Raw genomic sequence first — 72,089 nt, 5'->3', positions numbered from 1 at the left:
TATTCAGAATTTTCAGAACTAACCAATTCTTTCAAACTGTTAAAGTCACACGCTTGTGTGACTAGGCCAGGTGTCACAAACGAGCACTAGACACGCCCATGTGAACCAGTCGTGCCAAAAATAGGTCCAATACTGACTTTTTCACAAGGCCAATAGGCACGCCCGTGTGCTATAGCTGTGTGATACTTAGTTAGCTCCTGACTTTAGCCCACGGCCATATAACATGCCCGTGTGTCAAGACCGTGTGGTTCTTAGGAGAATACTGCTTTTTTTACACAGCCACAAGGCACGTCCGTGTCCTCTGACCGTGTGCCACCAAGCAGGCTTGGTTTAAGTCAAAATTGTCACCTTTTTTGGGTCCAATCCTACAAGCAATAATATACAACATTCATACCAAAATTTCCAACCAAATCTATGCTCAAAACATGTTTCATTATAACAAAAACATATTAGCTCGTAAAACACTACAATCATACATCATTTGGCACCATCAATTGAATACCAAAACTATATACAACATTTCATTTGCTAGCCAAACTCCCATGGCATAATATATACACATCAAAACTTATATACATAGTGTGACAGCCCTAAATTGACCCTAGTCGAAAAGTGGTTTCGGGACCACTAAACCGACTCATAAAAATAATTAACTGTCATAGTTGATGCTCATTATATGTACATATGCATGTGTGAAAATTTCATGTTTGGATTTTGTTAATTGTAAGTGAATTTTATCAAATAGGACTTATGTGAGAAAATTTAGAAATGTGCTAGGCAAATGTAGGGTGGCCTATAAGTGCATGTTGTGAAAATGGTGGGTTTGCATGTCAATTTACCCAAATTTAAGCATGATGGCCGGCCATGCTATGGGTGGAAACATGTTGCAAACATGTTGGGTTAGTGGTTATGTTAGAAAGAATAAAATAATGAAAAAAAAAGGAAAATATGATGAAAACAAAGGAAAAAAAAAGTGTCCATCCTTTCACATTTTCTTTGCTTGGCGAATATTCTAAGAAGAAGGGGAAGAGCTTGAGAAAATCAGCCATGGGAGTTTGCTAGACTAAGCTCAAGATCCTAAAGGAGAGCGTCCAACAAGGGAAATCGAAGGTCATCGAGTAGGTGACTTGGAATTAATTCACCCAACACAAGTAAGTCACTAAGCGTATATTTTGTATCGATTTAAATAGACATGATGTCTATGTAATTATGCGAATGGAATGATAAATTTATATACATGTATGTATGTGGTGATGAAAGTATTGAATGAAAAGAAAAGAGGTGAGATGTATTGAGTTGTGGATCTCGGCACTAAGTGTGCGGTATAAACATTTATGATCATGAGATTGCACTAAGTGTGCGGGTTTTAAATTTGTACAGCACTAAGTGTGCGAGTTTGATTATATAGCACTAGGTGTGCGAGTTGATTTTATAGCACTAAGTGTGCGGACTCACTATATGTTTTTGAATCACTATTGACACTGAGTGTGCGACATTATTAAGTTGATCACGGACAGCGGATCGGGTAAGTACCTTGAGTTCATGGCTAATAGGCGCTATGTTTATATTTGGAGTTGAGCTTGGTAAGTTTTGAACCTATGTGACAATTTTAATTGAAGTCACGTACATGAGAATTATCGTGGAATAAGTGAAAGGCCATTTAGTTGTATGATTGTAACGAAAACAAAATGATGTATAAAAACGCTTCAAATATCCTATTGATTAGTATATGGAATGTGAATGTGTAACTTGGTGTGAGATTGAACCGAAAGGTCTAAGGAACTATGGTATAGTTCGGTTTGGATGAAGTAATTAGCATCGTTCCATTTTGTTTCCTCTTATGATAATGTTATTAATGGATGGTAATGCATTGCTTATGACTTACTGAGTTATGTACTCATTTGGTGCTTATTGTTGCTTATTTAGGTTCTTAATCCATTTTGCGTGCTCGGGACCGTCGTCGAAGTCATCACACCGGCTAGCAACTTTTGGTATTTTCTTCTTAGATGGTCTAAGAGAACATTTCGGCATGTATAGGCTATTATGTTTTGTTTGAACTTGGTATGTAAAACTTTGGATGGCCATGCGAAAATGGCTTATATACGTTTTGAGCATAATGTTATAGTCATCTTGAATGTATATGTTCATTAAGAAGCATGGAAATGTTGGTAACGGTTAGCCATGGGAATGGTCATTCATGATCACTTTTGGTATATGTATGACAAACTCTAGTTGATCCATGGAGGATCATGAAATAGGTAAAGTTGCCTTAAAATAGATGCTGACAGCAAGAAGAGTGATGTAGATTTGAAAAATCACTAAAAATAGTAAGAATGGAATTAAATAGTGAATAAATTATGTGAATGAACCTTGATGAATCTATTTTCATAGGAAAGCAAGAAAATGAGCATGTGAACAGTATGTTAAGAGAAATTTAAGTTTTTGTGAGACAGGGCCAGAACAGTTTCTGGATCCCCTGTTCCGACTTTGGAAATTCATTGTAAATTAACCAGAGGTAATTAGAAGTCATGCCATATATGCATAGATTCCTTTTTGAGTATAGTTTCTATAGAAACAAATGGCACCAGTATTGAAGCCCTGTACAGGGAGATATCCAAGTCGTAATGCGCAAAGGTCAGGGTAGTCGAGCCCTAAAACAGGGGAGACTTTAACTAATAAACTGTACTAATTGGCCCGACCAAAAATTCTAGAAAAAAATTGTAAATGCAAATATGAGTCTAGTTTCAGGGAAAAATAGCAAAACTGATTTTCGAGTTTTGGAACGCAAGATATGATTTTTAGGGTGGCGTTGGCCGCACTTGCCACCGCTGGAAAATTTTAAATGGACTGTGAGATTAATTAAGTTAAGTCTATATGCACCTTGTGTTCGACTCCGGCAACGGTCTCGGGCACGGGGTGTTACACATAGACCTTCTAGCCTATACATGCCATACTTTAAAATATGTACACTTTCAAAAGTACCAAAATGAGATCGATAGTGTGGTGACAATCCTCGACTATCCCCGAGCCTTCAGTAGCTGCGATAACTGTAAAATAGACAGTAAACACGCAGAGTAAGCTAAAAAGGGTTTAGTAAGCCAAATACAATTGGTTTAACTACTAAAGCATATAAGTACAATTCAACCATAAAGATTCATAGCCATTTCATAGAATAATTCATAAGCTTAACCGTGCTCCTTTGTTTGCATTTATGTCATGCTTCATTTCCAAATTCCATACATATTTCACAGAGATAAAGTCTTTCATATTCAGAATTTTACTACGATTCATACGTACCTGTATAGGTTTTACATTTCATAAACTCATTCTCAAATTTCGTACTCTTTCATCAGACGGTTCAAAAACGATACAGATACTCATAAACAAGTACAACGTTGACGTCCCAGACGTGGTCTTACATGTAATACAATATCAATGCCTCTGTCACGGACAGGATCTTATACGAAATCAGATATGATACCGATGTCCCAGACATGGTCTTATACGTAAATCTCAATCAAGGCCAGTGTCTCAGACACGATCTTATACGATATCTTAGATAGTTGTCAATGTTTCTTTAGAAGTATACAGAGCTTTTCGGATACCAACATTTTAACAAAATTTTACTCAAAAGGTATTCATCAGGCTCTCAAGGTCATCCAATACAAATTAAAGTTTGTATATGCAGAATTTAATCAGTTTAACACGTAATTATAATTTGACTTACCACGTACAGATTTCAGACAGAACGAGTCGACTTCAACTATTTTAGACTTCCCTCGATCTAAGTCTGATTTTCTTTGTTCTTGATCTAATACAATTCAAATTCAACCATTCAATCATTCATTTCACTTAAAATAATCCATGAACACATATTTAGGGAACTTTTCATTTTAGCCCTTACATTTTCACACTTTGACAATTTAGTCCATTTTTCACAAAATCACAAATATGTAAAAATTCACCAAGACTATAGCTTGGCTGAATATACATGGCTTCCATACAAGCCCAAATAACATATTTAATTTATGATTTAGTCCTTTAAAACCTCATTTTCACAAGTTAGCCCAAATAGCTCTGTTTCATCAAAATTCAAAGGCAAAACTTATAAATCATCTACCAAGCCTTTATGATTCATTCAAAAACATCACAAAACTCATGATATCAACAATGGAATTTCATGAAATCTTTAACAGAAGCAGAAATTCAGACATGGGCTTTGAAGAACACGAAACAACGATCACAGAAACGTAGAAATTATCAAAAACGGTCGAAAATTCATACCTTAATCAAGATGAACAAGGGCTGAACCCTAAATAAGCTTATATCTTTCTTTTTCCTTTGATTTTCGGCAAGAACAACCTATTATGGACACATTTCATGTTTAATTTTATTTAATATATCATTTATACACTTTTTACCATTTTAGCCTTGTTAATAAAACATTAATTTTCATCTACTAATGTCCATAATTGTCCATACCATATAACAATAGCCTAATTGCATCTTAAAGACCTCATATTTAACAAGACAAATCAATTAGGCACTTAAGCAAATAGAAAGCTACTTTTGCATTCACTATGATTAAGTCCTTTTTCATAATTAAGCATAGAAACAGACAAATTAAATCACAGAAATTTCGCAGATATAAATTCACATATCGCAGACATAGAAAATAATATTAACATATTTTTTAGACTCGAATTTGTGGTCCCGAAACCACTATTCTAACTAGGGTCAAAACCAGACTGTTACGAATACTATATTGTTTTATTGAAATTTGGATACTTAATTTAGTCAACATTGTGTTTAATTATGGCTTAAGGACTAAATTGTAAAATCTAATCGGCATGGATTTTTAATTGGTAAATGGCTTGGGGACTTAAATTTAAATTATTTAAAGGGCCAAAATGGCTAATAAAATATTACTAATCATGTGCTAGTGGATGGTGATGATGATTGTGGATTAGTTAAGTAAATTAAGGTTAATTAAGATTAAAACATAGTTAATTAAACTCACTAAAATTTAATCTATATATATTTAAATTAGTGTAAGAAGAGATGAAGTATCATCTTTTCCAATCGTCCAAACATCGAAACAAAGGGGAGGATGCCATTGGTTTTTTTTTTTAATTTTGGCCTTAATTTCAAGTAAGTCCCCAACCATTTTTCTTTGATTTTTATAGATTTTTTTTTATCTTGGAAGCTTCATTAAGACAACCCAAGGATAAATTTGAGCAATTAGTGAAGTTTTAAAAAGTTTTCATTGTTGAAATTGAATGATCTAGGTGTTAAATTGATAGAAATTAAGCATGGTATAAGAAATGACTTTATTGTAAAGTCTTATTGCAAGTTTTGTACATTAGGGACTAAACTGAATAAAATCCAAAATTGTTATGAAATTTCAATATGAATAGAAAATGGAAGGTTCGTAATAAAATAGGTGAAATCAGATTTTCATCTGAAGGTCTAGATATAAAGCTATGCTTATCCTGGGTTTGGGGACTAAATTGTAAAACATGTGTGACACTGTAATTTATTGTGTTTTAAACTAGATTTTATATTGTGTATTGTTGGATTATTATTCATAGCTAAATACGACGCAAGACCATCAAGAGGAAAAAAAAGACAGGAGTCGACGACGGGTGACGCGAGCTTTCGGTTTGTCTCTTTATGACCCAAGGTCAATCTAATTACTGCATATTCATCAAAAATTATGCATTATATAATGTTTAGGTGAGTTTTTAATGGTTATTGAGTTGAAATGCAATGGTTGAAAATGAATATCAAGACAGAGACTAAATTGAATAGAATAAAAAGTTGTATGACATAATTGATATAGGAAATTGGTATGAAATTGAGTTGAATTATGTTATATTATATGATGAATTGATGTTGAATTGAGAATGATGGGATGTAAATTGAACTATGTGATGAAACTGGAAATTAATTACTGTTAACTATGTAGGTTTATACTTCGGTTTAGCCAATGATGCACTTATATGCTAGTATATTTACTTCAGTTTATCCAATGATGCACTTATATACCAATATAATTGCTTCCGGATATCCGATGATACACTTACGTGCCAGTATATGTGCTTCAGTTTATCCAATGATGCGCTATGCTTGTCAATATAATTGCTTCAGTTTGTTTGATGATGCACCTCGTGTGACAATAGAATTACTTCAGCTTGCCTGATGATGCACTATGTGTGTAAGTATTTTTTCTTTAGTATATCTGATGATGCACTGTGGTGCTAGATTAAAATGCAAGTTAACTAATCTATGTATTCTTCTTGAAATCTAAATCACGTTAATAGGGAATATAATTTGCAAATTAGCTAAATGATATTTGAAAATGAATTCAACATTATGAAATTGTATTACAGATACATATTTGCAATATACAATTATCGATAACATGTGAAAAATCATGTGAACTGATTAAATGAGCTTAAAGGCTGATATGAAATGATAATAATAGATTTGATATTGATTCAAAAATGATATACAGACTTTATTGAAAAGTAATGTGAATGTTAAGTATATTGGTATGATATGTTAATTAGTTGTTAATTGTTGTAATATGTTTAATTGGTTCTTTTGGCATAAATAAGGTATTTTGTAGCTTATGAATAGTGTTATATGTATTGAAGAATGGCATGAGTTGTATGTGAGTTAGTTGGTATTCCATTGGAAATTGATTGTATGCATTTGATTCAAAGTTTGTATTAAATTGATTTGAATCATAGAAATACCATTGAGCTTTATTGCTCAATGTACAATTTTATTTTTCGTGTATAGGTTAGGTTTGTTACGAGGTTGCCAGCATCAACTTCAACATCCAGAAAAAGATCATTCTTTTGTTAGTTATACGACATGTACCTAGGTTGAGTCAAAATTGGAATTTTGATTTGGTTATATGCTAGATGCATGGAATTTAAATGTTATAACTTATAATTAGGCATGTTTCATGGTATGAAAATAGTCTAATTGGTTTTATGTTCATATACATATGTTTATAAGTGTCAACTAGTTAGATGAAGGACTTGAATGAATTGGTTGTTTAATCAACTGATATTGTTAAAATGATGATAACATGTATGTATAAATGTTCTTTAAGCATAATGGAATCCTACTAAGTATGTGGATTCGGTAGAAAAATTTTTATGCAAGTAAATTTGAAAGGTTTTATATGTTTAAAAATAGGTACCAAAACTGATTCTTTTGAAAATAGAATGTCACGTCACGATTTCAAACGGTGGTCGTCGCGACGAGACCTAATTACCATGTCACGGTGCAACACCAGAATTTGGTTGCTACGACAAGGCTAGATAGTATGTTGCGTCGTGAAGAGAAACTCCTTTACATTGTAACGTCAATCCAAACTTTTTAAGCTATTAGAATTTGGTCCTAATTTGACATCAGGTTAGCAATAGAGCTTTCGTAAGCTCGTATAAGGCTCAAAAATGAACATGACATGTTGTATATACTTTTTTAACTTATACTCAAATGTTTTATGTTATAAATTAAACTGTGAATTAATCGTAGTTGCTCTGGCATTGAATGTAGCACCTTATAACTCGAACCTGATAATCAAGTCAAGTATGGGGTGTTATAGTACAATTGAAGAATTAACTACACTTAGGGCACTAGATGTAACGACCCAATTTTTAGTGATGTCAGAAATTACGATTTTGGGACTTTGTTTCCATAAATCAAGTTCGTAAATATTAAATAAGATATTGACAGAGTTAATATATTATTGAATTGAAAAATGCCTAAGCGGTTTAGCCAAAATTGTGTTTAATTAAAGCTTAGGGACTAAATTGTAAAATTTTAATTGCTATAGGTTTTAAATTAGGATAAGGCTTGGGGACTTAAATAGAAATTATCTAAAGGACCAAAATGGTTATTTAACCATTTTTAGTTAAGAGATAGTGGACGGTGAAGTCAAATTTGATTAAGTTTAAATTATGATTTAAATTATGTTTAATAATAGTTTAATTAATTAGTTATGTAACACCTCATACCCAGTCCGATTGTCGAACCAGAGCTACAAGATGCTACGAATAAATTTGAAACAATCACATGCAATTTAAAACATTTAATGATCATATAAATACACACATTAATTATTAAAAAGAACACGAAACTAAATCGAGCTTTTAAATACAATAGATTAGATTCGAGCATGAAAAAGGACCAAACTGTAAATTTTCCAAAACTTTGAACTAAGTATCGATACCAAAGAAATAAGTATCGATATTTTTGTGGTAGGTATCGATACCAAAATCAATATTGATACCATTTTGGCATTCTGTAATTTGAAAACACTGTTCATTTAATCAAGTATCGATACCTTGATCCCTGGTATCGATACTTTTATCTAGGTGGTCAAAAATTACAAGTTTGAAAATTTATTTCATGCCCAAACCTATATATTAATTCGTAGATACAAATAAGTACATGTATGACCTACATAAAACTCACTCAATCCATTACAAACATGCCATAATTCAACCATGATCTTAGCCATCTTATTTATTACAATTAATAACTAAGTATGCAATTAGATACCATTATCCTTATACTAACCAATATGCCATTTGGCACCATCACAAAAAAATTCAAACATAAAATCAATTGTACATTCAAGCAATTTAACTAAAAATGCAATCATCATATGATACTTATTTCATTTTCAATAAGGTTTCAAATCCAATTACCAAAATCACTCATTTATACTACTTAATAGCGACAAATATACTCACTTCTAGAACAGGTTACCTGTAACACCCCTTACCCGAGTCCGAGGCCGGGACTGGGTACGAGGCATTACCTGACTTACACGCATGCATACAATCATTTCCAAGTTACAAAAACTAGATCAAATTTAAAACTTTTCTCTCTTAATCTAAAAGTTCTTAATATGAGCCTACGGGGCCCAAACCACATTTGAAAATATCCCGGGATTAATTCAAACATCTTTGAAAACTTTGAAAAAAATATCACTTGAAACAGGGACACACGCCTGTGTGGGAAGGCAACACGCCCCTGTGGCCCTTTTGACTTGGTTATGTTGAAGGCCCGTGTGGTTCACACGGCCTAAGCATAAGGGGACACGTTCGTGCCCCGAGCCCGTTTGAATTAAATTCCAAATTTGGACCTGCAGGGGTTTTCACATAGCCTGACACACGTCCGTATCCCTTACACGGCCATGACACACCCATGTCTTAGCCCATGCTTAAAAACCTTGACATTTTGTTTTTGATGTCAGCAACAAATTAGGGGCATACGGCCAAGGCACATGCCTGTGGCCAGAGACCGTGTCCTCCACACGGCTGAGACACACAGCCGTGTCTCTACCCGTGTGTTTACTATCATGCATATTGGCTTGCAAATTTGAGGTGCAGGGGAAACACGTCGAACAACATGCCCATGGGGCTGACCGTGCGTCACACACAGCCTAGATACGCGTCCGTATGTCTACCCGTGTGGACGATATGAGGTTATCTACCAAACCTTTTGCCACCCTGAAACAAAATATAATACCAACCATCATACCAAAGTCTAGCATGACATGATTTCTCGATCAAGCAACCATAACTAAGGTCTCTACCCATTTCACATATGCTAAAGCAACCAATTCATGCATTTTGCTATCCAAACATTGAGATTCACATGTTCAACCATACCAACAATTTGTCATTCATGAAAGACCTTCTTATATTCATATAACAACTTTCAATATTAGCCATTTTTCATGGCCTTATACAAAAGGAGTCAAAGATTAAAGTAAGCCAACACATTTGGCCCAAAACAATGTGACACTAAAAACCAAATCCAAAGATCCTATACATGCCATAATCAAAATAAAAGGACTAACTATACCAAGTGCTTCAAATGATAGTGTGACTGGCTTCTTCGATGTAGGCGATGATCCACTAGCTACTTTGGCTGCACTATAAGAAAATGAAAAGGAAGAGAAGTAAGCGTAAAGCTTAGTAAGTTGCATGTAAATAAAGATCAACTAACCATCATACCACAATATGCTCATAACAATTTCATAGCTTGTTCTCAAATCCAATAATTAAACATAAGCACAACTTACTCATATCCATCTAATACAATTCATATAGCATATATTGATGTCCACATCTCATACATTTCAAGTAGGTACCTGTACCACTAACCACATGGTCATAACTTTTCTTGTCTCGATCTAAATCATAAATCTTCCATTGAACTATTTGGAATACTATAGGATACTCAATAACCCCAAATATGGGATAAAACGCCAATGCCATGTCTATAACACTCCTAACCCATATCTGTTGCCGAAATGGGGTCACGAGGCATTACCAAACGAAAGCACAGTTCTGAGTATTTTCATATTAATTTAAGTTATAATCATTTATATTTAAAAATCGTATTACAAATGCGAATCATATGTTCAATGCAATTCAAGATATACATCACATCAATGCTTATGACTTAATCCAATATCTAATCATAAATTTACTATCATTCACCTCATAACTTTGATGTGCGTGATAAGTTTTATATTTATGATTGATCATACTTGAAAACTAACTATTATCACGATAAAGGCCAGCGCACCTATCGAACAGTAGTATAGCTTATAGCAAGACCGGAATGTCGAACCCACAGGAACTAGAAGTACTAGTATTAACCTTCTTTTTATTATCTAGCCTAAAAATAAAGGGATTTTCTTTATCTAAACTAATTAACTAAACTAATAATGCACAGGAAGTAAATTGGGGAAATACTTTTGGGAAAACTGATTGATTTAGACAATACCCAAGGAAGAATCCACCTAGACTTCACTTGTTATTTAACTCTGAACTAGACGATTTATTTACTTGAATTGATCCGTAGAAATCCCAAATTTATATTATTATCTCTCTCAAGACTAACAACATCTAACCCTAGGTTGATTAATTGAAATCTCTTTCTAATTAAAACCCCTAGTGTTGCATTAACTCGATCTATGGATTCCCTTATTAGGTTTGACCCTAATCTGGCAGATTTATATCGCCCTATGTCTAGGGGTGCAATCAACTCCGCTTAATTATGCTAGATCTACTTTTAGACAGGGACTTTTGCTCCTCTGAATAAGCACATCAATACTTGAATCAATATCCTGGAATATTAAAGCAAGAATTAAGAACACATAATTAAGAACAAATCAAGTATTTATCATATAATTCAGAAAATAGTAACAAGATCCGTCTTAGGTTTCATCCCTCTTAGGTATTTAGGGAATTTAGTTCATATGTGTAAAAGAAACCATCTCAGAAAAATAATAATAAAAAAACATAAAGAAACCCAAAAAAAACCTCTGAAGGAAATTGAAGGGAGATCTTTAGTCTTGAAGGAGAATCTGGCTTCTGAGATGGATCAATCGGCTTTCTTCGAGTAATTCCTTGCCTCCCACTCCGTGTGTTCCCCTCTAGGTGCCTCCTTGGGTGTTTATATAGGCTTTAGAATGCTTCAAAACCCTCAAAAGTGGCCTTTTTCGAGTAGAACTAGACTTGGGCTCGACAAGGACACGGCTGTGTGCCACGCCCATATGGGGTGGCTTAGGCCGTGTTAAACTCTACTAAATAAACATGGGCGTGTGGTCTACCCGTGTGAGGAAGTCCAGGCCGTGTTGATTTCCCATGTTGACCCATTTTCTCTGTTTTTGGCCCGTTTCTCGCTCTTTTACTCTCCTATGCTCACCTAAGTATAAAACATGAAATTAAAGGACTAGGAGCATAAAATTCCACAAATCTAATGATAATTCATCCAAAAATGTGCTAAGCATAAGATAAAAATATGTATAAATTACGACTTATCAAGCTTAATCCAAAATATATATATTTAAAATCATTTAATTCATATACAAAATATATATATAACATATCAATAAATTCATTATTGAATATTAAACCCATATTTTTATAATTAATTAAGTCATGCATATACACAAGTTATATATCAATTGAACTAAATTTCATTACTAACTCTTTCATTCATATATGTGGCATTAGTGTGTTAATCTATGTGAGATTCATATGTTTGCATATTAACACAATTTAATAACAAGCATTCGGTTATAAATAACCCATTTCAATTCTATGTCTACTTGGCTAACTCAATTCATTTATACATATTTAATAACTTATAAATATCCAATGAATTTATATTGCCATGCACATATTCCTTTCAACCATATTATAAGCACATATATTTATACATATAAAAATTTTAAAACTCAACTAACATAACATAACCATTTACCAAGTACACATATGTCATTTATCATTAACCCAAATGCTTATATAAATCAAAATCCAAATGTGTTTTACTTACCAAAACTGCAATTCAAGTGTCATTCATATCATTAATATAGTCCATCAATGATCACCCAATTTAAACCATGCATATGTCTTGATTTTTACCTAACAACACATAACCTACCTTAACTTAATTAACATCCATTTATACAAATGGACGAAACACATAGCATTTTCACAAACATCATATATTTAACTACTTTTTCAATATAAGTTCAAACTAAGACCGAACACACATATATATATATATATAGATGTATATAACATAGCCGATTCCTTCATGTCACATCCGAGTTCAACAACCAACCTCAAAATCAAAATCACATAACACAATTTTTAATCAACCATGACATACGGCATGATAACCAAAATAAACTTAAACCAAGATTTCATCGATACCGAACTCAAGCATAGAAATAAAGTCATTTTCACAAGGACTATATACATTCATCTTCCAAAATAAGCCAACTCTAAGCTAGCCTATACATGCCATACTTCAAGTTCAACTATTTAAATACCGAAGCTGTGGATAGTGTGAAAGACTTTACTGACGATCCCCGAGCTCGTAACTTGAATCCAAAATCTATAAAACAAAAGCAATTATACACACAGTAAGCTATCTTAGCTTAGTAAGTCATAAGCAATTAAACAACTCAATAATATTATCTATTCAACTAAATTAAACCAAATTATACCATCGTTACTGTAACACCCCCTACTTGTATCCATTGCCAGAATAGGGTACAAGGCATTACCGGAGTTTACTGAACATTTTCAGATAATTCTGAGTCATTTATTATTCATATTTTGAAAATAATCATAACGTCTCTTTATTGGGCCCTAGAAGCCCCAAACATACATTAGAAACCAACCGGAATTAAATCAGGATCATAGAAAAAAAATTCACAAAATCTTAAATTTTATTTTCATCTAAATACTTACTATTTCAATGCTCCTTATAATTAAACATGTTACCATTCAATCAATAGCTTGGCACTTGTCTAAGCATCAAACAACATCATTGTTAGTATACTTGCACATATTTCATCTAAATTCAACATTGATATACTTATTTTCTCGACATATCGCACTTGAGTTTAATAATCGTCTCAACTTACATAATTTCCTTGTATCAACATATCAAAGATAATCATATATGTACATGTCATGAAACATATCATGCTCTTACCGTTTCTTCATAAGAATATATCATTCATTTCATTATATCAATATTTCATGCTCCATCATTTCCATATATTTTATGTATATTTATTCCGGTAATAGTTTATATCAAACTTAACATAAATTATATTCCATGTACTTATACTTATTTCGTTTATCTATCTTCATTATTATTTCATACAACTATTTTGTACATATATTTCCATATGACCAGTTCTTGTAGACATTTCACACAACCATTTCATGTAACCATTCGTCATCTAATACGATTACCTGAATATCAATTGTTCAATAGATATCATAGCGTCTCCCATCCACGGTCTTATTTATCTTTGACATGATGCCATAGTGTCTTTCAACTATGGTCTTACTCATTTTCTGTCATGTTGCCATGGTATCTTTCAACCATGGTCTTATTCTTTTCATGTCACGTTGCCATGGTATCTTTCAACCATGGTCTTACACATTTCATATCAGGTTGCCATCGTATCTTTCAACCATGGTCTTACACATTTCATATCAGAGAGCACACTCCCACGAACCTCATCTTTACAGTGGGATTACCAGTCCAAGCTAAATCCCTTGTAATATAAACTCATAGAGTATTATCGGGATTACCAGTCTAGGCTAAATCCCCTGCAACAACAATTACTCTAATGAGCTTGGTCTGAATTACCAGTCCAGGCTAAATTCAGACCCTAATTTGGATTACCCGTCCGGGCTAAATCCATTTTCCACATATTCTTCGGGAGGGCTATATCAGGATAGGATCACCCGTCCGGGCTAGATCCTTTTCACCGTCAATTCCTTCTCAGAGATCTATCAAATTTTCCTTTCATTCAACCGAGATTTCTTCCTCTTTTTATCAAATATATCAATGTTTCATCAATTTTCATACAATGAACATTCAAATCATATTCACATGAATAACATACATTTCAAGCATTAAAGAATATAATTCAAGTTACACGAACTTACCTCATTACTTGTTTGTGTTTATAATTTCATTAATCCGATATCTTTTCTTTTCCACGATCAAGTCTCGAATTTGAGTCGTCTGGATCTTTATAAATAAATTTGATCATCATTTTCATTCATTTCATATTCTAATGCATTTAATTAATGCTCTAGAAAAAGTTACCATTTTGCCCCTAAACTTTTAATTAATGACGATTTCATCCTTAGGGGCAGGAAAATAAAATTCTTGCAATTTAATCCTTATTTCCAGCTATTATTCTCATAGATATTGATAACAATCCATGAATTCTATAAAATATCAGAATTTTCCATAATTTCAACACTTTTCAATTTAATCTCTAAAACATGTTTTCCCCCTATCCTGAACTAAATTAATAATTTTATTCAATTTTGTAATTTAAATAATAAAATTAATCCATTTCATGCAATTTGGTCATTTCTGACATTTTTACAAAATTGCCCATAAAGTTTTACTTTTATTCAATTTAGTCCCTGAGCCTAAAATATGCAAATTAGCCATGCTAAATGAATATTCATATATGTTTTCCTCCTCCTCCACTCCATTCCACATCCTTAATGTATATAACGCACTTGTAAGTAACATTATCCATAATTTTTATTATTTACTTTTATGAATTTTCAAGATGTCTATCTGCGTCATAGTCACTAAATTATTCATATTTGGAGCTATAGAACTCCAAATTAAGGTCATATAATTTTAAATGAAACTAGACTCATATATATTCTTACCATAAAATTTTCATAATTTTGGTTTATCCAATAAGTACAGTTTATTCTTTAAAGTTACCCTTGTTCTGTTGTCTGACAGTTCTAACCCTTCTTCACCAAAAATTAATTATGTCCTCGTTCAGAATTCAAATGATGTTTATGTTTGTTTATATTGAAAATAGACTCATTTTGGATTCTAAAAATATAAATTTAAGCTCATAATTATTTTTATCCAATTTTTTATGATTTTCCAAAGTTGGAACAGGGGAACCTGAAATCATTCTAACCTTGTCTCACAACATTTATTATATCTCATGATTTACAATTCCATTGCTTACATCATTTCTTCTATAATAAACTAGACTTAATAATATTTAATTTCATATTTTATTCATCCTATAATTAGATTTCTACAATTTTGATGATTTTTCAAATTTAGACTAATGTTGCTTTTCAAAACTGTTTTAGTACAAGATATTAATTACCATGTTATAACACCCTTATTTTCTTTTTCTACACCATTTCTCATCACTTTCTCTTATTTTCTCTTCACTAACATATATGTAAGAAAACTCTACTATATCATTATTTCCATGCTTTGTCAATAATAACAAACTTAAAAACATATTGAAATCTTGATATACTTACCTTTTTCTATTGATACTAATCTTTAACTTGATTTTCTCTTTCCTCCAGCTTCTATTTCTTGAATCCAACTTGATATTTTAACTCCCCATGGTCTCCTTAACATTTTTCTCTCTTGGTAGCTATGGAAATTCTTTTGATTTTTGGGTGAAAATGGTAAATTTTTGGTAAAAGGACCAAATTGTAAAGAAAGTAAAATTTTCTTTCTTTTTCTCTTTCTCTCACGTTAGTGCATGAGAAATATGGATGAGAATTTCTCATCTTTCTTTCTTTATATACTAATAAAATAATAATAAAATATATTATTAAAATATTAATAAAATAATATTTATCTAATTAAATAATTATAAAATATCAAAATATCTCTAGCATCATTATTACTTTCTGGATTTCTCTCTCTTCCAATTGACCATTTTACCTTTCATTATCTTTTAAAATTCCATCCTTGAGTCATCATTTAATTTGATAAAATTGTAGTTTAGTCCCTTATAGTTATTCATCTATTCAATTTGGTCCTAATTCATCCATTTTCCTTAGTTTCTAGATCATTCCACCCTTAAAATATTTACACTATTGGTCCTTAAAATTTTTCATATTTACACTTTAACCCCTCAAATTTTGAGTATTTACTCTTGTGCAACAAAAATTTCTCACTTTTACAATTTAGTCCTTTCTTGAATTAATATATCATAATATACTTCCCAATATTGACATAACTCAAAATTTCCCTTTTTGTCACTTTATTTCCTTATTTTACTATATCACGGATAATATTTTACTGTAAAAATTTTCGGAATATTACAGTTACCACACTTAATTACAAATATATGAATTTCATTTATTGATATATTTTCATACATAAAAATCACCTTGGCCAAATATCCATATGGTCAAATTAACATTTTAACATTCAATCTTCCAAACCAATAATCATTGTAAAAACCTAATCCACATACTCTCCAATTCAGAAGCTCATATATCATAATATAACTTTATATGCCTATATTTGATATGTGACCAATATACATGGTCTCACATATGCACATAGTTAGGAATCATTTCTTTGATACTCAATTTATTTAGTCACAAGGCCAAACACGCATATCAATCTCACATTTATTCAACATTAGCATAACACATGACTTGTAGCAAATATCAAGTTATATGCTTACCTTTTTACTAGTAGCCAACAAACTAACTCATACCTGGCCATGTAGCTCATTTTTCACATCTGTACGCGATTTACCTTTGCCCGATGAACCATTCGGAATTGGATAGGACACTCGGATAATCACACAAGTCGTACAATGCCAACGTCTCATACGTGGTCTTACATGTAGTAACATATCGATGCCACTGTCCCAGACAAGGTCTTACTCTAAAAACATATCGGAATCACATATCGATGCCATGGTCTTACTCGCACACATATATCGGAATCCTATGTCATGACATATGTATCCTAACTATTCCTAAGGTTCATACGGGCCTTTCGGATGTCGTAACTCGATCGAAACGAAGTCATAACATAGTTGCCAAGCTTAACAACATTCGGTCAATGCATTTATAATTTCATATATATAAATTCAGCATATATACTTTGCATTTAATTAAAATTAAGTATGTTTATTTGCTTATAAACTTACCTTGGACGATGTAAAACGGAACAGGGCAGCTAGTCGATGACTTTCGTTTTTCCCCGATCCAAATCCGATTTCTTTAGTTCTTGATCTAAACATATTCAAATAAGCTTATTCAAACATATTTTCATTCAATTTAATCCAAAAACACATAAATGGGCAAACACATAAATGGGAAAATTACCATTTTACCCCTAACATTTACAATTTTTACAATTTAGCCCCTATTGCACAAAACACAAAATATGCAAAATTTCCCTTTACCCATGTTGGGCCGAATTTTACCCATGCTTATACAAGTCCATATATTTCATTTATTTCACATTTTAGTCCCTCAAATTATCATTTTTGCAATTTAGTCCTAATTACTCAAAATCATCAAAAACTCCAATACAAAACATGTTAATCTAAAACATATCTTTTATATTTCATCATCAAACAACAAAAATCACAAGCTCTCAACAATGGCATAACTCAAAATATTCACAAAAATCAAAAATTCAAGCATGGGTTTTGTAGTACTCGAAGCAACGATCTTAAAAACGTAAAAATTATCAAAAACCGACTAAGAACGAACCTTGAATCAAGATGAGAAAGATGGTCGAACCTAGCTTTTGTTGTTTCTTTTCTTTTGTTTTTGTTTTCGGTGGATGAACAAAAATAATAAACTAAACTTTAACTTGTGTTTTATTATGATATATAATAACATTTTAATTAATTACCATTATATCTTTTATAATTAAATAACCATAACACATAGTATAAGGATATAATCGGCCATTACACATTATTTTGGTTTATTTATAACATAGATACTTCAAGTTAGAAAGCCACTAATAATTCAGCCCCTTTTTGAAATAACCACTAAATTTTTATTTTACGCAATTAGGGCCTTTTATTAAATTGGGCACTCAAACAATAAAATTAAATCACGAAAATTTCACAGATATAAATTTACACAAAATAAACACAGAAAATAATTTTAAAATATTTTTTTGACTCAGATTCGTGGTCCCGAAACTACCGTTCCGATTAGGGTCTAAATCGGACTGTTACAATGTCCCAAACATGGTCTTACATTGGCTAACACATCAAGTCAATGCCATGTCCCAGACAGGTCTTACACTGACTTTCATATAATGAGGCGGATGCCATATCCCAGACAGGTCTTACACTAGCTTGTATATCTTGAGGCCGATGCATGTCCTAGACATGTCTTACACTGGCTCTTATGATGTGGTCGATGCATGTCTTAGACATGTCTTACACTAGCACACATATCACCCAATGTCATGGTATGAGTATCCAAGTCTATTCCAAATGTTCACCCGAAAGTCTTTATTACTTTAATTCACATTCTCATCACAACTCAACAATTCGTGCCAAACTAATTATATAATACATGATAACATTTAATTGCATTATTTACGTACAACTTACCTCGGATTACAAAATGTAGGCAGCTAGACGATTTACTCTACTTGCTTGGCCTTCCCCAGGTCCAAGTCCGATTTTCGTGTTTCTTGATCTAAAATAATAAAAATTTACTCATTTAACCTCTAAATAAATTAAAGCAATCATAAGTTCACATTTTTTGGCAAAATGACCATTTTGCCCTTAGACTTTCACAAAATGACCATTTTGCTCCTAGGCTCGAAAATCGATTTTTATTGAATTTCTTCAAATCTTAAGCCTAGCCAAACCCTTTTTACTCTTAGAGTGACCCAAAATTCCCATTGTTTCACAACACTACTATCCATTTTACAAACTTTACAAAATGGTCCTATTAGGGTTTTCATGAGAAGTTCTTTCACAAAAGTTGTTTATTTAACAACCAAGGTTTATTTTCTTCCATAAAAATCCAGTAAACAACATGATTATTCACATGGAAAACCCCTAGACTCTCAACCATTTTGCAAAACAGTCCCCCCATTAGCTAGCTCATGCTACAAGGATCCTAACAAAAATTAACAAAAATAAGCATCTTAATCACTTACTTGCAAGAGGATAACCTAGCTGAAGTTTTAAAGCTTCAAAACCCTTCTCTTTGCTGAAAATTTCGGTGGTGGTGAAAAAGATGAGAAGGTGATATCATCTTTCCTTTATTTTATTTCAATTTTAACCAATTTAGCTACATACTCACCTAATATTTGACAATTTGACCTCCCTTGTCTCCTATGATCGGTCATGCCTCTCTAAAGGGTATAATTTCTCTTTAAAGACCTCCAATTATGGTTCTCTAGCTATGTGGTACATCTATCAAGTAAAATGGAACTTTTACCCCTTATGCGATTTAGTCCTTTTTTAAAATTAAGCTCACAAATGCTAAAATTACCTCACCAAATTTTTCATGCACTAATATAATCATCAAATTTGTGGTCTCGAAATCACTATTTTGACTAAGCCCAAAACTAAGCTGTTACCAAATGACCATTTCCATATCAATTCACCTGTATGATATCAAAACCAAAACATGCCTACCATTCAAATGACATAAAACACATTCAAACCAAATAAGATCAACATGATAATTCTACTATTTACTCCACATTCATCACAAGATCAACGTGAAAAACAAACTTACATCATATACCACCATTCATTAATTTACATATTTAACTAAAACCTTAAATTTGACAAACTCAAAACCGTATATACTTGCCACAAACCAAAATAACCAAGTAAAAAGAATACCAAAACAGAAGCTTGATAATGTGAACCTTGAAGTTGATCTGTCCAACTAGTTTTACAAAAAAAAAAAAACTACAGAAAATAGTAATTATAACAGAGTAAGCTTATATAGCTTAATAAGTTTATAATTACTTAAACAAGATTCTTACCTCAGTTTACAATTAAGTAAACAAATATAACTAATTTAATACGTATTTCTGTCAAGACATTTACAACAACAAGGTGAGCGTTTCACATATCATTTGTATAATCTCTCAATCATTTAATACAACATATTTTCATATCATTCAATTAGGAAATATTCAACATATAACTAGTATTAACCAATTTCTCATGTCAATTCATATTCATATTCCATTTCTTTTATTCACACAACTTTTCATTAATATTGCATTTATTAGGTAAATGTTTTATACATATAACTATAAATTTTCCAGTCATTTTAATACCATTTTGAACAACTCTTAAACACATAATTATTAATTATTCAATTTCATCACTTAACATTTCAATATTCATATAAACATATCATCTCCAAATAATTCATAAATTCAATACATATATATTTTTTCATCATATGGCCCGATGAACTATAATAAACAAATACAAATACATGGGTAACTACACCACACTAGAATGCTCACAAGAGCTCAAACTACAGCACACCAGAGCACCAAAGTGCAAGGCTCGTAGACATCATATAATCAGTATCAATACATCCCTCCACCACACCAGTATAACTCGATAATCCACAACAAATGTTGGATTCCAATATAATCAATAATATCTCTGTACCATTACATATATCATGTACAGAGCATAAATAACCCTATTGGCATACCAATCGTATCCTAATTATTTACTATGTTCAAATAGACATTTTAATTGAATTCATCATATTAACAAATCAAAGGCACTTCCGAATATTCGTACACACTATAATTCCATTACATCCATTTCAAGATCATATAATTCATATTTCACATTCATTCATTAATTTCCAATTAAATACTTTTTCACTTATACTTAATTGTAAACAATTTATCATTACAATCCGATATTCAATATTAAACCACATATCAATTTTATCTAATTCAAAATAGCATGAATTATAAATATTTACATATACATTTATCACATTTCAAGTAAATCTTACTCACTTTACATTCAACCTTAAATAGTTAATATTCTAAATTCCATATTAATAATTCAATAACAAATGAATCAATTAATTAATTCATACAACATATAAAAATATATCTAATCTATGAACTTACCTAAGATGCACTATCAATTGACTCATAAGGACTAATTCACGATTTTCCCTTTCCTCTTGTTATCTTTCGTACGATTCAATTCTTAATCATGCAAAAAAAAAAAGAAAACTTGGCCGAAGTTTGAATGGTCTTCCATGGACATTTGATTTCTCCAAATGATGAATAAAGATGATGATGATTTTTATATTATTATATGTTTTATTATTATAATCATTAAAATTTAATATATAAAATGTATAGAATTACCTAGTAACCATCCCACCATATAAAAATGGTGAATTTACCATTTAAATCCTTCCACTATGATTATTTAAGTCATTTAATCACTATAATTCAATAGTGATTAAGTTTTACAACTTTAACGATTTAGTCCTTTTTAATTAATTAACCACTCAAACATCAAAATTTCTAGGCCGAACTTTCACATAACAGAATAATATCTTCGTAAATATTTAATAAAAATATTTATGAGCTCAGTTTATAGAAATGAGATCCTGATACCTCATTTTCTGAAACCACTTAACTTTCGAAACAAACCACTTATACCTATCTATTTATTTAATTAACTAAAATTCTTCAAATTGAAATTCAATATAAAATTATAATTAAACCATATAATTTAAATATTATTTATTATAAATTTACTCGTCGGATTTGTGTTCCCAAAGCCACTATTTCTGACACCACTGAAAACGAGATGTTACAAGTTAACTAGGCGATTGATCTTCCAAGAGGAGCCCGTTTAGCCTTTAGAGAAAGGGAAAAGTAGTCTTGGAAATGAAAATGTATTAAAACGCTTTGAGGAGTTAGGGAAAGCCACATACCAAATTGGGGTAGCAACAATCAAGGGAGGATTAGGTTTAATTTAGGTTTTCATTTTCGTTTTTCCATTTTATTTTTAGGCTATTTTGCAGGTTGTTGGGTCTTAAACCTAGAACTAATGCAAATTTGTTTTTGTTTTTTTGGTTTTTACCCCCTTAATAAAACCAATATGTTTCCCATAAAAAAAACTATGATTAATTAAACTAAAACTAGGTTAAGCTTAGTATAAATAATAAGATAATGGGATGACAACCAATTTGTCATCATCTTCTAGCTCTCATCATCCACCATATATGAAAGAAAAATAACATTATGTTCTTTCAAGCTTTCAACCACAAATTGGTAAGTGCAATCAGAGTCATTTTTTTGTAAGTTTTATAGATTTGAGGTCATGAGAGCTTGATTTAGCTAGCCCATATACCAATTTGTAACAATGTTAAAGTTTTAGAAAGTTGTAATTGTTAATTTATTAAGGAATTTGGTGTGAAATTGTTAGAAGCTTAGCTTAGTTTATGAAAATTACTAAATTGTAAAGCTTAATTGTTAGTTTTTTCATTAGGGTCCAAATTGAATAAAGTGAAAAATTGTTATAAAATTGAGGTAGGAATAGGAAGTAGAGGGTCCTTAATGAGTATATGTAAATCATTTAATCCAAAGCTTTAGATTGAAAGTTATGCTTGTCCCGGGTTTAAGGACAAAATTGAATAAATTAAAAAATATGCATGATTTGGTATTTGATTTTGAATTTGACTGGAAATTTATATTGATATGTGTTTTATGACTGTACGTAGCTAATGTTGATGCTGGGCCATTGAGAGGGAAAGGAAAAGCGAAAGTTGTCAACAAGTGACGCAAAACCCTAGTTTGTACCTTTATGATTCGTATCATTTTTGTAATAGCCCATTTTCTAGTGATGTCGAAAATAGTGGTTTTGGGACCACAAATTCGAATTTTCATTCCATAAATATAAATTATTTAATATTTACGATGTCATTAATGTTGTATTGAAATTTGGTTAAGAAATTTTATCATTTATAAAGTTAATTAAGTAAAAAGGACTAAATTGTAAAAGTTGAGAAAGATGGTTTCTATTTGTTAAAAGGGTCAAATAGCTTTAAAAAGGTGAACCAATGGACCTAGATGGTCACTATACCATATATATTTATAATGGACAATTATGGATATGTTTTAGTGATTTTATAAGTTATAACTTAAAGGTTAATTTGGTAAAAATGTAAATGGTGAATTAAAATTTAAAAGATGTTAAAATAACATCATCATCTTCCTCTATCTTATTTTTGGAGAAAAAGCGATTAGCCATAGGAGGGGAGAAGCAAGTTTCAGCCAAGCTTAAGGCTCCTAATTTGAGCTCGTATTAGCTTTATCTAGCTAAACCAGGGACTAATTTGTAAAACTGTCAAGTATTGTGGATTATACCATTGATTAGTTTAGTATGTTTTTGAATTTTTTAAGATAGATTATTAAGCTTGGTTGTTAAATAGGATTATTTTGTAAAGTAAATTTGAGTAAATTTAATGTTTAAGGACTAAAATGTTAAAGTAGTAAAATTATAAGAACTTATTGTGAAATGACAGAAATTGTGGGCTATGGTCCTAGAAGGGTTGGCTAAGCTGGGATCTAGTTAAAATTGGTTAAATTGCGAGTTTTGGACTTAAGGACTAAATTGCATAAAAGGTAAAATGTTAGGGGTAATTTTGTAAAATGTATAAAAGGACTTATTAGCATAAAATGAGTTAATTTTTCTGTTGGAATTGGTTAATTGAATAAAATTATTATTCTAGATCAAGAACGAGTTGAAAATCAAGGAAAAGAGAAAGTTGTTGAATAGTCCCTGAACTTTTGTCATTGTTGCAGTTTAGCCTAATAAGTTCGTTTGGTTTAATTTAATACATTTTTTATGCTTATTTTGTAAAATTAAATTGCAGAATGATAGTTTAATATAGTCAATGTTAGGGTAATGAGAATTATAGATATGATTTGTATATACCATTTATTAATAATGTGAACCCCTGTGCCAAATGAACATAAGATAGATTATGATTTGCATGCTAATAGGTTATAATGCGCGCTGTATGGGAATGATATAAGACGAGATGATGATTCTTGTATATTTCCTGTTCACTGAATATACTGAAGCCATGCATTTGTTGCGGACTATCATGTTATATTACAGTGTTTTCTAGCAAGTTATCGGGGGAAAATGATGGCCTAAGGGCTAAGCACTTAGTGGCAAGGCATGTTATTGGTTGGATTGGCTCGTATGAGCGTCTGACATGTTTTTGGATGGTTAATCGTGTACTCATACCCATATATCGTTCACCGGGCAATGTTTTAGTGAAAATAGATTGTTATTGAATTGTGAAAATTTTATTCATGAACTTCTTATAGCTTTATAAATTGATAATGGAATTCATATTCTTGTTTGAGTATGAACTCACCTTTTGTGAATTGTGGTTGATAGGAACTCTGTTTAGTAATCTTTTTATTTGATTTATTATGTTTATTTCGATAAGCTTTATCGTTTTAATTGTTGAACTTACTAAGCTTTGTGAAAGCTTACCCGTATCATTTGTCTTGTTTCTTTGTAGATACTATTTTGTGGAAATCGGGTGGTCGGATCAACTTGAAGAAATCACACTATCTGAGGACCTTTTTGGTAGATTTTAAATACAAACTTGGCTTATATGGCATGTAATAGGAGGATTTGAATTTGCTTTGTAATGGCTTATAAATACTCATGTTGTAAAACTTATGTTGTGTGGAATAACCATTGAGATATGCATGCTTAATACTAGTTAAAGCATAGGTTGATGTATTTGAATGTGCATGAAATGGTAAGCTTTGATACTAGTAGTAGTACATACATATGACTTGAAAGTCTAACTATGATAATAGTTTGTTTATGTATTTGAATTGTGGTGTTAATGATGGCACATTGTTTAGGCACATATGTTGATTGTGTTGACATGGTTTGAGTGTTCTTGATTGTATTTGAGGGCTTGTATGCTTATACTTTTGGTATGTTTAGGTACCTAAATATTTGGGAGTGAAAATGACAAGTTTTGGGCCAATTTTGGATGTAGGCCTAGGGTACGGGCTATCACATGGGGCATGTGCCTTATTAGTTTTCAGTGCAGGTTGGTTCACATGGGCACAGAGAGTTACACGGCCTGGCGGTACGGTCGTGTGACCCTGAGCTATGCAGTCTGGCCACACCGCCATGTGACCCTTGTTTTGAATATTTCATATTTTCCCTAAATATTCTGATTTATTTCTAATTGGTTCCCGATTGTTTCTAAACTATTTTTAAGGCCTCGTAGACCCAATTTAAGGCCCATGAGTGTATGTTTCACTTTAAATTACATGATAATATAAATGTTGATAATTAATTAAAAATTTTAATGTTATTTGATATTAAATGTTTTGAATTGTACTATAATACTCTGTAACCCTACTCTGGCGAAGGAGATGGGTTAAGAGTGTTACAGTTTTAATTGTTTACACATATTTACTAGTTGCATATAGAATGTCAAGGTGAGTATACAATGATAAAGTGAATTGTAATGTTGAATGTGTTGAAGATATTAGGATAGAAAACTAAAATGAATAAGATGAGAGATGATATACATTACCTTAAAATGTGATATGTGTTGTGGAAATTGAATAGAAAATATGTATGATATGAATGTATGTGTTTGATTAATGAATTGATGATGATATCAAAATGTGCTACATAGTTATAATTTGTATCAATTTGGTATTACCCTAATAACGATCTCGAGTACCGTTGATTTAATTGGCATGCCTTAGGTTGGAAACCGTCATTGTCGGGCCAGTTGGGATGGTAGGATATGTATATGGTGAAAACCATCATTGTCGGACCATCTGAGATGGTAGAATGAATAGATCATGAATGTCATCGTTGTTAGGCCTTTCGAGATGGTAGCATAGGTAAAGTGTGGAAACCATCATTGCTGGGCCACCTGAGATGGTGAAATATAAGTAATAGGGAACCATTGTTGCCAAGCCATTCAAGATGGTAATATATTGAATTGAATGAACCATTGATGTTAGGCCACCCGAGATGTTAAATTATGCATATTGTAAAATTCATCGTTGTCGAGTTACTCAGGATAACTAAAGTAGAATAAGAGTTATGGAATGATGATGAAATTGACATGTTTTGTGTATTTGTGTGATAGATAAAACATGTAAACTAGTATATAAATTGGTTAGAAATAGGCCTTAGGATTCGATACGAATTTGAATGAGTTGATAAACTCTAGGAATAGACCTGAATGATAAGATAAATGTTAATGGAAGTTGAATGAAATTGGATTTGCATGGCATGAAGTGAAAGATATAGATGTTATATTTATAAAGTTTCATTCCCTTCACCTTCAAATATGCGAACGGAAATAGGTAATTCAGGAGTACTTCTTTTGAAAAGCCCGACCCTTGCTTGATCGTGACACTTGTTAGGACCCTCGAAGGTTACCTTGATTCCACTAACGAGTCTTGTGTAGATAATATGGTAAAAAGGAAGAAGATTCCGAGACCCAAAGACGACTCCAACAACCCCGAAATTCCATAAATTCTTATATATGACCTAAAGTTTCGTATTTGATAAATAATATGATTTGGTTAACTATCTTACTATGTCGAATGGATTGGTTTTAACAATTGATTTGTATACTCACATGTGGATATGTTAATAGAATTGCTTGGCATGATAGAACATAATTTGAATAGTTTTATGCATATATGTAATATAACAAGTTAGTAATGTTATGCTTTATTAGTCTATTTTATGAGGGTACCACTAAGCTTTATTCCTTAGCGTACGATTTGTTTTCTCCGTGGGTAGGTGTAGGTGATTCTCGAGAAATCGAGAAGTCATCCTAGCATTCAAGAATCGATTCTCTAACTCAGCAAAGTTTGTAATGTATTGTATATGGCATACACCTCGGACTTAGGTTGATTTTGTATTATAAATGGTTGAAGTTAGACTTTGGTAGTTGATGTTGTTTTGAATTATCATTTTGGGCATCTTTTGGCTTGAATGCAATTGGATTTTTTTTTTTTGTAAATGAAATGTTAAGTATTATTACAGACCTCTCAAATTTGTACCATGTTGATTTTTATGGAAACAGTATGTCACGTCGCAACGACCTATCCCCAATGCTATGACAAGGAATAACTCATGATTCACATTGCGAAAACATATACTCTAGGTCACAACGAGCTTAAGTTAGAGAGTTGCGTTGCAATGAGGAGCCCCTGATGTCGCAACATCAACCCAGAGTCTTGAAATCTTTACAATTTGGTCGTTCTTCGGGTTACCAAAAGAGCTTTTTTAAGCTAGTATGAGACCCGAAAACAATTATGCATCATTTTATACATATGTATTACTTATATATGAATGTTTAATGGTTTTTAATCAAGTGTAAATTGATCGTAGTTGCTCCAACAATGAATGTGACACCTTGTAGCTCGAACCTGACGATCCAGTTGGGTATCAGGGTGTTACACTAGATCCTAGCAATATACCTTTACAATGAAAGCTTGAATAGCCTATTCATCTATTAAAGTATTGGTTTCTATAATTGTACTAAATCGACAAATATAATCCCTAAGTGGTTCCCCTGATAATGATTGATTCTAATTTCTAGCATGATTCATTAAAGTATAGACAAGGCTACACATTTTAGTGCATTAGTGGCAGAATTTCCATATAATATTTGTGCTATTGTAGATGATCTTATGGGTATTTTTTTATTATATTTTTTTTCTTCTAAGCTTAAAATTAGAAGGCATGTATTCATAAAAAAATTTAGAGTTAGAAGATTGTCACTACACGTAATCTATTTGACATCAGTAGGCTTTCCTCATTTCAATACTTGCAATTCCCTTCTTAAAGCCTCCATTTGGTCCTCTAAAAGGGAATATTTCTAGAATAGGGATATCACTAAAAGATTTCTTCCATGATAGTTTTTATTTCTACCTAAGTGGCAATATTCAACCTCTTTCTCAACGTGAGATCTCTAACTCTGACAAAGTGCTTGGTTTGCCTTTAATTCTTGTATGAGTTGGCCATTTCGTTGGCATAAATTTTGATTTTTTTTGTTGTTTCTGCAGTAACTATTCTTGCACAACTTTCATTTGTTCTTGAAGCTCAAATATTAATTTGGATTTTGTTTAGTTTAATTGTTAGGAGTTGGATAAGGATGTATTCTAAGTGGTGGTGGAGAGAAAGGTCTAAATTTAGGAAAGAATGTATTGTATCCAAGGAATGTGTTTTGTTGTATTACAAATAGAGGATATTGATCATAAAGGCCATAAGGATTTTATGGTTGATTACTAGCTAAAGGATAGTTATTATTTGGAGCTTCTATTGTGTCCTAGTTTTCAAAGATGTTTCCTATGGGATAAGCCATGTTAGTCTACACTCACCACACCAAATTATTAATACAATGTGAGTGGTTGGAAGTTAGTAGTAGTTCACACGGCGGTTGTGCAGAGAGCTAATGATACATACTAGGTGGTTCACTTTTAGAGTCTTAGGTTTTCTAAGTTACAGGAGGTTCTTCCCTTTGTAAACGATGAGTATGTGGTCTTATATACTCACCATCAGGTGTCCTTTTGTATTAAAGATTGAATAATGATGGGTCTTTTTGCATGTATGTTTAGCTTCACCAGCAAGTCATGTGTCATCTTTTAAAGATCTTTCAGTTTGCACAACAATTGACTTGTGTGCTACACAGTTGGTAATAAAAAATTGTTGTGTAGGCAACGTCTATCGTTTGGTAGAGTCTTTTTTTATGAGATGGTGATACAATGAGGTTTTATAAAGTATCATGAAGTGTAAAAGAAAAATAAATGAATAAAGGTTGTTTTTGAAAAACTAAATTATTAATATATTATTGTTTCATTTTTATGTATTTTTCCTCAATTGGGTTAGTATGTTTTGACACTAAATCAGTTTGAATTATATGTAGATACTATGAGTAAGGCGTAAGCATTGGCTTTTGGATATTTTATATAAGAATTGCCTTTAAAAATAAGTTAATTCTTTTAAAGAAACTGATCATAAATTATGAATTAAGTATTTTCTTTTCTCACCTTTTCTTTTTACTTTCATTCACACGAGCAAAGTTCACATGTTTTTAGCTCATAATTCTACAGATTATTGTTAATATGGTAATGAGAGTTGTTGAGGATGATTAAATATTATATCATGAATTATTGATGAAATGTTGGAGTTTTTAATTAATATGGATATAAATTTAATTATTATAAAATTTAAATTAGTTGAAAATTATTATAGAAGTGAAAAGATAAAAACATGTGATGTTGTCTTTAATTTATACAAGTTGGATGTACTTGTGTTAAAATAAACTGTTGAAGATGACCCAATTTTTGTATGTTTATGGCAACAACTGGTGATTTTATTTCTTCTTAAACAAAATATATGTCTGATATACACCAATTTTAACGTAGCCATTATTAACTATAAACCGACGAAAATGAAATCGTTTACTTTTGCTTTATTTTCAAGCCATGATTTGCAAACACACCTGTTTCTAACCATCTCATCAATACTTCCAATTATATCTTCTTCTTCTTTTTTTTTTTACATATATGAAATTAAATTATAAACACAAAACCAGCTATTATCATTTAATTGCCTTTGTCTGAAAACCTCTGCCTCACACGCAATTTTGTTGTGACTTGCATTTTAAGGTAACCTATACTTTTTTTTTAAAAAAAAAATTTATTTTCTACTCATAAAATGGAAAAAAGCAATAATAAGTTACGTAGGAGCTCTTTTTTCCCATTATAATAAATAGTAATGTATAAAAATGGGTCTAATAATTTATTCATATATATAGACTATGGTTGAAAAAGTTCTGTAAAAATTATATATGATTTGGTTGAAATGATAAAATAAATATATTTAAGATTTTAATACTTTGGATTTCAATCTTATAATGTGTAATATTTTTTTAAATAATGGACTTTTAATAATTATACGATTAAATTAAAGTACGATTGATGTGTAACACTAATTTAGTAAAAATCTTAAATATAAATAAGTATACTTATAGATATATATAACTGTAATTAAACATGTTATGTTTTTGTTTATTACATTTTTCCCATTTATTATTTATTCTGGTGTTCATAATATATATATATTTTATAGTTGGTTTCAATTCATGTGATTTGCAATTAATTAATTATATCAATAATTTTAATTAAAATCATTAATTAGTGTACAAGTTGTTTTAGTATGAGATGGTTAATCCTACCCTTTTATTAATCTAATGGTTGAAATATAAATGTGAAAGTAGTTGTTAGTTAATGATTGGGATTTGGGTAATTAAATGAAAAATAAAAAATAGTACTACTGTTAAGAGGCAAAAGAGTGTGGGGGTCGCTTCATTTCTCAACGAAGTGTATAAAGCAGTTTCAGGGCGAGAGCTTGTCTTTCTCAGTCTCATACATAAACTCCACATTGCAACCAATAACTGAGTCCAATCCACTGTCTCCCTCTCCCCTCTTTTACCCTTTTGAGTTCTTCAAATGAAGGACCCAGTCCTCTTTCCTTTCTCTTGCTTCCTCTAATATTATAGAACAAGGAGAAGGGGATATACAAAACTACAAAAGGCTCGTTGCTTTGTTCAAGTGTTTGACAATGTGGTGGGACAAAAACATGTTGTCCAAGGTGGTCAACATGTTCATGTTATGGCTGTTGTTTTCTTCTTGGGTTTTTTCCTTAGTTTCAGCCACTGTTTCTTATGATAGCAAAGCTATCATCATTAATGGCAGGAGAAGGATTCTTCTTTCTGGTTCTATCCATTACCCCAGAAGTACTCCTCAGGTATTCTTAAACCCCTCTCATTGTAGCTCCTTGGTTTTCCCTGTTTCAAAGTTCAAACCTCATTTTTAAGAAAACATTTCTTGTATGCAGATGTGGCCTGATCTTATAGCAAAGGCCAAAGAAGGAGGCTTGGATGTTATACAGACTTACGTTTTCTGGAATGGACATGAGCCTTCTCCTGGAAATGTATGCCACCTGCTTTCAAATTTATTTATAAACTTGCCTATTGTTTGTTTATTTGTTTCTTTTTGCAGTATTATTTTGAGGATAGATATGATCTGGTTCGATTTATAAAGCTGGTCCAACAAGCTGGCCTTTATGTTCATCTCCGTATTGGTCCCTATATTTGTGCTGAATGGAACTTTGGGTAATAATTTTTTATTTAAGGATTTTTTTTTCTTAATTTTATAGATGTTTACCGATATGCTCCGTTTTCTGGTTCAGGGGATTTCCTGTTTGGCTCAAATATGTCCCCGGCATTGCTTTCAGGACTGATAATGAACCTTTTAAGGTTGAGAGCTTTGCTAAATTGATTATATCTAATTGCCCTTTCTTTATATATATATATATATATATATATATATATATATATGTTATTAGTGAAATAATTTGCGTTTGTAAATAACTATAATGTAGGCAGCAATGCAAAAATTTACAGAGAAGATAGTGAGTATGATGAAAGCTGAAAAGCTGTTTGAGACTCAAGGAGGTCCAATTATAATGTCTCAGGTTGGAAAGTCATCCTTCTATTAGTTATTTAACTGATTTTAAGTATCGAATTTTGGTTCAAAATTGATGAATGTATAATTACAGATTGAGAATGAATTTGGTCCGGTTGAATGGGAAATCGGTGATCCAGGTAAAGCTTACACCAAATGGGCAGCACAAATGGCAGTGGGGCTCGACACCGGTGTCCCCTGGATTATGTGCAAGCAAGATGATGCTCCTGACCCTGTGGTAAGATATCCTCCCATATGTTTTTGCTTTTGTTGGTAATGGTATGCCTCCTTTCTAGGTGGGGCTTTTGGCCTTAAATTGCAACCTTATCTCAAGCTGTTTTGAGTTTGATTTGATAGCTTTTCAGCGTGTGTTCATTTCCAGCTTCACGGGCTTCCAGCTTTCTTAATGTTTTTTGACGTTTATGGAAAATCCTTTTGGGTTTCTAAGTTCCACAATGATGGAAATAATATGATTGTTACCTCGTGACATGATATCATCAAAGTCACCTTTGCCTCTGGTAACAGTGCTTAGTTAACAAGGAAGTTTCTACTTATTGTCCTAGGGGGAAATAATGATTTGATCATATAATAGTCTCCATCTGTCTCTATAATTTCCATTATACTGTGGCAGATAAACACCTGCAATGGATTCTACTGCGAAAACTTTACTCCCAATGCAAAATATAAGCCAAAGATGTGGACTGAAAACTGGACTGGCTGGTAAGTCATACAAATTTTGCCATGTAAGTTTGATTTTGAGTCTTGTTTGACCTTTTGGTTTGTTTAAACCTCAAGGTATACGGAGTTTGGTGGTGCAGTGCCTACCAGACCAGCAGAAGACATAGCATTTTCAGTTGCAAGATTCATACAGAATGGTGGTTCATTTGTTAATTATTATATGGTATTAAGTTCTGCTGCCTCTCTTGTAGAATTGGTTTACTTTTGTACAAAAAAAATGCAGTGAAAGATGAATAGCTTCATTTTTTAATTTCTTTTTTTGCCTCAGTACCATGGTGGAACGAATTTTGGCCGGACAGCGAGCGGTCTCTTCATTGCTACTAGCTATGATTATGATGCTCCTATTGATGAATATGGTATGTACATATGAACTGTAGGCTGAACTGTATTTATTTACCTGCTTCATCATGAGTGTACAACATTGTTAAATTCTGAATAGGAACAAGAACTAGTTGCTTGAAAATATTCCCCAAAATTTAACAGTTCTAGGGTCTCTGAATGGCTTTACTAGGGCTACCAAGGGAACCAAAATGGGGCCATCTGAGAGATTTACATAGAGCCATCAAATTAAGTGAACCAGCTCTAGTGTCTGCAGATCCTACAGTGACATCACTTGGAAGCAATCAGGAGGTAAGTTCTTTTTTCTTTTTTTTTTTCTTTGTCTAATCTGAAAGAAATAAGAAAATTATGTTGTTTAAGTTCTGGACTTTGTTCTTCTCATGATGTTGACAATTGTTTTTTGATTCCCAGGGTCATGTATTCAAGTCAAAGTCAGGTGCATGTGCAGCATTCCTTGCAAACTATGACACAAAGTACTCTGTAAAAGTAACTTTTGGAAGTGCACACTATGAATTACCAAGTTGGTCCATCACCATCCTTCCCGACTGTAAAACTGCTGTTTTTAACACTGCCAGGGTATAACAATTTCTTTCTCACAACTGCATCTTTCATGGGGGAAAAACTTAGTAAGATGGCCTTAAAAGAGTTTTGGTACATGAAAATGAAGTTTAAGCTTTATTTATGTTTCACATCAATGCTGGTTTTCTCTCTGTACCATCCATATGAAGAGGTCCTTAATGTGAAATTTAATATCTGAACGTAATCGTTTTGCAGCTTGGTGCCCAGAGCTCAGAGAAGAAGATGGTACTTGCAAACACCGCGTTTTCATGGCAATCATACAATGAAGAAAGCCCCTCTGCTGATGATCAGGATGTAACTGTACATGATGGGCTTTGGGAACAAATCTATATCACCAGGGATGCTACAGATTACTTGTGGTACATGACAGAGTGAGTAATCTCGAGTAAAACACATATTATCGTACCTCCATGGTTCTATTCGATTTTCTTACATGCTGTTGTTCTATCAGCGTACAAATAGATTCTGATGAAGGATTTTTGAGGAGTGGACAAGATCCTCTTCTTACTATTTGGTCAGCTGGTCATGCTTTGCATGTTTTCATTAATGGTCAACTATCAGGGACTGTGTATGGGGGACTTGAAAATCCAAAGTTAACATTCAGCAACAATGTCAAGCTGAGAGCTGGGATTAACAAGGTTACTTTATTAAGTGTTGCAGTGGGACTCTCGGTTCGTTCTGTCACTTCTCCGATGAGGCTTTTGTTTTTTCTTGACTTCAATGATAGTTGGGAAATGGCATTTCTAAACATTGATCATTAAATTTCATATATGTTTCAGAATGTTGGCACTCATTTTGAGACATGGAATGTTGGGGTTCTAGGCCCGGTTACATTGAAGGGTCTCAATGAGGGGACAAGAGATTTTTCTAAGCAGAAATGGTCTTACAAGGTTTGTTTAGTACTGCTAAAACATAGAGAAATATTTATATATATATATATATATATATATATATATATATATATATACTAATATACTATGTTGGCATGATGCTGAGCAGATTGGTCTAAAAGGGGAAGCCTTAAAGCTTCACACCGATGCTGGAAGCTCCTCTGTTGAATGGGTTGAAGGATCACAATTAGTGAAGAAACAACCTATGACTTGGTACAAGGTTAGGAAAATTCCATGTTGATTAAACAGATACCATGTTCGAACCTATAGAACCGGATTAAAATATAGAACACGTATTGTTTGCAGACAACTTTTGATGCACCAGGAGGCAATGAACCATTAGGTTTAGATATGAGTAGCATGGGAAAAGGGCAAGTATGGATCAATGGCCAGAGTATTGGACGCCACTGGCCTGGCTATATAGCCCATGGAAATTGCGATGCTTGTGATTATTCTGGAACTTATAGTGACCAGAAATGCCGAACTAACTGCGGACAGCCTTCTCAAAGATGGTGAGGACCTACTCCGTTTTTGGTTATTATTTGTTGGATCCGATTCGAACATTCGTAACTGAGTTTTGGGTTGCAGGTACCATGTACCACGTTCATGGCTGAAGCCAAGTGGAAACTTTTTGGTGGTGTTTGAAGAATGGGGAGGTGATCCCAACGGGATTGCTTTGGCTAAAAGAACAACAAGAAGTGTATGTGCTGATATATTTGAAGGGCAGCCAACAATGAAGAAACGGGGAATGCTAATCGCAGGAAGAATCAGTAGTCCCAAAGCCCATTTGTGGTGTCCTCCTGGCCAGAAAATTTCTAAAATAAACTTTGCTAGCTATGGAATGCCTGAGGGAAGTTGTGGAAACTTCCGTGAGGGAAGCTGCCATGCCAACAAGTCCTATGATGCATTCCAAAAGGTATGCCTAAACCTATGAAAGATCTTGAAATTTTTACTAGTTTTCACTGTAATTAACATGGTCTGTTTGCAGAATTGCATCGGAAAACAATCGTGTTCGGTAACCGTGGCTCCCGAAGTATTCGGAGGAGATCCATGTCCAGGTAGCAGGAAGAAGGTATCAGTTGAAGCTGCATGCAAATGAAGAAGTCTAAATAGAGAGATACATTAAAGAAGCCTAGACTAGTTCATATTCAGTACATAGATACTTCCTTACCATCTCTGTGAGCTTTCAAGGTATCGCTCACTGCAAAGATGATATGATTTATGTGCATAGAGAAAGCCATTAATTGTCTGATACAGCATAGAGAAAGCATAAATGGGATCGGTTTGTAAAAGAATCTAGGATTATTCTAGCTTCTCGGAATTCAGTTTATATAGCATACGTGGAATTGCTTCTCTTTGTAAAAATAAATGGAAAAAAGTAAAAAAAATCCAAGCATTTTTCAAATTTTAAATAGCATTTTACAGTCTCTTCTGGTATTCATAATGTTGCAGTTTCATCTTTGACCTATTAAGTAGAGTTGATGTGTGGAAATCAGAAAGAGTTGTAAATTAGGTAGTAATTAGGGGGTAGAGAATGATTAACCATTGGCACAATGGTTAGAAGTGTCGGTTGATAATGATGATCAGTGGTGAAAATTTGATGATAGGGATGGGGCAATGGGTGGCAACGAGTGGATTGGGAAATGTCACACAAAGATATGATCACTTACTGAGGGCGTGTTTGGCCTTGGATTCCTCTTTTTTGCGCGGTGGTGTCTCCGGCGTGTTTCCAGACTTCACTATTAGCGATGGGCCTGGCATTGGGGATGGTAGAGCTGATAGCTAGAGTTTCAGTGGGTTTTTTGAGCTTAGGATTGGGCTTTCTGTTGTATTTTTTTAAGCTCTTGGGTTTTTTTTTTTTTAATGAAAAAAACTAAATTAAGGAGTTGATCACAGAAGGTTGTTTTGAGTGATATCCATGAGACAAAAGAGGTATATTGACTGTGGAGTTACACAGTATAATACTCTTTGCAAAGCAGATAGAGATAAGGACCAGTGTTTGTTCAATTAATCAATCACGTTTTGAAATTACTTGAAAATCACGTAACTCGTGCTTTTTATTAAATCTGGCCCTCACATTGATGGAAAATCCCCCTTCTTATCTTTTTCCCACCACTACTACTCTACCCCTAATGATTATGATGGCACATATCTCTATCTGCAGGCCGTCTAATTAATTCTCTAAAACCCTATTTCTCTAATCTACTCTTCAATTTCCACTGTTAACAAATGTGGCCATAACTGCTCACGTTTACTCACAAATTTCAATAAGGGCACTCACTCCTCCAGCAACTTCGTCAGCTGCTCTTCGTCCCATGCCCATCTCCATTCCGACTCCACAACCCACCCACGCGCCTCTTCCTCGTTTCCCCCCCACGCCCCACCCTCCTCCGCTTCCAACCACTCCCTTATTCCTTCCAAACCCTTCACCTTCGATATTACAATACCACCCATGTCCACGCTGGCCATCACGCTCGACTCCGACTCCGAAAACGACGACCCGCAGCTCTCTTCGTTGCCGTTGATGGTGATGTACGAAGACGATGACTGAAATATCAACGCCGACGAATACGGATTGTCGCTGAACCTAACTCTCATTCCGTACGACGCCGGAGAATACGTGTACAATGACGCTGACATGGTCGTTTCCACTGAGTCGTCCAGAAGCTTCAACAACTCGCTCATCGAGTCAGCCTCGCTACCTTCCACCGATAACCACCCCATAACTTCATCGCTTAACTCAGCTGCTCCCGCATCTCTCTGCCGTTTAAACTCCGGAGACTCGGCGCCGCTGACGTCGTCGGTTTCCGCTTTCCTTCCCTCCTCTTCCTCCATGCTAATATTTATTTTCTTCAAAGAGAAAAAAACGAAGGATAAAAATGGTAAACCACGAAGACCTTATATATATAACGACGTGTAAAGGAAATGATATGGAAAGTTGATTTTGATTTAATGGCTGATGCATTTAATGCCATCCGTCTGATTCGATGGTTTTTAAGCTCTCTTAAATGACGTGGCAGATCATCTTTTGACGGGGAGATTGGGACTCCATGTGCCCAAAAGCGAGTGCCGCGTGGAGGGTTTTTGCTTACGTGGCAGAAGAGCCTATGCAGAAAAATGGCGGGAAAACCCTTCAATGGAGGAGCCCTAAATAAATACTTGTCAATATTTTTGGTACTCCAATGGCTTTTGTGACTTGTAAAATTACAACTATACCGTTTTTATCTGTAGAAATTACTTGACTCGCAAGAACTATTAGTCCACATTAAAAACCTAAATATAATCCTATTAGAATAAAACGCATGATTTTTTTCTTTTACAAAAATAAAACACTGTTAAAATATGTAACAAGTCCTATACTTTTAAAAATAAAAAATTTTGATTTTTTTATATTTCATAAAATTTAGTTTTATATCTTCAAAATTTTAGAATTCAATTTCAACTCTTTAACACTATTTTTGTTATTAAATTCATTACTGTAATATTTTTAAATAAAAAATATTCGGTTAATAATTATATAAGTAAAATTAATTTTAATTTAGCAAAAAAAATTAACAATGTTTTATAATTAGACTTAAATTTTAAATTTTAAAAATAAAATAAATTAATTAATTCTTAATTTTTACATCGCATTTTAACCTTTATAAATTATATCAAATTTGAGGGAAAAATAGAAAGATAAAAAGGGATTTGACAAAAGCAACTTTCACTTTTTTGTGGCTATTTCTCTTTTCTTGTCAGCATTTAATTTCTTTCCTAACGGGACATGCATCTCGAGATCTCAAAAATCTGTCCAAAAGTAAAAATTAACATCTCTTTTCTTTCCTTCTTCTTTTTCTTTTTCAATTTTAGTACATTCTATAAAAGAAAAAAAGCAATTTTTTTTATATTAAAACAAAACAAGTTACTTTAAAAAACTAAAAGGTCTACTTTTTCTCTTTTGTTTAGCTTACCATGGTGTCAGCTTTCGGGTTAATTATACCAATCTTTTCTTTCTCATTAACTTAATTTTTCTTTTATCTTTTCGTACCTTCTATCTGTTTGTTTTCTTTTCAGATTATATATATATTTTGTTGATATCTCTATTGATTTAGACTCATATTATTTTAAATTTTATATGTTATTTTTTGTTTTTACTTGTTTAATAGGTATTCATTTTTAAAAGTTTGTCTCTTTTTGTAGCATGTTTTTTAGTCTTACTTTTACAAGTAATTTTAAAGATGATTTTGTTACCGTCTTCTCCAATTTGGTGAAAGCTCAATTATTTTGTTGACTTTTTTCTATTGTTTTGGATCATTTTAAATATGTCATGTTTAAGTTATAACAGAGCCAATTATTAATATGCCATAGTGTTCATTTGATACTAAGGCTGTTGCTAGAGCCTATACTTTACCACCTACATGTTTTTTTTTTTTTTTCCAAATTGCATCATCCCGGAATGAAATAATTTCTCTTTAAAAAACAACTTGAAAAATCATTACTTGAGCTGCGAATGATTTTATTAATATTTATTAATCCTTATATTTATATGTTCAGTCATTACTCGAATATATGAATGACATATATGAAAGATATCATATATAACAAGATTTTTCACATGCAGGGTGATTCTTTTTTCAAAAAAAACAACTAAATATAGTTAATAATATATAATTTTAATAGGTTTTTAAAATAAAGAAATTATTTGAAATGTGCTTTTTAAATAAAAAAAAACAAAGGGCTATTTGGTGTTCTATCCGAAATAAATTTCTTAAACTAAATTACATAAATATCTTTAATTAAATTTATCTTTGTTAGGGAAGGATTTTCAGTGGTTTAAAAGAAAAGTCGTTTAAGAAACTAATTTAGCATTCCAATCCGGCAGTTGGGTGTTACTACTCGTAGTAGGCACCTTTGACACCTGGGAACTGATATTTAATATAATTATTTATTGGTTTTGGTAGGAGGGCCCACCTACTAAATAGTAAGAAACTCATGAAGAATAAATTAAGTAAGACGGCTTGTTGAATTTTAGGTAATAATTACTGTTCATGACGCAGTTAAGTTATTACCCACACACAATCCACATTAACTGTTCCATCTTCAAAGCACAAGACAAGACCACCGAATCAAAAAGGAGAAAAATGAAGAAACAATGGTCATCATAATTCAGAATAGTAACATGCAATGCAACTACCTATGGGCCGGAAATAATGAAAACCTTCTGCCCCCCATCATTGAGTTTAGTTGATATGAGTCATAATTTTTATCCTCCAAACCACACTCTGTCTTCAACAATGTTGTAATCAGTCTAACACTTACCAATATTCAATGTCTGAAAATCTACATGTCACCTACTGAGGCATCTACATAGATTTGTTATAAGTCAATCTGGAAATATGTTGGGGCGCCTTCATCCTTCATGGCTTTGAGGAGCATGAAATGACATGGGACTTGAATTTCTCCAGCTCCGCCAAAACCTCCTCCTCTGGCCTGTAGATCAGATCACTCATTCGCCATATCTGCATATCATCATTCTAGTTTTAATGCATTTGTCACAATTTATAATTGTTTCCCATAATATGCATGCCAGGTAAAGCCCTTGGGCTTTGCCTGCCACTTATATATGTTTATATCTACCTTCGCAGTGCTCATTTGACTCAATCTCAAGATAAAAAAGAAATGTATTTTCCAACATAAAAAAACTACACGGAAACTAGAAATTAACTTATGATACCTGTAATGTCCCCCCTCCACCAGTGCTATCACAGTCATCAGATACACTAACAACAGTCCATGGATCAGATGCATTCCAATGGAAGTCGACAACTTTGTCCCTATATAAAAAGTCGAAAGAATGAGAAGGTTTGCTAACCAATCAGGAATAAATTTTTACAAAAATCATACAAAATCCTCAAATGTCATAATTTCCAACTCAAAACATCTACTAGGTCAGACCAAATTCTGTGCGAGAACAATCAAAAATGTTGTCCTACAGATCATCAAGGACCCTTCCAGAACACGAAAATATAAAAGGAAGGTGTTAAAAAGTTTCTATACATCCACTAACATAAGAAACCGGGCTAAATAATATGCTTGTATGCAACAAAGATCATCAAGGACATTAGTTTAATGGTGTGAGTTTAAATGGAGAAATAGCCAGAGGAAAGAAAAAGGATGAAAGAATGTAAATTGTGAAATGCATTAGACTAAGCATAGATGGCATACTTCAGAAGAAGAGTCCAAATACATGATATATAAACTGAAAAAAAATTGCAAACCTGTGGCCAGCATGCTGGAAAAAGAGTCCTGCAGGAGTACTTGCCGATTTTGAAGGACGTTCCACCTTTTTGCCCACCTGCAATACAGATGAGCACATCATACCAACCTGGAGATCAAATAGTAGCAACTACAGCCATATTTTTGAACTGGGCTTTGAATGGAAAGGGGAATATCTTAACTATGTTTTACATAAACAGAAGTAAAACTTGAGGGTAAGGAAGACAAAGATACTGAAAATTTAACCCTCAGTATATCTATGTGCTTACTACTTGTAATTAATTTAAATCCCCTTTTATCAATTAACTTTCAGATTATTAATTTATTGTTGTGAGATTACAAGAGCTTGGTAGACGAAGACATGAACCATAAATATCTTCAATTCTAGAAAATTCTGAACCGGAATTATCAACTCACAAACCACATCCTCCTTTAATTGATGAGAGTTCAGTTTCCTAAAATTGACCGCAAAAAAAAAAAAAAAATATTTCCATGCAGAATGCAAATATGGATGGGAAGCATTAAGATACTACAGAGTTCAACTTAAATGCATGGCCATATCTGTTATCTGTGTTACACGTATAAACATTTATCATGCATGCAAAGGCAATGAAACTGGAGAATGCTCAAGTGATCACACCTTGTCATAATCCCAAATGTTTAAGAGGCCATCCTCGGCTGAACTACCAAATACAGATGACTTGTCTGGTGACCACTGGATCATGAGAATTATAAACTTGGTAAGTACGGATACATGATAATCCTTGTAATCACATTTGTAAAAGAATAGGACGTATATTAAATGAGAAGGTTTTTTCCACACCTGCACACACAGAACAGCAGCTCTATGACCCTCAAACTTATAAATTGGTGATCCAACTCCATTAGAAGTGAGATTTCTTCGATCAAACATACGAACAGTATTATCTGCAGACCTGAGAGATCAACAAAAGAAGACAAACAACATTTAATTGTTTACCCATCATTACAAAACATGAAGAAACACTGGCACAACCATCACATGTCAGACTTTAATGCCAAAAGTGCAAAACTGAAAGAAACATGGATGGAGACATACCCAGTCAGGATAAGATTATCATCATGGGGGTTCCAATCAACACAATGAAGATCAGCATCATGTGCCTTTTCAACCTGTCAACAAGAAGCCAACTCTTTAGCTTATCATCAGAATTCAAAAATGACACAGAAGCAAATGTTAACAAGATCATAACAGAAAGAATGAGAAACATTAAGCATTGGTTGATTCAACGACTGGAATTCATAAGCAAAGGAAAAGCTAAATGGTTGAGTTCTGATATCAAATCAACCCACTTCAAAATGATTGAAAACAGACGATTGTCAAGAGAAAGAAGTCCCAGACAGAAGGAAGAGGAATGCATAAAATGCAACTGAACTTTCAACATATGTGAAGGATTTGAAGAAGTGGCATGGAATTCTAGCCCCACCAACATAAAAGGGAAAAAAGCACGTAGAACAATGATGCTACATTCACCTTGATAGTGGGGCCAGTGCCAACTCGTGCATCCCATAATATGAGGCAGGAATCATCGCCTACACTACAAAACTCCTGCACACTTTAGCATATATAAAAAATAACGTCAGAAATTAGAGGCCATAGAAATGACTAAAAAACCAGCAATTCAAAAGCCATTACTACCGTGGAAGCGAAACCAATAATAAAGCCATTTGAATAAACTCATATTCATATGAAAGCTTTACAGGCTGAAGTCAAGAAGAGATACAATAAAGGATAAAGTCCATTTATATTTCATCCAAGAGAAAGCAGCTACCTGGATGGACAGAATGCAACATCTTCAACGGTATCCTCATGCCCACAGAAGATACCACGAGGACCTACAGAAGGTCCTTCAGCTGTTTTATCATTACCTTCCCCAGGCTTGTTCTGTTTGACAATCGATCCACCAGATATGTGGTCCTGGATACTCCACAAAACCACTGATTTGTCCTTCCCTGTCATAAAAGTCCTCTGATTAAGAAGAAAAGCCCATCATATGCATGAAATTCAGTTTGTAGAGCCAATTTTAAATATGTTAAGTAATCCCCTTCAGGACTTGAAACAAAAGTAGTTGGGACTGGCCTCAATGTAAATTATGTATTTAAGCAATAGAAGACAGTAAAATATACCAAAGAGCCCAATCTAACAAAAGATACACTTCTAAATTAGTTAATTATGCTATTTCAAACACATCATTCATTTTATATAGGAAACAACATAATCAGCTCTCAAATTGCATGTTTTAACTTGATTAATAGGAAGAAGATGAACTCACAATGTCTAATTTGATCATATCAAAGAGATAAGATCACGATTTCCATGAGGGTTTCAGTATTAAATATATCAGTAAAATCATTCATTCCAAACAAATATAAAGTTAACTGAATGATGAAATTCCCAAACCTCCAGAGATCACATAGGGTTCGGTGGGACACATTGCGAGAGCAAATTCAGCATTATCTTGATGTCCAGTCAAAATCTACCGAAAAGGGGAGAAAAAGTCATCAGTGAAAAACAGTTCCTTCACTACCCCCCCCCCTCCCCAACCCTCTCATTCAGAGAACATATGCATACAAACTATAACAGAGATAGATTTTACTAAACTTATAGGTGAAATTCTGAAATAAACATACCAAGTCTGGGCGAGAATGTGTAGCTCCAAGGACAGCATGTCGGTTGGGTTGAGCTTCAACATCCCAAATAAGAACCTAGATTTCAGCATGTTGCATACCAGGTGGACTTCAACATCTTTATAGAAAGAAAATGTGATGAAAATATTGGATCAACATGATTTAACAAAAGAGATATTGCAAGAATCTTACATCTGGACTATCAGTGTGTGTGGCAACAATCTTAGAGTTCTGTGGAAGTTCTCTGATTCTGTTCACCTGCAAGATCGTATTTGGCAGTCACAATTTATTTAAGAGAAAATGATAAGAATAGAATTGTATGGTTATATATGCAACGCAGGGATTTAAGTAAGCAGAATATCTATCTCCAAACATGTCGTACATCACAAGCAAGGAAAAGGAATTGCCATATCAAATAGAATTCATTTTCTATAGTTGAGTTCCAAGAAACTGTTAGCAAATGTGTCAGTCAATGACTTCACAAGAAGTCAAAAAACACATTTATCTTTCTAGAATCTGCAAGATTCATACCTCTCCAGGATGTATAAGGGTCTTGTACTTCTTCACAAATGGTGAGCGTGCTTCTTCATTAAACTGAAAAAAATATGAAGCAATCATGTAAAAAAAGAGAGAAAGCTGCAATTTCTCAGTAATGAATTACACAAAGGAAAAAAGATCCCATGAAAATGAGTTACCACTTACCTGAGATATGTGTTCAGCAGCAGCAACCCTAGGTTTGACAACTTCACAATTTGCAATCACAAGCGTATTTGGAACACTACCATCCGTCTGGTATTATAAAATAAGATAATAACCAAGTGAAAAGATGTCAAAATAGAAGACAAACACTTTTTTCTATAAAGCTTTTTCTTTCAAGTTCATTAAGTGAATGAGTTCTAAGCATGATGCATAAATTAAGACTCCAGAAAAGCAGTTTCGTTGTGTAAAACTGAAGCATCAAGCAACCAAGACATGAAACGAAAGGGCCCTTCCATACAGCTTGCAGTTTATGCCAAAACCCTCTTAAAGCACAACCAAAAAAAATAAAAAAATACTTGCCTGCTCTGAGAGGTAGAGACGCTGTCGATTCTTGTAGGTAGCTTGCTCAAGCTGCGGTCCCCAGCTGCTCAAAACCAAATTAAACCATCATCAACAAAAGGCGGGGAAAGAAAACTATTTTAACATCCTCCCTTTTACCCCCCACCCCCCACCCCAAAAAAAAGGTGGTGCGCGAGGGGAGAAAGAATATGAGCTAAATTAGCAACACTTAACACAAAATTGAAGCAAAAAAACAACTACAAACATCAATGCCATTAATCTCTTACATGATTTAAGAAAGAAAAACAGTTCACCGGGTCAGCAAGAGCCCATTTGGGTTTAGCATAAAAACTTTAAGATCTTTAGAATCAAGCATAATAACACAAATAGACCCTAAATACAAAAGGGGCACTTTTAGCAACAGAACCCTAAATCTAAGCTTTTGCAACATAAAATAGCAATGCCCCACCACCAAGAAAAAAAAGGGGGTTAAGGAGATATACCGGCAAGAGAGAGAAGGCCAAACGAGATTGTGATTAGCAAGCCAGTCATAGAGAACAGGGACCAAAGACTTCCATTGAGTGTACTTCTCATCAACGCTTGGTTGTTGGGCTTTCTTTCCTTCTTTCATTTTACCCGCACTTTGTTGCTGTTGCTGCTGTTCTTTCTCGTCCTTTGGCTTCGGTTTTCGGCCTCTCTTCTTGGGCCCTTGTTGCTGTTGGGGTTGGGAAGACTCCATATTTGAGATAGGGAGCGTTGCTGATGATTTAACAAGCCAAGAGAGAAAACACCCAGAGACCGGGACCCTACTGGGACTGTATTGGGGTTTTGGAAGAGAATGGGGTAAAATACGGTTAAAGTGGTGGTAAGGGTAAGGGTTTTCTCTAGTTGGGCTAGCTAGCTCTTTAAACTTTAAAGAGTATACTGATGTACACGCGGCAAGTTAGTAGAGACTGTTTCAGCTCAGACCGTCAGAGGTCACTACGATGTTGAATGGTGAATGTGTTAGGGGTGATGATGATTCAGCCATTTATATTTATTTACTGATCAACCTTTCCAACGTTTTTAACTCACATGCTCCTGGTGGTTTTACCTTTTGCTGGGATCGCCCACCGCCTACGTTTGACCTTTCATGGACGCTTCTGCTTGCTTGTAAGATTTCAAAGTTGCCAGTTTTTAACTCCGAAAATATTAAAGCTCGGATTATTTATCAGTAAAATATTTTCTGGCTAAAAATAATTTATTTTTTGGTGTTTGAATGAATATGTATAAAATATTTTTATTGTTTGATAGATTTATATTAATAAGTTTATATATATTAATAAATTTATATTTTAAATTATTTTTATATATATTGTAATGATTTATTTATAAATAAATAAATCAAATTAAATATATAATAATACTCAATTATTAAGTTAGAATATTATCCGTTATAAATTAAAAACAATCAAAGTCAAATAAATTATTTACAATTGTGTTATAAAAAATAAAAAACAAGGATTGAATAATTATAAATTAGCTACCAAACCATAATTAATACTAGAAATTAATAATATTATTTAAATTCATAATTAGTAATACACCACATAATAATAACAATATTGTTCAAGTGCATAACTAATATTATACCACATTAAAAGTATCAATATCTTCAACCTTGAGAAAATTTTTGAAGTCAAATTATTAAAATTTTTGAAGTCAAATTATACTTAACATATATATACTTAAAATTATAGTTTTCTACATCAAATTATCTGTGTAAGCGTATTTGGAGCTTCAAAACATACAACAATGTTTTCATTTCAACAGCTTCTTCGAGTTCTTTGAGCAACCATTAGTATTAGCTTATCTTAAGAAGCCAACATGACATTAGGCTTGAAATACAAAACAATACATTATCACTAAAATGCTCAAAAGTCTCCTTATCCTTGCCTCTTATATCCAAACCAAACAAAGCCTAGATCCAACTCATGCACACCAAAAGACAAGATGGATAAACACAAGACACAGATCTAAGGATCCAAATATACTTATCCATTATATCATGGTTCTTATGGATAGAACAACATAGACTAGTAATAAATTGCATACATTATGGAATGTCAAATTGCATCAGATGAGTTAAATATAACCATGGATACTTATAATGGCATATTTCTAAGACATAAAAAAAGTACACTTCAAAAAATGTTTATTTGTGTTTGTAAGGAAATTGTTATTACAAGCAGTATAACTTGCCCAATGGATGAACCATAAAACACAATAATTATTAGAAACCTGGACACAGTGGCACCCCAAGAATAGAAAATGTGACTACTTGCTCCAAAGCAATCAAATCCTTGTTCTATTTGGTAGAGTAAAAATCATGCTTCTTCTCCAAGATATTCTCATTAGCAACAATCAGCTTCGAGAGGTAGATTGAGCAGAGTTTTTCATTTAAGCTAACAACAAGATATTCTAATTGTTGTTTTTCATTTAAGCTAACATCAGAAATATTGGTTTGAAAGGTAGATGTTGCCTTCTTGGATTTCTCGGCTACTTTTTTCTTACAGAATTCCTCCAACTGCAAGAAAGGAGGGATCAATTGTAACAATACTTGGTAAACGTACTCTAAATAATTATTTGTTCATTTGCAAAAACCCATTTATGTAATAAAATCTAACTGAAAACTTTTATCATAAGCATAAATCCAGAATAAAAATTATACAAAATCCAATCAACCAAATGGACGATTTAGGAGGATATTAACTTTTTAAACTATGTAAAAGGCATAGCATTCAAAGACAAAACATAGAAATCTAGAATGGGAGTTCTTTTTGTTTACCATCCCTAGTTAGTAGAACATGAATGACTACTGAAAAAAATTAGAAGAAGAGTTCTAAACAACCAGAACAGATTCAACACATCACAAAATAGAAGTAGAAATAAGACACTTCACTCAGGCACAAACGCATATAGGCAATTTTAAACTGCAATGCTATCGTTATGCAACTTAAATACACTCTTCATCTGAAATTACTGTTATTAGAGTGTCAAATACAGAGAAGCTTCTTCATCTTTTCCAACTTGAATACAAACAAAACTACGTAATGACAAAAGTGAACTCTCAAATCCAATTTAAGAAGAAAAATCAAAAAACATTGGTCATATTTTTAGCTCCAATAGCAGCACCTTAGGCAGTTGCAAATATTTAAGGCATAAAAGCTTTGAAATTCCCAAAAGGTGTAATCTAACAAAACAATTGATTCCATATACCATCAATTCCAGACATGATCTACCAAAGAATTGCAAGACAATGCAAATATACTACAGATTATATGTGAAAATACCAAAATAGACCGCTAATTCTAGTCCTATTCTGAAATCGATATCCAAAATAGCTGACTATATAGTAACTAAACCATTTGCCAGATCGAAAATCATATTTCAAAACAGAAAGAAACCATCAAATCAACCGATAAAGGGAAAAAATTAAGAACAAAAAGATGTACCCGGCGCTTTCCAGCTTCTAGATACTCTTGTTTCTGTGAAGAAGGCAAGGCCTAAGCCGACGCCATTTTCATTTTACCCTTTCTCTCTTTTTTTTTCTTTTTTTTTTAATTTAATGATGAGAATCCAAAATCAGCAGATGAACAAGGAAAACTTTGGAATATTCAAGTGCCTAAGATACCTAAATTCACAAAACTATGGATTTCGAAGCTAAAACGAGGCATCAGCTTTGAACAATTGGTGAAACACAAGAAAAAGAAAGGGATACTTATAAAGTAGATTCAAACCATTCTATGCCAAGGGATTAATTATAAATCTGAAACCATTTTTAAAAGGAACAAGGCTCACTAACATTCAAAGAACCCTTTCAATGGCTATGCTTTCAAAGGGTTTCCTCCATTATGTTTTTTTCTTTTCTTTTCTTACCATTTTCAGGATTGACCTTCAGCGAACTCTCTCAATGTCTACAAAGATGATGGATTTTATTGTCAAAATCATTTGATTTGCATTAATGCCTTAATTTTTTTTTCCTTTTCAAATAATTCGGTCTAGTTGATAGTATATCAATGTTGCAGCACACAATTTCGCAAGGAAGAAAACTAATTTACTTAGCATTGATATACTTGAGAATTGATCATAATTCATAAATTAGGTAAATAATTTCCTATAATTTTCAGAATTTTCATATTTTTGATTGATCAATCCACGGTTTCTCTCAACGATTTCCTAAATCTTTATATGTTTCTCCAAATTCATAATCTTTCTTACTTGATTATTGATTTTTCCTTAGGCGTTAGGAAATCATGCACTGTAATGCCTAATTGATAGGATGAAAAATAAACAATAATTAAGAACAGAAACGAAAAAGAAAAAGAGTAAGCGTACCTTGAGAATAAAATGAGGTACCTTGAGAATAAGATGAGGATTGAACCAAACCTCATCAACAAAAGGGAGGAGAGAATCTAGGAACGAAGGCCTAAGATAAATCAGAGTGTTGGCGGCGAGAAGACCGGCGGTGACCAGCGGCTTCCACGGCAGCCGATAATATTCGTTGACGGTGTGAAGAGCCAACAACGATAGCATTCCATGAGACACCGCCCCTCTCCTCCATCTTCCATTGTCCATCGGCTATGGTTTTTGTTTGTAATTTTCACTTTGTGAATCAACAAAAAAACATCCAATGAAAGATTAAAAGAAAGAGAATCTTTCTTGCTATATATGCTTAGCATTGCCTTTTCCAGACTCTTCCTTCAGTTTCTATTTGTAAATTTTTCTCTTTTGCAACCCAAGGGGAAGAGGAAAGGGAAAGGGAAGGGGAAGGGGAAGGGGAAGGGGAAGGGGAAGAGGAAAGGGGAGAAAAATTTTCCCATGTTTTGGAAAATGTCTTACCGAAAGAAAAATTGTAAGACATTTTCCCTGAACAAGGTGTTAATTTTCTCCTGTTTTAGAAAAGCTTTTACAGTGGGAATTTGTTTTCCACCAAACAAACTGTGGAAAATGATGAAATTATTTTTCAGAAAACAAAATACAAGCAAACAAACAGAGTCTAAATTTAATTATAACCTTAAAATAATTTATAATATAAGTATCCCCTTCTTTTAATCTTCTAAATTAGCACCTAATTAATTTTGATAATGTGTCTCTCTTATGCAAGTAATTTTGAAAAATGACTCTTTTTATGTAATTTAGGAACCATAATCTAATATATATAACTTTTGCACATTAACTTTAATTTTAATCTACTCATCATCAATTAAAAATTAGTTACTAAAATATCTACAAAAATTTGGCCAATATTTTATTTAATAACTAAAGCCCAATAAACATTAACCAAATTATATCACTTTTAATTTGGTCTAATCTTTTATGATAGTAAATAATAACATGTAATTACATTTATTATATATTTATTATATATGTGATGTTCATATTTTCCAATATCAAATATTAAAATATCTAAAATTATTTTGGTGGTTCTTTACGTCTTCTTGAAAATCAAAATTCTAACTTTTTTTTTGGCTAAATATGTCAAATATGCAGTTTTTTTTAATTGGCCAAATATTCTATTTTTTTTTAAAAAAATTAGAGAAATAAATCGATTTTACAGAGGGAGTGTGAAAGTGCGTCCTCCAACAGTCATTTCCTTAAAGGTAAAAATTCAAACACCACAACGATAAAATTTTTAAACAACCCAATGGTTATTTTATTTTTCTATAACTATCAGGTTATTTTCATACTTTTTACTAAAATCCAACTCTCTATATTCTTTTAAACTCTCAATTCTCTCATTTTTCTCAAGATTTGTTCAAATTTTCAAATACATTTATTTAAAAATATTATATTTTTATTTCATTATTTCGTAGATTATTCATTTGATTAAATTTTCACGAATAACATGTTTTCTTATTCATTTCGATGACAAGCACGTTTCTGCCGCTCAACCGGTAGTGGTAACAAAAAATTAAATTTTGTTATTTTCAATTAAGTTAAATTTAAATTTTTTCAATTTTAAAATATTTAAAATTATTTTATTTTGTTGATATAAATAGGCGGATGATATTGTTTTGGAGAGGTCCATACACAATTTATCAAAGAGCCCAAATACTGAAATTCGTGGTTATTTGCAAGATTGGGGACTGCAAATTGGATCCTACACTTATCAGCGCATTGATGGAAAGATGGAGACTCGAGACACACATATTCCATCTTCCATGCGGTGAGTGTACAATTACACTCGAGGACATAACTTTACAACTTGGTTTACCAGTGGATGGATCAATCGTTACAGGGTCAGTGATCGTTCTTGATAAAGAGGACCTTTACGAGGTATTTTTTGGGAATGTTCTGAACAAGTTTCAAGGTGCCCAAATATAAATGAGATGGTTGCAAGATAATTTCAAAGACCTTCCTTCAAACATAACTAACATCGTCAAAGAATAATAGGCCCGATCATTCATCCTGAGGTTAATTAGAGGTTTTCTAATGTTTGATAAATCTCAAAGTTTGGTACACATAAGATGGCTACTACACCTAATCGACTTCAAAGAATATGGTCAACTAAGTTGGAGATCAGCCGTGTTGGCCATGTTGTACAAGGTGTTGTATCGGGCAACGGAACCAGATAAGATATCAATCGATGGTTGCCTGCTCCTACTACAATTATGGGTGTGGTGGCGACTATCATTTTTACGTCCCCTAATGAACGACCTTTACACATTTTCCATTGGTGACAAGGTAAAATTCATTTGATAATTATATATTGTTATCATAATAAATGTTGTTTATTTATTATATCTTTGAATTAACATATTGTTTAAGTATATGGAACCATGGGCCGAATTATGTAGGACAACCGAAGCAATCTGAAGATATCCGACTATAGTTAGATCAACAATTGAAGCCAATGTTAGTTATTGAAATTTTCAAACCTATAATAATTAAGCAATGATTGAGAATTTAAAATTTTGTAGATAACAAAATTTATAATTGTGCACTATAATTTGAATAGACACCATACGTTGATCCAGATATCATAGAATGCCTCCCACCTGAATTTTTGGTTATTTGGAGTATCTGGGACGCCAATGTGCCATTGATAGTTTACGCGACAATGGAGATGAACGAATCGGATTGAGCGATATGACAATTCAAGTGGAGGAAAAATATTTCGCCGCTATCGCAAAACATCGAATCACTGTACAAGCTTGATTTACGGGGGAAAATCGACGAAAATTGAAAAGATTTTCACAATAAGTATATTGACATTTGGGATCATAGGATGGATTTCTTACCCATTCGCGAACTTTTTTTCTCATCGGATACAACAACCTCTTTAGAGTACATGCCTTGGTTTAGACTCACCGATAAGCCATATCTACTATTGGTGGAGGCGAATGGTAGGCAAATTTGTTTGAAGAGGCCACGACAACCACCTTAACATCGTAGGTCCAAAGCAAGTGCCGCGACGGGTTTGTCATCGGCTGCAACTCAATAAGGGGTACCAATGTTTACACTACATTCCGGTCAGTTCCCTTCATATATTTCTATTCTTTTTAATAACCCCATGTATTTTTCACAAGCATCACATTATGAACCACACTATGCACTACCACAACATCATGTATCTACACCTTTTTGTAGCTATGTATTTCACGGCACCTTCGTCCCCAACATATTACACCTTGATGTCAACATTGATGCCGACACAAATGCCAACATCAATACAGACATATTCGTCAATAATAATGATTCCAAAATATTATACACAATCGGGTTTTACGACATCGTATGGTTATTCATCGATAATGTCACAAACACCCATCACGTTGTTGTTTTATCAAGGTGGCTCATCGCCACAACCACCTTCTCGTAGAATGGAGGACACATGATGAAAGGCTAGGATGACACCGCATTCAATCACGAAAGAAGGAGATGGAGATGAAGACAAATATGAGGGTGGAGATAGAGATGGAGACGATGGTTAAGATGAAGATGAATACGGAGGTTGAGGTGAAGATGAAGACAATGATCACAACTAAGAAGATGAGTTGGCACCCCAAGTTGTACGTAGAAATCCTACCCACAACTGTCAATCACAGCCCTATAGCACATATTTGGCCCAACGACACTCATGATATATTTTTTCATTTACTTTTTGTAATGTAAATATAATTTATATCAATAAAATATGATCATTTTTTATATTTACGTTGCAAATCATAATTGCCTTTGTTGAATTCTAATATATATTGTACGGAATTTTCCATATATATAGCATTTGATATGAAACATGTAACAATCTGAAAGTCAATGGTGTCAGAAAACTTGATTTCAAGACCTTATTTTCGTAAATCAAAGCCATAAATATTTTTATTCAATATTTATGGAGTCATATAGTAGGCAAATAAAATTTTTGATAGATAATTTTATCAAATTAGTAATTAATTAAGGTACAAAGACTAAATTGTAAAAATAGTAAAAGTTTAATCACTAGATAAATTTTAATTGGTACTTAAAGTAGGGCTTAAAATGAAAATTTTTTCGCTATATGAATGTTAGTAGACTGTGGCAAATACAAATGAAATACCAAAAAAATGAATAGATTTTGTACAAAAAAAAAGTAGCATTGTAATCAATTTTTGTACAAAAAAAATATATATGTCAGTGACATTGAGTCTTCAATACATCCCTTAAATGTTGACATGTTTCCTTCGTATGCCTTGGGTTTTTACAATAGCCACATAACATCTGTTGATTGTCCCTCTCCCAAACATCCATATTGGTGCGTATCTAAGTAGAATTCGAACAACCTTTTGGGAGGCGACACAAGTTGAGATTTGGTGCCAACTCGAATGAGGCGCTGGACACTGGCGGCCACATATTCTCATCTAGGACGGGTAGGAATTCCGATCTCCATACATTATGCATGTATTCCAGTCTGTACACATCGTTAATATAATACATATACTGTATTTGTACATTCACATATTCAATAACTGTATGTGCGCACGAGAATCGAAATGCTTAGAATCTCCCACAATCGTAGGTCCATTTTGATAGGTTAACACGATATGCTGCACCTGACTTGTCTTGGTCAAGTGTAACGTGCTCCGTGACCCAAAATTTCAAGTTTGGACGCGAATGATACACTACATACATAGTGTTCGCTCTCTCTGCATTTCGTCTAAATTTTTTCATGACATCCTTGCGTCAAACATGATCGTCTATTATTTTTCCAACATATACCTCATCCCACTTTAGAAACAAGGCTGCCAAGAAAAAGTATGTTTCTTTGACAACTGAGGTTATTAACAAATGACGCGTTCTCTTCAACACAGAATTGATGCATTTCACTAAGTTCATTATCATATGCCCGTATTATAGGTCTCTGTCATATGATTGCGTCCACTGTTTGAAAGGTATGTTAGCGAGGTACGTCGTACCGAAGCTATTGATGGAGTGCAAGTTATCCAACATTTCGTGGAACCAATGTTGGACGAGCTCGTACCTTGTCGAGGAAAAATATACCCATGAATGCAAACAATGAACGAAATATGGTATAGCATGATTGCGAAAATAGTGGCAACTACATACACATGTCAATGACTTGATCTCGTTCACTTTCCGAAGGCTATTTTTAGTGGTAGTTAGAGCCGACATGTCGTATACAGTACCTATGGTGTGTGCAATTCTAAAGGCTACCATGTCGTTCAATAGCAGCCAAGATTCTGATTCCTCTGTCAGATATGACATATATGTCGGGCTAGAGGTAAACATGATGGCGTAATCGACTAAGGAAGAAATATCAGTCATCTATCTTTTTTTCCTAGAGTTATTGCAAATGCAATCGGCAAAATCTTTCAATTACTATCATGGGCAACAACCATCAACAATCGATGCTCATACTTCCTGTACAAACAGGTGCCGTCAATTTGTATCAAGGCTTACAGTGCCGGAAAGCTTCCCTGTATTGATCGAATGTCCAAAATAATCAACGGAAAACTCTTTTCTAGGGAACCAGATAATTGCGAAAGTACGTTGTGTGTGTTTCTAGATAGTGATGGAACCTGGTACATATCAATCCAGTACTTGACACAATTACCACAATCATTATATGACCTGTCCCACTTGTGATGCAACTTATCTCTAGCATTTTTTTTGCGACCCATGCCTTATAGTATAATGGTATGCAATCGTATTGGCTACGGATGTTGGTAATCAACACCAGCACAGGAATCCTAAGACTCACTTTCACCATAAGTAAAATTATATCAGATATCATGTCAGAGTCTAGCCTCAAATAATCTTGACTTACACCTACAAAGTACGAGTCAAAGTTACATTATTAGGAAAAACGAGACACCTGCAAAGTACGAGTCAAAGTTACGTTATTAGCAAAAACAAAAACCCTTGTCAAGTCATATTGAAATATCGGGTGATCACATCGCGCACCTATTGCAATAAAAGTATGTGGATCGGTATACTTCTTTATTGTTCATAATTTTGTCTTCTTCCGAAAAAATGCCATGATTTTCCATTGGTATCTCCCATCATGCTATAACACCCCACACCTGAACCGTCCACTAGATTTGAATATGGAGCATCACAAATGGATCAGGTTCACCTATTCTTAATTTGCCTAACTTAAATGCTATAAAATTGTCTAAATTTTTCCTAATAATGAACATTAAAGTAATAAATCTTACAATAAGGCCTTAAGTTATTGAATGCTTAGTCTCTTAATTCTCTATCTATATCTGACTATTTTTTTACAATAAAATTTTTATAGCTCCCTTCAAAGGCTAACTAAGCCTTTACCCAAATCCTAAGTGCGTTATCTGGCCATGACATAAAAATCCCTGAGGCAAAGCCTCTGATGGTACCCTTTTCTATGTGCATGACTTTAATGGCCTGTGATCTTCGATTTCATCTCTATTTGTCTAGGTCCCTTAGCTGAGTCATCGAATAACCTCACAAATCCTACTAACATCGAAACAACTCTAGTAAGTTCAAATGAACTTAATGAGTTCCTGTGCTGCATCATAATTAAACCCTATTGGACAAAGGTAACAACGTAAAATAAACTAAATGTAAATTCTCCCCCTGCTTGCTAAAGAAAATTTTTCTTGATCAGGGTGGTGAACTCCACCTGAATATCTGAGCTAGTTGGCTCATTATAAGACCTTTCCTTAGTCGGATTGTAACACCCTGAAAGTTGCTACAGTAAAAAAGTGAGATATTATCTTTGATGCAGTCAAATGAGAAAATAAAGTGACAAAAAGGGAAAGTTTGAGTTATGTCAACAAAATCTATTTAGGAAGTATATTATGATGTATTAATTCAAGAAAGGACTAGATCACAAAAGTGAAAAAATTTTGTAACCCAAGAGTAAATACTCAAAATTTAAAGGGTTGAAGTGTAAATATGGAAAAGTTGAAGGACCAATAGTACAAATATTTTAAGGGTGGAAGAATATAGAAACTAAGGAAAATGGATGAATTAGGACCAAATTGAATAAGTGAAAAAAGTATGATGGGTTAAATCGTAATTTTTCTAAAATGAGTGATGATTCAATGGAAGAATTTTGAAGGATCATAAGGGGCAAAATGGTCATTTAGAAAGAAAGATATTGTGAAGGGTAATGATGGTGTTGGTGATATTTTAGATTAATTAAATAAATAAATATTAGTTTACTAAAATTTTAATTTGACATTTATTTATATTTTATTAAATTTTACTTAGTATATAAGGAAAGAAAAATGAAGATTTCTGTTCGTCTTTCCATGCTACTAACGTGAGAAGAAGAAAAGAAAGAAAGAAAATTTTCTTTTATTTACAATTTAGTATTTTTACCAAAAATCCACCATTTTCACTTAGAAATCAAAAGAATTTCCATAGCTATCAAGAGAGAAAAATAATAAAGAGACTTTGGAGAGCTAGAATATCAAGTTAGATTCAAAAGAATAGAAGTTGGAGGAGAGAGAAAGTCAAGTTAAAGTTTGGTTTTAGGAGAATAATGTATGAATGTTAAGGTTTTATGTTTTTTTTTTAAAGTTTAGTAGTGATAGAAAAACATAAAAATGGTGTTAAAGTAAAGATTACTCATGAGGAAAATATTGTGTATTTGACATGTTGATGAATAGAGAAGTTGAGTAAGTGAATCAAGTGGTCGGAGAATAGTAAAACAAGAGATTTTGATAAAAAAGAGGTAAGTGCCCATGAACTTCCTTGTTATTTGAGGATTAAAATGTGTTCTTTGTAAAGTAAGTGGTAATTAAGTAAATATATATATAGTGTGAAATAATTTCTTAAGTGAAGGAGGAAATTATAATAAAAGTATAATAGTTAGGTTATGTGTTAGCAAAAATATACAAAGTATTAGATAAGTGAAATTATGGAAAATGTAAAATTTTATGGAAATAAGGACTAAATTGAAAGACTTGAGAAATACATGTGGTGGAAATAATACAAATGAAATACATAGAAACTTGATATGGAAAATGAGATAGTGGAATTAATTATGTAAATTAAGTGAGACGTCAAAGAAAAAGTGTGTAATAATGAATAGAGAACTTTTATGAAAAAAAAGTGATTAAATTGGAAAGTTATAAAAGTTTACAAGGAAATATTGATAATGAAACACATAAAAATAAAAGAATATATGAATTTTGTAATCGAAACTACAATTATTTCCTAAGTTGTGGAAATTAAGGGTTAGATCATAAATTTGGAAAAATTTATATTAGAAATAGAAAAGTGAAGTGCATAACACTAAAAATGAGAAAAGTTGATGTTGTAGTGAATTTTGGAATATTTATAAGTATTGAATTAAATTATATGTGTTATTAAAAGTAAAATATATTGCTACGCTAAATATTGTGCTAATGACTAAATTACAAAATACATAAAAGTGATATGTGAAATACATGATAAGGATTATTAGTGAATTATGGATGAATATTGAATTTAGAAATATATTACATGTATTAAAGATAGTGAAGATATAAGTATATGGATTATTGATACAAGGATTAAATTGTAAAGTATGTAAAAGCATTGCGAAAAGTGTAAAAGTGATATGTGTGCATAATATAATTTGCTCAAGTAGACGATATTAGAACTATTGGGATATAGATGGCATGCCATTAAGGAAATTTTAGTGCGCTTATCGTCTTGCGCTTTAGTGCTTACTGTTTCGCACTTCGGTGCTTATGTTCCGCACTTCAATGCTTACTGTTTTGCACTTCGATGCCTACTGTTATATTAGTTCACTTTAGTCTACTGGTCCTCTGTTAAAAATGTAAACAATTTTCGTTACAAGGTAAAGGTTTATTTCCGATTAATGTTCGAAATATTGAATCATCAAAGTGAAGATGTAAGTAAATTGAATGTATTTGAGGAAGTATAAGAAAGTGTAAGAAAGTGTAACAACCCGATAGTCATGGGTGTTGGAAAATGCACTTTCGAGACTCCATTTTCATAAATTAGACTCGTAAATATTTATTAAAAATATTTACGAAGTTAGTTGTGCGGTTAATTAGGTTTTGGTTAGGTGAATTTGTATGAATTAAGAGTAATTAGGTAAAAGGATTAAATTGCATAAAGGATAAAAGTTGAATTATAGATTAAATAAAAATTAAAGGGACTAAAGAAGCAATGATGTCATTGACATTAAATGAGGCGACATAAGATTTAAAACATGTGAAAATTTATTATATATATTATAAAATAAACCTTAAATGTTAAGTAAATATATTATATCATTATATAATAATATATTATATTATTATAATAAAACAAATAAATAAAAAGAAAAAGGAAATAGAAAAAGAAACAAACAAACAGAGAAAGCCAAACGAAACAGGGAGAAAAAGAAAGAAAAGAAAGAAGAAAGGAAAAATTAGGGTTTCAAAGTTCCAAGCTTTCTTGTAATTTTGATGTTTTTAGAATCCCAGTATTAAATACTACCCGAATCATGTCAAATTTTTAGAAATTATTGAGTTTTTAAGTGTTTTCTATGTTGAATAATTTTAGTATTAGGGATTAAATTGATAGATTTTAAGTTAGAAATGAAAAAGGATTGAATTGTAAAATAAATTGTAAATTTTGAGCATAGGGACTAAATTGTGAAAATTTAAAATTTATGTATTAAGTGAAATTAGGAGTTAAATTTAGTTTAAAGTGGAATTTGTATGAAAATATAAGATTAATTGTAAAGAAATAAAGCTAGTATCGGTTTAGGGACTAAGTTGGAATTTAAGTAAATATTGAGTAAAAATTTAAAATATTAAATATGAAATTGAATTGTGTTGTATTGCTAAATTTTAATTGTTTTAATTTTGCAGCTAAAGTTGTACCAGAGCCCTTGACTAAAAAGGGAAAAGATAAACTCGATGAGGAATAGCTCGGAATTTCTGGTTTATATTTCTATAAACCGGTTTATATTTCTATAATCCAAAGCTAGTTATTAATTGTTGTAATTTTTATTTAATGTATATGGCAAGTTTTGAGGCGAGTAATTGATATTTTGATAATTGATTGAATGAATTGAATAAGTAGATATGTATATATATTGAATGGATTGATTTTTGAATTAAAATGAATATATGTGTAATTATGTGATTATATGAAAAATTAGTATTGGATATTGATTATATCTGAAATGTGAAATTAAACCCTATTAATTGTATCGGGCTGAGTCAGATATAGATGGCATGCTATAGGATTGGAAGAGTTTAGGGATTTCTTCGACTTCGAGTCGATGAGACACTGGGTGTCAATTTATTACTTCGAATATATTCGATGAGGCACTGGGTGCCAATTTACTTCGGTTTAGCCGATGAGACACTGGGTGTCAACTTATTACTTCGAATTATCCGATGAGGTACTGGGTGCCAAACTGGTGTGTTTGGTTGGATCCATGTATCCATCTGAGTCCAAGTCGTGTTAATAGGGGTTACTAATTGAAATTGCATTATGATTGATGTTAGATGATATTGTATGTGAAATAAAAATGGGATATTGATTTGAAATATGGATTGGGACACATGAATTGTGTATTCATGAATTGGATATGGAATGAACAAAATTATTGTTTAAATGATATGTGTATTATATTGTGAAAAGCTATTTATATAGCAAATATGAGAATTGAGATATTGTGAAACAAATGAAATGTGATATGGTTATTGAAATGTTTAGATTGTATATTTGTGATTTCATTTTTTTTTATATTCGGATTATAGAAATACCACTAAGTTTTATTCAGTGTATAGTTTTGTTTTCCGTGCGCAGGTTAGGTACTAAATTTTGATCGCCGATTCAGCATCCAACAACGGTCCCGAACTCAAATGTGGTGATGTTTTATCCTTTTTTGTCGGCATGTACCTAGGGTGTCTAAATAATAATTATTTTGTGGTTTAATTGTAAAGTAAATGGGATTATAAGTTTAATATTGGTTGGTTATATACATATAATCTGTGTTTATGTTTGAGGTCATATTATGGCATATTTTAAGTTAATGCTAAAATGAACATGATTTAGGTAAAATAGATTAAATTTGGCATGTCTACAAGTTAGATTTGAATGATGTTCTATTGATATTTTTTATTGATATAATTGTGGTACATATGAGGGTACATTGGTTAGGCATCTAGGATGATTGTTATGACATGTTTTGGATGTGTTTGATTGTGTTTTAAAATTATGTCTGTTTGATCGGTAATGTTTCGAAACCCTATTTCGGTGATGGATGTGGGTTAGGGGTGTTACAGAAAGACAATGACTAGTAAGTTAAATATGTAAAAGAAAAATAAATTGTGAAAGAAATAGTGAGGGAATTATGAAAATTTACACTAAATGATGAAACATGATACATGTATTAAAAGAATAGTAAGTTTTCTAGATTTATTTGAGGATTTAAGGACTAAATTGTGAAATAAGTAAAAAGGTTACAAATGAATATGACAATAAGTAATTGAGATGTAATATGATAAATAAACAAAGAAATGAGATATTGGGCTTTAAGGAATTTAATAGAATTTGAATATCATAGGTACTTACTAAGTCTTCATCGACTTAACGCGTTTATTTTCAATGCATAGGTACAATGATTTTGAAGAATGGTAGTTGAGGTCGTAGTCATCCATCTCACCACATCTCCAAGTGCCAAGGGGGTATGTTTCATAATTTGGAATAGAATGACATGTACTTAGAAAGATCAAGTGTGTTCCAAATAGTAGGGACTAAAATAAAAGTTATGAAAACTTTACTTATTTTAGGGTCTGAAGAAGAACTTTGGTGATATTTGCATTGAATTATAAAAATCTAAATGCATACATACATAATTAATTGAATATATGTTAAATAAGGTTGATGTGGGATTATTTTGAATTGGTTTTATACTTTGAAATGGCTTGAAAACAGTGTAGAGGGTTTTTAGCAAGTTTTCCAAGTGTTTTGTCCAAAAATTTACCTAAGGTATCGATACCTAAGGGTAAGGTATCGATATAAGCTTGATTTTGAAAAATTCTAAAATAGAATGCATTTTTGGTATTGATTTTAGATTGGTATCAATAATGAAGGAAAAGTATCAATACTTAGGCCAAAGTTATCGATACTTTGCCCTTGTTTTATGCAAAAGTCATATTTTAAACACTTCCAGACATAGAATAATATCTGGTAAAATGTCCTTGAACATTGAGAATGATAATATTGAAGTAATTTAATGAAAACCTTATTTTTTTGTTCAAATTTATTAGTGTTTAGCTAAAATCACTTTGGCACCAAATGTAATATTCCTATATCAGGTTCCTTGGGTTGAACTAGGTATAGGGGTGTTACAGGAACTCTCTACTCGACCATATCCTAGATGCTTCGCCATATTAACAAAACCTATTCTTACTTATTATCTTTCTTTTTGTACTCCCCGCATATAGGGTATTCGTCGTTCTCTATCTTACCTAGTCGTACGCTCGTTTACCTTCATGTACCTCTATGGTAGCTTCTTCATCTTTCTATCCAAGGGTCCTTAGGACACACCTTTCCTAGCAGACTTCCATAGTCGATCAAACCCTTGGCACTTGTTGACATCTTTGTATTATGCTGACCTTCAGTAGGCCTCGCCACTCTGGCGATTCATAGGTTATCATTCATACGACTGTGCAAGCCTCCCATCTTACTTGCTTATTTCCTTCCTACAGAGTTATCCTTGTGGTGGTGTACTCGCAATAGACTTTCCTCAAAGAGGAATAGTCCTGACAGACATATTGTCCCCTGGACAGCATCCTTATCCTAGAGAGTATTTCTCCATCCTCTCATAGAGTTCAACTTTATAGAGCCCTTCCTAATGGCTCTTGATTTCGGATCCTTTTTTGCGATCCCTGAATAATCTCCCTTTTTTACATTCCTATAATTTGGCCAACTCTTGCACCACCTGTCTTCCTTAATTCTTGTTGGGTCTTTACCCATGCCTTGTCCATTTTTACATCTATCCTTACCACTTTCACCATTTTAGCAGATTCCTCCAGATCCACTTGTTACTACTTATACTTTCTTTTAACTCTTCTCCCACATGTGTGGTTTCTCATACTTGTCGAACTGGCAGTATACTTCTCACTTGAGGTCCTAGCAGACTTTTTGCATTCATTTCCTGACGGACTTTCTGGGTTGTTGTAGTCGTGCTATGGTATTATACCCTTCTCCTTATTCCGCTTACCTTTTTGGAAAACTTACCTCATGTTTACTATCCCGATAGACTTTATCTATTTTGTGTCCAACGAACTTTTTCTATTATGTGTTTACTATCTAGTGAACTATATCTATCATGTGTTTACTATCCCGACGGACTATCTATTTTGTAGAAGTCATGGAGTTTTTCATTCATGGTTCTACACTAATTCGCCAACTTAGCACACTATCATATGATGCCATGCAATCTTTCATCCATGGTCTTATTCATTATATCTACTACCATAACATCTTTCATCTATAGTCTTACATTGTATACCTTATACCTTGTACCATGCTATCATGACATCTTCCATCCATAGTCTTATGCAACGAACCATATACCAGACTACCATAACATTCTTCATCTATGGTCTTAAGCAATATACCGTCATCACGGTGTCGCCCTGAAGAACAAGTCAATACCGTCGATCGTGGTAAATACCATTCCATGATTTTTATTGACTCCTCCTCCCATTACCTAATTTACAACACCTAGCATTGGTGCTCGAACATCGTAATGTTCCCTCTGCAATGCAAAAGCTTCGCCCGAGGTGATATGTAACAAGATCACTCCCCATTTCCCTTATTAAGTTCATCTATCCCATATAGGTTTTTCCCATAGTTATCATGCGAACACGCACACATTACTATACCACATCTACTTTATGCATATTATCATGCAAGCTGCAAATACTCATGTTAGCATGCTTTTCATGACATACTTAGACAACATCAATCCGAACAGCCAAGGTTGAAGTTTAAAAATTCACCTAAAGTTTCATTGTCTCCATAGCTTAACCTTCTCAAACGCTGGAGCTTCCACTCTCTTGGCTCTAATACCAATTATTGGAAAATTGGATTTGAAAAATATAGCGAAAAATAAATTTAGAGAAAAATCAGAGTTTAAAAAACATTCCTAAATAAGAACTTGGTTGTGATATCTAAAAGAATAAACACTTAATTAAAATTGTACCTTTTTCATTCGTCTAGATAAATGCTTCAACCGTGTAGTCTTCTTCGCTATCCTTAAGCTCACGTCTTTCGAATGTGGGCTTGCTTAAAATTAAAAAATTTTTCACAAAAATTACTAGTGGGTAATTTTATGATTTTTTTAAACTTTTGGGCCAAATTATAAATTAAGAAAATTATCTCTAGAAATTTTGTAAAATAATTTCTTTAGAGAATTTTCTCTACAACTTTCTCTTAAATTCAAGTGTATAAATAATAACCCAAGGCTCTCTTTTTATAATGAGAGTTTAGAGAGTTCAATTATGTTTAAACTTAATCACTTTAATATTAAATTCTATTAAATTAATAGAATTTTATCTAAAAGATAAATATTAAATTTAATTTAATATTAAGACAATCACTTCAATATTAAATTAATAAAATATTATTAAGATAAATATTTAATTTAATTTAATATTAAATATATTAAAATAAAATTATTTTTGGAATAGTTAATCTAAAATCAAATTACGTGGTAGAGTTCCAGTAGGAGTGTAATTCTTCCATTGTTCAGCTAAACCATCGAAGACCCACTACCGTCGAAAATGTGCCGGCCACCAGAATGCCACCGTCGTAGCCTCCGACACTCCGAGCTGGTTTGATTTATGTCTTTTTGGTCCTTGGACCATTGGCCTGGTTTTACATACCAGGCTTAGTTCGATCAGTTTTTAGGTCTTGATCTCGGTTTTGGGCTCCCAAACCCAATTTATGATCTCAGGTCTAAATTTTAAGTTCAATTACCCATTGGTCTAATTGTCTGACTTGAAAATTAATTTTTAGAAATATAATATTAATATTAATTAATTTGATTAATGAAATATTACTTGATCAAAATTAATTTTTCCAAAAATCACATAGATTTTCTAAATTAACTTTTCAAGAAAATTCTTTAATCAAATTCTCTAGTTGAACAATTTTTACAACCATAAAATTTAATTCCACATCAAATAAGTCGACTCAATTAAATTATTTCAAAAGCCGTAGAATTTACTTCTAATTCAAATGTAGTCCGATTGAGCTTTTGTTGAGCTAGTAGAGGGACCAATTGGACATACACAATTAGGCATTGAGTCAATTCACAAGAAGTACCATGATTGAAAACTTCTTATTATATACTTTTTACAAAAGCAGTTCATCCAACTACTTTGTCCAATGACCTTGTCATGTATGTTTTACCCTCATTGTCACCATTGTGTCTTTTTAATGATTAATATGATTACTGCCAACAAGTGACTGTGATAAATTGCTCATTCGAGAACAAACAACCCGTGGTCACGTTCGATATTTCTCGATCCACACAATGTCAATAAGAGGATATCATTAACTCTTTAATTGAGCTATGAATTCCACTATTGCTAGTAAAGCCATGCCACACACAAGTCATGTACCCAACATACCGACTATTGAATCGATCATCTTTAGAGCATAAACCTCCACTTATATCAAAGCACATGAGTTACATACACATGATCAGTGACTAACTAATGATTTATGTAAATCACAACATAAATTACACAAGTAAATTAATTCACAAACGGATTCAGAATTAATTCATCGTAGGTCTAGTCCAATTTAACTCGTATCTGTCGCCGGAATCAGGTTACGGAACATTACTGGAATAAACAGATCAAATACAGACATTTCATATTATTTAACATTCATGTCAGATATTATTCATAAAGTCCCTTGTATGAGCCCTCGAGGCCCAAAACATACATTAGAAACAAGTCGGGACTAAACCGGGTACTCAGAGAATATTTCGCGAAATTTCAAAATTTATCTTAGGTGTAGGGTACACACGCCCGTGTGGTAAGGCTGTGTGGGCATCCGAAATGGGGCACACGGCTGTGTCCTAGCTCGTGTCAGTACCTATGTAACTCTCTGACTTGGGTCACACGGCCAAGTCACATGCCTGTATGCTAGGCCGTGTGTAGGTGTAGGGGTTACACGGCCAAGCCACACACTTGTGTGCTAGACCGCGTGATCAATTCTGAGCATTCTGTTTTGAAATTTTAAAGATGCAAGGGACACATGGCCAAAACACACGCTTATGTGCTAGGTCGTGTGTCACACACGGCTGAGACACATGCTTGTGTCTCTACCCGTGTGGATAAAATAAGACCATTTCCAAGCCTTATTTCTCAACCAAACTTGTCTTCCACCCACATTAACACTTAAACACATTCCCAATCGAATATAAAACATTTGAATAAAGCTATAACCAAGTCTTATGCATATCATATCATTTTATATAATCAAGTATCCATGCTTAACAATTTGATCACTTACATATATATTCATATCTAGACCAACTATACCATCTCAAGCCATGTTACAATTTGCCTATTAGTTAACCATTAATTAATTATACCAAAACACATATCAACCATGATAAGGCCATATACTTATATATATCAAAATGTATCAAACATAAGCCATTCAAATGGCTAATCACAATAAAACAGTTACATGCCATCAATGGCCAATTTAACCTATACATGCCATTATACCAAAGTTGATTTAATAAATATACCAAAAAAGGGAGATTGATAGTTTGACGTGGCTCCGACCAACTTCCAACCTTAACGAGCTTTCTGGTTACTATAAAACAGAGGAAATAAAACAAAGCGAGCATTTAATGCTTAGTAAGTTCGTATAATAGGAAATTAACTTACCATTTATTTCACATTTAAGGTAAGCTAACTAACATGCTCAAACCAATTTGGCCAATTGCCTAAACACTTATCCTCATCAAGCATGTTAGTCATGTAATTCACTTAAATACCAAGAAACATGAATGAGCTCATCAATGTTCAATTTCCACATACATATATTTATCACTTCAAGTATCAGTAAACATATATATATCATATCTTCATACTTCAAATATTTCTCATAGTAATTCATCTTGAATTCATTTCATCTCATATCTGAACTTTACCCGTTGAATCATTTAAAATATCGATGGATACAAAGGTAGTATACATAAAGTGTACGAATCTGAAACCCGTCAATTCATATTTAGGGGTGCTCATTAGAGTACATAATCTGGAAGCCGTCTCTCGACCCATATAATAGGAAGCTTCTGAGAGTCATTAACGAGAAGCTTATCCGGGCTGTATAATAGAAAGCTCATAAGAGCCATAATCAGGAAGTTCATGCGAGCCAATAACGGGTAGCTCCGAAAAGGCATTAATCAGGAAGCTCCAGAGAGCTATTAATCAGGAAGCTCACAAAGAGCCTTTAATCGGAAAGCTCACAAAGAGCCATATAATGGGACACTCATAAGAGCTGCGGTGTGCCCACAAAACATGCAGATCACGACCGATCGGGATGCTCTGAAGAGCTATTAACAGGAAGCTCGCAAGAACCATATAACAGGAAGCTCAAGAGGGCTAATAACAGGATGCTCTTTCAAGCTATGGTGTGTCCGCGACATATGCAGGACCACAACCAAATTAGGAACCCTGTATCCATCAAATTTTATTTATTCAATCGAGACTTAATACTTATTGAGCATTATCGGATATGTAACTGATTTTCATACATGTAAATTATACAATACACATACATAACATTCAATTTAAACATATAAATATACACAATTTAGTTACACGAACTTACCTTAGCAAGTGTTCGTTAATTTGTTGTCTACTAATTCGACACTTTCTCTTTTCCTTGATCTAATGTCGTATTTTGTCTATTCGGATCTATACGAGTAAATTTAACTCAATTTAATACAATTCATATTAATTCAATTCACATCATAGGCAAAATTATCATTGCCCTATACTTTTAATTAATGACGATTTCATCCCTAGGCTCAAAAAATAAAATTCATGCAATTTAATCCTTATTCCAAGCCTAACAGATTTTTACATGTAACATTAACAGCCCATGTATTTCATAAAATTCAGAATTTTTCCATGAATTTTACATCTTTACAATTTAGTCCCTAAATAACAATTTCATAAAAATCCACATTAAAAAAGTTGTTTATCTATCAACAACCTTTCATTTTCTATCATAACTTTCATAATTCATGCATATTCATCCATGGAAAAACTTTAATACTTTGATAAATTTGCAAATTAATCCCCGAGATAGCTAAATTAATTTATTACGATCTCGAAAACATAAAAATTACTAAAAACGAGACAAGATTACTTACCCAATTAAGCCAAGTAAGCTTGCTTAAGTTCTCTTCTCTTAGCTAAGGTTTCCATGTATTTAATTTTGGGAAGGATGATATAAATGATGATATTTTCTTTTATTTTATTATTTATCATCTTTATTTTTCATCTTTCCAATCTTGTCCTTTTCTTTATTTAATTTTCCATGGATGAATCATCATACTTATCTACTAACCCCTCTTAATGGTTTATTTTCCATATAAGGACATCAAATTTTGAATTCCATAGCTATTTGATACTTATAGCCACTAGAACTCAACTTTTGCATTTCATGCAATTTGGTCATTTTATCAATTAAACATGTAATTGGTAAAATTTTCCTAACGAAATTTTCATGCGATATTTCTATCATAATTTAGACCATAAAATGATATTAAAATAATTTTTCTTTTCGGACTCAAATTTTTGGTCCCAAAACCACTGCTCCGATTTCACTAAAAATGGGTTGTTACAAGAGTACGCTTGAATTGTGAAGTTTATTAGGGTCATTTCGGTAGCCAACGTAGCTTTCGAATTTGGCCATAACGTCAAGGCCAAGTTAGGGGGGTTACAGGGCTTTTGGAACTTTTACAATTTAGTCCCTGTACCTAAATTAATTACTAATTCGATAAAATTAACTAACCAAAATTCAATTCACTTTTAATATATCCCCATAAATATTTAATAAAAATATGTAAGACCTCAGTTCACAGAAATAGGGTCCTGAAATCAGATTTTATGACACCAATGACTTTCGGGTCATTACAACAACGTATTATTGTTGTCAAGTATCCAAGATGTAAATGCAATCAGCAAAAAGAACCAACAAAGCATCATTCTTGTAAAATAAATTCAAGCCAAGCACAAAATCGTAATTATCTAAATGAATCCCCTCAAATTCTTCCTTGTATTTCTATTGACTGATCTACAGCTCAACTCCTTGTGCTACTCTCACAGTTGGGACTTTTTTGGAATTAATCATTTTAATATTCTTGGTTTGTCACACCCTAAAATTGGAAAATCCAATTGAGAGTGAGATAAATATAGGTTAATTCTATTTTGGCGTACTATGATAGCATAATCCGCCACTTGACTAGTTGGTTGGAGAAATAGAGTATTGGCGTCAGTTGGCGATATCTAAGGATTTAAGTACATGGAAACTTCAAGTGAAAAAAGAATACGCCTAAGAAAGAGTACGCCTCAAAGTTTTGGTTTGGTACAAAGAGCCTACCAAGTATTTGAGAACGTTACAGTGGGCTTAATTGTTTTTAAGGCCACACCATACACGAGTAACTTCTAAAATATAGTATACTTAGTTTACTTGATCACTGTTCATGTTGGTTCTCATGACGAGATTAGTTGGGAGTCAGTTGAATTGATTTGACCCTCTCCATGACTGGTCTATTAGTAACAAAGATATTCACCGGATTCTCTTTACCTTCCCCAGATTTTTATGGAAAAATCGAAAGATTTGGGTTGGGTAAGCATTGCCATTTGTCAAAGTCCACTACGTTCTAGTTATTCTCCCTAACGAAAATGTTCTCTTTTTTTTCGTAAAGTTAGAGCTAATATTCATTTATCCAATAGATAATTCAACCTTTTGTTACTGCTGCTGGATCGAGAAAGACTGTCGAAACAAAAGTTTTGGGTTGAGGTAAAGGTGAGTCTCGAATGAGTCTCTAAACATGACTCTTGCATGTCATTTTATGTTGGTTATGGTATAATTGATGTTCCTATGAATGAGTATGTATTCCTGCAGAGTGATGTAACACCTCTAACCCATATCCTGAATTGGAATAAGGTAAAGGAGTATTAGTGGTCTTATACAACACACAACCATACATTTCATATTCCATTTTAAATTAAACCCATTCAATTTCAATCATGTAGTCCCTAATACGAGCCTTCAAGGCCCAAAACAAGCATTAGAAGTAGTTGGAGACTAAATTGAGTGCTTAAGAGATTTTTAGAAAAAAACCATGAAAAAATTTCAAAATACAGGGAACACACCCGTGTGACCAGGCCGTGTGTCTCACACGGCCAAGAGACACACCCGTGTCACAAGCTGTGTGGACATTTGAAATAGGATCACAAGTTTGTGTTTCAGCTCATGTTCGACCTCATGTAACTCACTGACTTGGGTCACATGGCCAGACCACACACCCGTGTACCCTTCAAAGTGGCCTTACAAGCCCGTGTGCCAGGCCGTGTACTAGGTCGTGTGAAAACTAGAGGGTATACTGACGTGTACCACATGCCTAAGCCACACGGCCATGTGCTAGGCCATGTGAAACTACTGACTTGGTTTCTAATGAAGTATCAGGGGACACACAACCGTGTCCTCTAGCCATGTATCACACAAGGCTGAGACACATGCCCGTGTCTTTGCCTATGTGGACAAAAATAGGCTATTTTTCAAGCTATTTTCCTCACCTAAAGTGATGCTAACCTAAATTCAACAATGTACAAACACCTATGGCATAAATAGACAGTTAAAACCAACCAACATCAAGCCTATATCATGTACTATCCACACATACAACATGATATACATAAGCACATACCAGTGATCACTTTACAACATACCAAATATGCCTCCAAATTATACCTAAATGGTCAAACTCACTTATTAAACTTTGTGCCTAATTTAACATGCATACCACATCTCAAATTTAACCATTTGGTACTCAAAATTCTAATACACAATTAAGGCATTCACCAAGCAACTATACACTACATACCAAAATACAATTTATACATATATACATAACCAAGTATATCAAAGTAAGCCAAATCACATGGCTAAACACATAATCAAAACAACATGAGACATATATGCCACATTAGCCAAACTCCTATACATGTCATTTAGCCCAAAATATACAAAAATTCAATATACCAAAATGAGAGTTTGATAGTGCGATACAATCTCCGACAACTTTTAAACCGAGTGAGCTTCCAAATCACTATAAAACACGAAAAATTAAACAGAGTAAGCAATTAAGCTTAGTAAGTTCGTATAGTATAAAACTCAACTTATCATTTAATCACAATTTAAATAATCAAACATAGCATAATACAACTCAATTTGATCCACAAACCTAACACATATTTATTCATAAGGTTAGACATGAAATCACAAATCTTATAGATTCAATTCTCATATGATTCACATACATACCTATATTGGTTCATATTGAATTCACATACTCTCATAACATCACTATGCCCATTGAACCATTTGGAATATTATCAGATACTCGGGTACCTCACATACTAAGAGCCAAATACATGGTCGAAACCATCTCTATCTCATATATCATATAGATGCTCACTTTCGAGCTATCACTAGGTCTGCTCACACAAGCTGACGGTCAAGACATAGCTACACGGTGCTGCTTGCACAAGCTGATGAGAAACTGCAACACATACTGAAAAACTCAGCCACTAGTAGGACATACGGGACCAGCATCCAAATCGCGATAACCCCTAATGACATGTCATTCGCATCCTATCTATTCCTAAGGTTCAACCAGGATCTCATACATCGCCAAATCTTCGTCGAGTATTTCCATGAAATCATATTCATCAATATTGCAATATTAAAGCATTTAACGCACAATTATTTAATGCTTATTAATATAGGAACTTACCTCGAATTAGTACAAAGACAATTTGACTGATTAATCCACTATTTTGTCTTTTCCTCGATTTACTTCCGAATGTTGTTCTTCTTGATCTATATCATCAAATTTAACTATTTTAATCATTATTCTATTCAATTCAATCCAAACTTCATAATTTTTCAAAATTACTATTTTGCCCCTAGACTTTTAACTTCTTTACAATTTAGTCCTACTCTCATAAAAATGCAAATTCATGAAATTTAGTCCACACCCATGATAGTCGAATTCTATATATTTTCATAACAGCCCACACATTTCATCATTTCACATATTTCACCACATAATTTTCATATTTTACAAATAAATCCCTCTTTGACATTTTCAACAAAAATCACTTTACGAAACTTGTTTATCTAAGAACAACTATTCATTTTCTACCATTAAACATCAAAAAACATGCACATTCATCAATTATAAAATCCTAATACTTTATCAGTTTCACAATTTAGTCCCTGAGCTAGCTAGATTAAGCTACAACAACTCCAAAAACATAGAAATCATTAAAAACAGATCAAAAATACAATTACATGTACAAGGATAAGTTGACCAAATGCTTGGATGGTCTTTAATAGCTATTAGTTGCTATTTTTGGTTGAAGAATGAAGAAGAAAGATGATACCTTTCTTTTTCTTACTTTAATTTTAGTTTATTTTATTAATTTACAATTATAACCTTATTACTAAACATTAAAATCACTTAATACATGTCCAAGAATGCCCACTAACTTTATAAATGGTAAAATTACTATGTTAATACCTCCACTTTAAATTTCTATAGCCATTAGATACCTTTAGCTAATAGAACTCAACTTTTACACTTTACACGATTTAGTCCTTTTAATCAAATTAAGCATGCAAACGATAAAATTTCTTAACGAAAATTTTCATATGACTCTACTATCATGATGTAGACTTTAAAATAATAATAAACTAAATATTTCCACTTTGAATTTGTGGTCCCGAAACCACTGTTCTAATTTCACTAAAAACGTGCTATTACAAGTGATGTAAATATGTGTATTTGCAAGTATGTAAATG

General features: G+C 32.8%; 4 protein-coding genes across 5 annotated transcripts; 1 reads left to right on the top strand and 3 right to left on the bottom strand.

Annotated features, from left to right (window-relative positions):
* The first annotated feature begins 30,698 nt into the window (after positions 1–30,698).
* LOC108486599 (beta-galactosidase) lies at positions 30,699–35,914 on the top strand. The gene is made up of 18 exons (XM_017790730.2): positions 30,699–31,237; positions 31,328–31,423; positions 31,492–31,604; positions 31,682–31,748; positions 31,874–31,966; positions 32,051–32,194; positions 32,588–32,676; positions 32,752–32,857; positions 32,963–33,050; positions 33,206–33,324; positions 33,445–33,609; positions 33,808–33,983; positions 34,064–34,283; positions 34,392–34,502; positions 34,612–34,722; positions 34,809–35,014; positions 35,091–35,418; positions 35,491–35,914. Exons 1-18 carry the CDS (start codon positions 31,052–31,054, stop codon positions 35,599–35,601), a joined length of 2,529 nt encoding a protein of 842 aa, XP_017646219.1. The 5' UTR covers positions 30,699–31,051; the 3' UTR covers positions 35,602–35,914.
* Positions 35,915–36,500: 586 nt separating this feature from the next.
* Positions 36,501–37,796, bottom strand: LOC108486600 (uncharacterized). The gene has a single exon (XM_017790731.2). The coding sequence runs from the start codon at positions 37,335–37,337 to the stop codon at positions 36,780–36,782; it is 558 nt and encodes a 185-aa protein (XP_017646220.1). The 5' UTR covers positions 37,338–37,796; the 3' UTR covers positions 36,501–36,779.
* Positions 37,797–39,510: 1,714 nt separating this feature from the next.
* On the bottom strand, positions 39,511–45,641 carry LOC108486655 (WD-40 repeat-containing protein MSI4). Its single transcript, XM_017790821.2, has 15 exons — positions 44,969–45,641; positions 44,487–44,550; positions 44,130–44,216; positions 43,959–44,021; positions 43,620–43,685; positions 43,431–43,505; positions 43,201–43,276; positions 42,572–42,752; positions 42,274–42,355; positions 41,839–41,912; positions 41,584–41,695; positions 41,401–41,475; positions 40,763–40,839; positions 40,219–40,318; positions 39,511–40,003 (listed from the first exon to the last, which is right to left on the bottom strand). Exons 1-15 carry the CDS (start codon positions 45,202–45,204, stop codon positions 39,902–39,904), a joined length of 1,470 nt encoding a protein of 489 aa, XP_017646310.1. The 5' UTR covers positions 45,205–45,641; the 3' UTR covers positions 39,511–39,901.
* Positions 45,642–46,589: 948 nt separating this feature from the next.
* Positions 46,590–49,453, bottom strand: LOC108485384 (uncharacterized). Of its 2 annotated transcripts, none has more exons than XM_017789215.2 (2): positions 48,843–49,453; positions 46,590–47,031 (listed from the first exon to the last, which is right to left on the bottom strand). In XM_017789215.2, exons 1-2 carry the CDS (start codon positions 49,080–49,082, stop codon positions 46,813–46,815), a joined length of 459 nt encoding a protein of 152 aa, XP_017644704.1. In that variant the 5' UTR covers positions 49,083–49,453; the 3' UTR covers positions 46,590–46,812. The 2 variants fall into 2 exon arrangements, with proteins under 2 accessions (XP_017644704.1, XP_017644705.1); XM_017789216.2 differs by having other exon boundaries at positions 48,864–49,453.
* Positions 49,454–72,089: the final 22,636 nt, after the last annotated feature.

This window comes from Gossypium arboreum, chromosome 6, assembly GCF_025698485.1.
Source record: "Gossypium arboreum isolate Shixiya-1 chromosome 6, ASM2569848v2, whole genome shotgun sequence".
NCBI lineage: Eukaryota > Viridiplantae > Streptophyta > Magnoliopsida > Malvales > Malvaceae > Gossypium > Gossypium arboreum.
This window is presented reverse-complemented; position numbering and strand designations above follow the sequence as displayed.

Bases quoted from the DNA above. Each gene is read 5' to 3' on its own strand.
- LOC108485384 (XM_017789215.2), bottom strand. From the start codon at position 49,082: ATGGACAATGGAAGATGGAGGAGAGGGGCGGTGTCTCATGGAATGCTA. The intron at 47,032-48,842 runs GTACGCTTACTC...CCTTTCTTGCAG, and splicing joins TACCTCATTTTATTCTCAAG to TTGGAGGAATTCTGTAAGAA.
- LOC108486599 (XM_017790730.2), top strand. From the start codon at position 31,052: ATGTGGTGGGACAAAAACATGTTGTCCAAGGTGGTCAACATGTTCATG. The intron at 31,605-31,681 runs GTAATAATTTTT...TTTCTGGTTCAG, and splicing joins TGTGCTGAATGGAACTTTGG to GGGATTTCCTGTTTGGCTCA. The intron at 32,195-32,587 runs GTAAGATATCCT...ATACTGTGGCAG, and splicing joins ATGATGCTCCTGACCCTGTG to ATAAACACCTGCAATGGATT.
- LOC108486655 (XM_017790821.2), bottom strand. From the start codon at position 45,204: ATGGAGTCTTCCCAACCCCAACAGCAACAAGGGCCCAAGAAGAGAGGC. The intron at 41,913-42,273 runs GTGAATGTAGCA...TCTTGTTGACAG, and splicing joins GCACTGGCCCCACTATCAAG to GTTGAAAAGGCACATGATGC. The intron at 40,840-41,400 runs GTGTGATCACTT...TCTGTATTGCAG, and splicing joins ACATTTGGGATTATGACAAG to GTGGGCAAAAAGGTGGAACG.
- LOC108486600 (XM_017790731.2), bottom strand. From the start codon at position 37,337: ATGGAGGAAGAGGAGGGAAGGAAAGCGGAAACCGACGACGTCAGCGGC.